At 40.2% G+C, this 51,400-nt stretch overlaps 1 protein-coding gene across 1 annotated transcript; it reads right to left on the bottom strand.

Annotated features, from left to right (window-relative positions):
* Nucleotides 1-5,418: 5,418 nt before the first annotated feature.
* On the bottom strand, nt 5,419-49,230 carry CSE1L (chromosome segregation 1 like). Its single transcript, XM_081291757.1, has 25 exons — nt 49,023-49,230; nt 38,407-38,502; nt 34,148-34,290; nt 31,517-31,618; nt 31,301-31,446; nt 30,848-30,938; nt 27,442-27,549; nt 24,388-24,480; nt 21,699-21,866; nt 21,454-21,583; nt 20,422-20,487; nt 19,846-20,048; nt 19,180-19,264; nt 16,546-16,607; nt 14,692-14,828; nt 13,123-13,226; nt 11,552-11,649; nt 10,220-10,370; nt 9,885-10,093; nt 9,438-9,535; nt 9,258-9,343; nt 8,795-8,876; nt 7,163-7,309; nt 6,237-6,468; nt 5,419-5,641 (listed from the first exon to the last, which is right to left on the bottom strand). Exons 1-25 carry the CDS (start codon nt 49,156-49,158, stop codon nt 5,552-5,554), a joined length of 3,063 nt encoding a protein of 1,020 aa, XP_081147883.1. The 5' UTR covers nt 49,159-49,230; the 3' UTR covers nt 5,419-5,551.
* Nucleotides 49,231-51,400: the final 2,170 nt, after the last annotated feature.

Here is a 51,400-nt window from a genome sequence, read left to right as displayed (position 1 = left end):
GCAGGGCTAGCAGCCTACCCACCCCCACCCTAGGTCATCACTGTGTTCTGATGGATTGGTAGGAGGTGCGCCCTAAGGACTTGGCATCTGCTTCTTTCTGGCTGCTAGGGGACCCAGGTTGGCTTGAGATGCTCTGGTTTGCAAATCCCTTGGGCCTTTGTGTTTCTGTACAGATATTCCCTTGGGGTCTGGCTCCCTGGTGTCCACACCTTATCCTGTGTGGGGGCTTGCCCAGCAGATCCTGTTGGCAATATGAGGGCCAATTTGAAATGCATGCCCCCAAATTCTCTGGGTTCTAATAAGTTGTTTCCCTGGTTCCTTGAATTTATGGACAACAGTATAAATGTGGTCAAAGGCTGCAGCAGATGACAGACAGGAACACAGCCAGCCCTCAGACCTTTGCCAGCCTGGCTGGACGGGGACTACAGGTGAGCAGCAATGCAGGTTTGTCTCCAGGACTGACCCCTCAGGCCAAACTGAAACTGCTAACTTCACCTGTAAAATATGAGCCCCTCCCGTTTTGTGACCACAAATTCTACTTTCAAAATTTTGGCCACTGTATCTTTGAAAAGTGAACTTGTTTTGCTAGGTCATAATTTATTTGCCCACATTGAGCGTGCACCTTGTCAGCTTGAAGGCAGCTCAAAAGATCTTTGGGTCACATTCCCAGAGCTTTTGGCGCAGTAGGTCTGGAGAGGAACAGGAACATGCGACCAGTGCTCCTTTGGGTGGCACCTGCCTTGTAAATCCTCTTGCTTCTGGCAAAATGGAGGGTGGCCTGGGCATCTGGATTCCAGAAGCACTACACCTGATTCTGAACATAGGTACTTGGGCTTCTTCAACATCATTAGGGGAGGGCTGGGGGGGGGGGCACGCTAGCTCACAGGAGGGCGAGATGCCTGGGGGTTGGGGGCTCTGCCTGGCCTCCCTACAACACCACAGTCTGCTTCATCTCGGGCCTGCCACATCCCTCCTGTCCTGCTGGACCCACCTGGAGAGACACTTTGGATATTTTCTCAGCTGCTGTTTGCTGCAGAAACCCAGGTACATCACTCCCCCTCCAGACCCAAAAAGAGTGGCTCCATCTGCATGATAAACCCCTTCCCATTTTGTCTGTCTCCTTTACCATCATGTCTGAGATGCTCCCCTCCTTCCATGGACAAGTGCCTTTCACGTTTCCCATTTAGACTTCAGACACTCAAGCCTTTCCCTCTTAGAAAGCACAAGAGGTAAATAAATGGCTTCATATAAAAACAGCTCCCACGCTGGGTGCACTCCTGTGATCCCAGTGACATCTTGGAGACTGCGGATGTACCTCAGTGGTAAAGTGCCCTTGAATCAGTCCCCAGCACCAAATAATAATCCCAAACTGTGAACGGTGGTGGCACCCTGGGTGGGGGTGTCCATTAGCCTATGGCCAGTGTTGCTCAAGCCACAAGTTATTTTCAAAGGGTTCATGAAGAAACAAGTCTTGCCTTAGAGTCCCATACCTGAGCCACTGTATTTGTATTTTTTAAAGAAACAAGCAAGGATTTGGGTTTCAGAACAAATATTCAGCTTTTTGGACTGCTGCTGGGGGTGTGGGCAGGGCTCCCAGTCAACAGGGCAGCCGATAGTACACTAAGGAGCATCCAGGGCTCTTACATGCCCTCATCAAGGGATTGCCCCCGACTTCTGCCAAACCAATGGTGGCTAAGGTGGGTTTTAATCCCAGCTCACTCTGGGGAGACCAGGCAAGTTCTTGTACCTCAGGACTAAGGATGTTGACCTGTGAAGATTGTCAAACCAAAACACACTTTAAAACCAAACAACAGCCAGGCATGGTGGTATGCGCCAACCCAGCGGCTAGGGAGGCTGAAGCCAGGATCACAAGTTTAAAGTCAGCCTCAGCAATTAAGGGGCACCCTTTCTCTCAATTATTTAAAAAGGGCTGGCATGTGGGCATGGCTCCGTGGTAGAGCGGTGGGTTCCATTCTCAGCACTGCAGACAGACAGTCCACTGACAACTGGGGGGGGGGGGGCTAGGGACATGGCTCAGTGGTTAATCACCCTTGGGTTCAATTCAGGGGACAAAAAAAAGTAAAACACCAAAGGAGAAGGGCGGGGGGACACATGGGGTTCTGGCTTTATTGAGCACAGACATGAACAGCAAGGGGCATGGGGAAGGGGGCCATCAGCAAACAATAAAGTGGAGGGTGTATCCTGTTGACCCCCCAGGAAGCCAGGGCCCAGGAATTGGCTGTCACAGGCCAGTGGGGCTTGGCACCCATCTGCCCACAGAGCAGGGGCAGCGGCCCCAAGTGCCACACACTCAGATCTGAGAGGACGCTGGTGTTTTCCAGGAAGACTACAAACAATCTGAAGGTGACAAGGTGAAATGGAGATGGCCTCTGAGCACTGGACGCAGGCGCACGAGGGGAGGCCTGCCGTCCACGTACTCTTGACGGTGCAGAGAGGAAGATGTGACCTGGGCGCGCACACGGTGCCGTCACACCAACTCGGGCACTGTGCTCACTCTCAGCTTTTAAAAGGGAAGTGCAGGCAAAGCACAGGAAATAGCTCTAACAGTGAAATGCCACTGATGTCAACATGGGAAAGTCAAGGCAGGGCGTACAAACTGGAAAGGTGGCCAGGGCTGAGGATGTGGCCTCGGAGCAGCCGAGCACCCTTGGCTCAGCTCCAAGGCTCTTTACTGGTCTGGCTCACCTTGTGCATGCCATGGGTTTAAATGCCAGGGTGGTTAACCCCGTGGTAAAGAAATGCTATTTTCGGGGCTGGAGATGTGGCTCAAGCGGTAGCGCGCTCGCCTGGCATGCGTGCGGCCCGGGTTCGATCCTCAGCACCACATACCAACAAAGATGTTGTGTCCGCCGAGAACTAAAAAATAAATAAATAAATATTTAAAAAAAAAAAAAAAAAAAAAGAAATGCTATTTTCACTCCTCAAAATGGCAGCAAAAGAAAGGCCCGCATGAATAGGGGTGCACTGTGCAGTCCCCCGTGATGCACATGGTGCTGGCCCAACCGCTGGCGGGGGGTGGGACACAGACATGGAGCAAACAGGATGCTCACCTCCAAAGCTGGCCATCAAGTACCCCTCCAAGGTGCCCAATGAGGGCTGTCGCTGTAGACGGATCAAATGACAGAGCACACCCACTGATGAACGTTAAATGTTTAGAAAGTTAAACAAAACAGAACTGTAGGCAAAATATCAACTGTTTAGGGGAAAAAAAGAAAACGAATCAGGGTTTCAAACAGGAATTTGAATGATCTTTAATTTTTAAATATTTTTCTGTATCACCCAAGTTTTCAAAGACAAATACATTTAAAATAAGTTTTGTCTAGAAGGAAAAAAAAGGAGTTTGTAAAAAGATGATCAGATAGCAGAGAGAACCAGTGGACCCAGCAGCAGCATGAAAATTGACAGTGGCCCTCCTTCAGTGTACAAAGGCCCTGCGTGGGGCTCGTCCAGGACCAGACGCGTTCTGCAGTTTCTCACCTGCCAGGGCTGTGGCATCACCAGCAGGATGAGGCGGTGTCAGCGCTGCTCAGGAGAAAATCCCCTCCCAGCCTGGTCCCGGCCTCAGCCCCAGCTTTTATGTCCGTCCAGTGCTTATCCTGAAAAGGTTAAATTCCTTTTTTTCTTCTCCTGTTAATGGTACAAGGTATGAACTCAGGGGCACTTAACCATTGAGCCACTTTAACATTTAGTTAAAGACAGTCTCGCTAAGATGCTGGGACTGGCTTCAAATTCATGAGCCTCCTGCCTCAGTTTACCAAACCACTGGGGATTACAGGTGTGTACCACCGAGCCAGGCAACCACTCAAAGGTGGACAGTATCCGCTCACCTTTCAGAAGAGGTTCCAGTCATCTGCTCCAGGTCACAGTAACAGACCTGCTGTCGGAGCCCGGCTACTCATGGCTAGAGCTTGAGCATCACCACTGAACTAGCATCCCTGCGCACAATGCCCCTCCAACACGGCAATCTGCCATGTGTCAACGTGACCTTTAAAAGCCAACTGGGAAAGCTGCCTCAGAGGATGGGATGAGAAGCCTCAACAGAAAGCATTTTAAACCGTCTACTCAATCTTTCAACCCGAGGAAGGAAAATGCAGAGAAACTGATCCATCCCGAGTTCCAGATGCTGAGCCGGCGCCCTCCATAACAGTCCCCGCTGCGCACTTTAACTGTCCCACAGCATCAGCAAGAGCCAGGCTGAGAAAACCGGAGCAAACGAGCCATCACCGTCAATTTTCTTTTCCAGCTTTTTAAAGGCTTTCTTTAAAAATTCTTTGTATTTATAAAAAATAGACTCCAATAATACCTCAATATCCTTCCAATGAGCACGTAAGCCCAAACAGTACTACATCCACTGCTGTGTGAAAACCACCAGAGCGATCTGATGGTGGAAATACACTTTGATTACTAGAAACTTCTCCAGCAGCACTACAAAAACAATACATTAAAAACATTCAAGCCACGTGCATGAGATTGAAAAGAAAGAAAAAAGGAATCAATACCTTCTCTGATAAATCCACTACGATGAATGGAGAAGTGACCAATCCAGCCCAAGTAAACTGCCTCACCAAATTTAGATATTCTGACTCTCCACTCCCTAAAAACAGACCTACAGAACTCTGCAGGCCAGGCCAGGCCACGAGAGCCAGTACAGCCTGGCTGCCCTAGACCTCAGGTTCCATGAAGCAGAAGTCAAGACACCTTTGACCTTCAGAAGGAAGGGGACTAGGCAAGATCTCACCATCCCACTGTCTGAGGCACTGTCCGGTGCCCACCTGTGGAACCAACAGAGAACGCCCCCACAGCAGGAAGTGCCTGTCCCAAACTCATGCTGTTGCCCAGGGTTCAGTCCTAAATTCACATGCCTCCGGTCCCTGTGTGTGTGTGTGGGTATGTGTGTATACAGACAAAGGATTAATTGGGATTGAACTGGTTTAGAAATCAGGATTTTATGGAGTCCAGAGGGGAGGGGGAGAATCTGAAGAAGTTCTTCATCATAAAAGTATCAGAGAGCACCGAGAACCTACCCTTGTGATGTTCTTAGATGCACGTCTTAGGGTACTTTTATTGCTGATTACAGACTTGTAACTATTAAATGTGTGCCGCCTGGCAAGTTACACAAGTGATTCTCACATTTCCAATAAAAGCTTAAAGAAAAACAGACAAAAAAACTACAAAGGGTGAGAGAAATACGAATGGCAACAGCTTCAAAATAAAGGATTTAGTAACAGAAGAAGCCTCCACAGTTGGTGTCTGCAAAAACTTAAAATCATCCAACTCATGCAGACGTTCAAATCAATGTCAGGCAGTGAACTATTAATACTTATCCCTCGAAGCTGAAAACTAGAAAAGCCACCCACTTATATTTAGGATCACACAAACCACCTAATTTGCTCAAGGTTCAGCTTAAAGCAACATTTAATACCCTTTACAAGGTGGAATCCATGACACGTTCAAAGGAAAACTTGCATTTCTGTTTAAATGCAACCGTGCTCAGAAGTCTGTGATTTCCTAAGAGTTAGGAAAACGCAGCTCACATCAGTGTCACACTGGCTGCCTGGAGGTAGCCTTGGAGGTACTGGAGCGCTTCTGCATTGAGGCTGGTGCTCACCATGGATGGAACCTGCAAGAGAGGGAAACCACATGCTGGAAAAGTCCTTATTGGTTCACGAGGCACAATGAAGTATTCAGGGTGAAATGACTTGATGTCTAACACTTGTTCTAAAATTCTCTACAAAGAAAAAAACAAAAAAAAAAAAAAACAAATGAGAGGACACGGCCAAGTCCTGGTGACCATCACAGCCTAGTCCGTGACAGGTTATCGAGCTGTTTCTATGTCTGAAGACCTCCCTAACAAAACAAAATCAGGTCACACATAGTACAGCTACACAGCTGCATAAGACTTGTGCCATGATCCACCATTTAATGTAAAAAAGTCTACAAGTGCCATGGTTTAGAACAGGATTATTTCATACTGGGAAACACATTTCCATTCAAGGATTTTTCCCCTTTTATTTTCACTCCTAAAACCTTCATTTAGAATATACTTGCTGTATATAATACGGAAAAAGGGCTCATCATTCAAATTAAAAAATATATCTCAGCTCTAAACTCGGTGAGCTGCAGTGTGGTCACCTGCCCAGTGGAAACAGACACCCAACCACTCTACTGTCCTCTCACTTCCACCAGCCAAAGCTCTGTGACACAGAGACACCTACCCTTCCCGGACAGGCGGTAGACAGCTTGTGAAGTGACTGTGCCAAGTGAATTTTGGGGTTGTTCACCATCTGACCTACAGGGTCATGCTCCTTTTTCCCAGCAAATGCCAACTGTGAGAAGGCAGTCTGGTAACCTGGGGTGTCTTCGATGTCAATGAAATGCTCTTCATCTGGAATGGTGTCATCCTCGGGTAACTCAAAAAGGCCAATCAGAGACTGTAATAAAGGAGTCCTAGTGTGGAAGAAAACGAGACAAAAGCTCGAGAAAACACTTAAAAGCAACAACTCCTCCAAGAAATAAAACTAGACTCCCTAGTCTGAGGAGCAGGAAGGAATTTTGAAAGTAAGATGGCCACAGTGCTTACTCCTATCCAGAAACCTTCAACTCCTTTGGCAAGAGCACCTCAATTTATTTTTAAGAAACAGCTCAATGTTAAACCAAACCAAGGAGCTTGAATGATAGGAGGTTAGTTAGAAAAGTGAGCACTCAGCTGCCAGATCACTCTGGGGAAGAGCTGCCTAAGTAGATCCAAAAGGAAGAAGCAGAGGTGAGAGGTCAAGAAGAGGGAAGCCACTGAGACACCTGCGCTGACAGGCAGGCGCCTCTCCTGCCCCCAGAGTTCCTACTTCTAAATTCAAAAGACGGCTTGGCGGGGCTTTCTTGGTTAAGGCTGTCACAAAACAGTCTTGGAAATCATCTAGAACAGCCCTTGAAGAAGGCCCGTGATCCACCACAATGAATAACCATAAAACAGGACCCTTATAGGCTCAGAGGGATGCACAACCCATGGCTTAGACCTGAGTACCAGCGGAGAAGCTGAGATCAGAACTCAACTGTCTTGCCCTGTGGGAATAGGCTTGGTTGATTCTGCAGTCACAGGAAAGGGGGCTGTAATCTCACAAAGACATCGGCATGGAGCACTTACCACAGCTTGGTATATTCGGTATCCATCATTGGGGGACATTCTGTTAGTAATTTGGTTATGCCAACAGCACAGATCTTTTTCTCTACATTTCCAGATACTTTCTGAATTTCAGGAATTATGATTTTTTCCAAAACCATTCCAAACATTCTGTCAACCAATAGCAAAATAAACACTCAATGTTAAGTAATATTACCACTATAAATAGGGTTGAATATTTTTTATTTGTACTGACTCCTTATGAAATGAGTAAACTGCTAAATAAAAAGTCTCCTATTATTGGTTAGCTGAACCAAAAACCTCCATATCAACCTCTACCCTATGGCCAACTGCTATCATCTTTTGTGAATAAACATCACCCACACGATTACAAAGGAGAAGCTTTGCAGCTTTGTTTGGTTCTGGTCTTTTATGCTTTTAAACTACAGCATCAGAGCCTGGCACAGTGGTGCAAGCCTATAATCCCAGTGGCTTGGGCGGCTGAGGCAGGAGGTTCACAAGTTCAAAGCCAGCCTCAGCAACGTAGCAACATATCAAATTAAAAAAAAAAAAAAAAAAAAAAAAAAAAAAAAAAAAAAAGAAGGAAAAAAAAGGGTGGGGCTGGGAAGGTGGTTCAGTGGTTAAGTGCCTTGGGTTCAATGCCTGGTACCAAAAACAAACACCCACCCAATCAGTCAAGCACAGTGATGCCTGGAATCCCAGTGACTCTGAAGGCTAAGGTAGGAAGATGGCAAGTTCAAGGCCTGCCCAGGCAACTTAGCTGTATCTCAAAATAAAGAATTATAAGAGCTGGGAATACCCAGTTCAGTGGTAGAGCACCCCTAGGTTCAATCCCCTGTGCTGAAAACAAACGAAACCAACAAAACCCAAAACAAATGACCCCATCATTCCACCATCAGCAGTGACTGGTTTTAAAACATTTCTGGATCATAAACTTCACAAATTTGTTTGCTTATATAACTTTAAGTGTCCATGTTAATGACTTATTTTTTTTTTTTTTTAAAGAGAGAGAGAGAGAGAATTTTTTAATATTTATTTTTTAGTTTTCAGCAGACACAACATCTTTGTTTGTATGTGATGCTGAGGACCGAACCCGGGCCGAACGCATGCCAGGTGAGCGCGCTACCGCTTGAGTCACATCCCCAGCCCCATTATTTTTTAAAAAATGATTTGGCCAATCATTATACATTATTGAAAACACACTGGAAGTAACTGTTTTCAACAATTCTAAAAGATGCAAAATCCTTCACACTTTATGCTTTAATAAATTCTATGAGGGGCTGAGGCTACAGCACTCGCCTAGCCCGTGAGAGGCCCTGGGTTCAGTCCTCAGCACCACATATAAATAAATAAAATTAAGGTATTGTGTCCAACTACAACTAAAAAAATAAGATGAAGATAACAGTACTTTGTGTTATCTGACATAGCAGAGAGAATGCCAGAGGTTAGGGAACTTTTGAGAATTAGGAAAATGATCACAGGGTTTTTTCTTTACAATTCCACACCTAAGAATATTTTAGAAATGACAAAAATACTAACTACCCCCCAAACCAAGAACCATGAAATCACCCCTTAAATAGATACTGGTCAAACCATACTCTTTTAAAAACAAAATTTAATAAAAACCCAACTTACTTTGGTTGTATACCATCAAATATTTCTTGTAATGCTAGCGCCCCATATTTTATGCAATACAAATTAATAAAAACTAAGAAACCTGTTAAGAGAAAATGCAGAATGTCAGGAGAAGGACTCACCACCCATGCAAAATCATTAAACCACCAACTACCCTTGGCATTGCATTTATCTTCTGAGGCAATTTAACCTAGAGATTTCTGTCTTTATGTTATAAACCTTTATGTGCAATCTCTGATTTGTATTTCTTTACACTATTTCTACTGGAAAAAGGTTTTAATACCTAAACTTAATATAAAGCAAACTATGGAGCATAATAACCAGTTTGAAACTACAGTTAGCAAAACACATTTTCAATGCAAAGCTTACAAAGGATAAAAATTACATTATCTAATCGAAAAGTTTAAGGGTTTTAGGCTAATTTCCATCTGCTGCTGTAAACCACCCAAAATAATTTACTTACTCTTGATAAACTTTGTTGTTTTGGAATTCTGAAGTCTTTGGAACAGTAGAAGGAAAATTTGTTTCCGGTACTGGTCAACGGATTCACTAAAGAATTGAATAAACAACAATGAAAATCCAGCATTCTTCTGAGCACCTAACAAAACCTGACGAAGTGCACAGGTCATGCAGTCATACTCACGGAGGCATGTGTTCTATTATACTGTTTAGAAGATAGAAACCTTGGTGGTCATTTGCTTTTGATGCAATCAACTTCTGGAAGACACCCAGTAACCCGGGCTACAACAGATCAAATGATAAACAATTTAAGAGGTAAAGATTAATTATTCCCAAAAAGGCGATACATACTTTGAAAAGGTTAGTTCTTACTTCTGAAAGGTAGGGGGGAAATCCCACTGTAAAAAGCCCCTAAGTTAAGTTCTTGAAATTAACCTTTCTGCCTTTTTTCCCCGACGCCATGAATACACGTAAGTAATAACTCAAAGATTAAACCATACATTAACATTTTCTACTTATTACTTTCCATTTTATAACATTTAACTATTTTAAATAAAGAAAAACTAAAGTCCTGCCATCCCCAGCTTCTTCAAGCTGCCTTTGAAAACTGGAACCTGAGCACGCCACTCACGATCCTGTCGGCCGCGGTGCTGGCTATGGTGTTGGAGCCGCGCTCTAGGAACGCCTGGAGCAGCCGCACCAGGGCAGGAATGTTCCCTGTTCTTTCCCAAAGCACTGGCTGCAGTAGGTGAGGAAATAAGGCCATGTAGGAAGATGGGATGTCATTTTTGTGCGTTTCCAGAAGCAAAGACATCACTTGAAAGACGTAGGGAATAAACTCTGTCAAACAAAGTAGAAGCAGCCGTTGGCCCCAGAGGCAGTGGCTCCAGGGCGCAGGCGCACCTTGCAGAGCCACAAAGTGTCACCATCTGGCTTCCGCCCATCACCAAAACGCAGCTTCCCTACCTTGTACATCATTTTGTAAAATTTCGGTAAACACCAGAAATAAAGCCTCCTCAAAGTTCACCACTGCAGCAGGGTTGGCTTTGCAGGTTATCCTTATGGCCAAGCAGATGGCCTCGAACATGTAGTGATTGAAGTGAGGCTTGCTCGGGTTCTGAAATCAGAAAAACCAAAGAGAATCCCCCAAACCTAATTACTCTCATAATCCAAGTGACTATAATAAATATCATTAAACATAAAACACACCTAACCTTTCTAAAACATATCTTAAAACATGAGTATTAAGGGAAAAAAATCCACTAAATCAATACTTATTTGTTTGGATTACTTTCTTTCTTCTTCTTAGCACCGGGGATGGAAGCCAGGACCTCAAGCATGTTGGACAAACTCGCTCCCACTAAGCTACACCCCCAGCCCTGTCTGGATTTTTTTTTTTTATGGTCAAAAGTCCACTGTAAGAGAAGTGATTTCAGAAGCCTCAGCCCCTACCCTGGAGACAAGTCTCTTGCTCTTGGAGACAGTTGTGTATGTAGGACCTGAGGAGAGCTGGGACACCAAGTCCTGCTCCGCACAAATCTTACAACCAGTGGGTCTCATGCCGAGTCACAGAGGGATGACCTCCATACCCAGCAGTTTTCAGTTTTCTTTTTAAGCAAGGAAATTATTTTCCTCCAATGAAAATTCACCTTGCAAGGAGCGCATACCAAGCACATTAAGCCAAACGACAAGAGTGTACTCGGGCAGCGACAGGGAATCTATTCTCTTCTCTTTCCATCCCCCCAGGCCCAAGTAGTTTCTTTACCTAAAACTCAGTTGAAAAATAACTACTCGTTTCTCAAGTCCCTCCCATACTTCATACAAATTTATCTTGTCATAGCATAGCTAGAAATTAGCATCTGTAAAAATCGTCCACCTCAAAATCATTTTTTATTTTTAAAATTTAGTACTAATATTTACACATGAATCAAAATATCTAAAATTTTGGCCAAAGAGTGAACTTCATTTTGGGGATGTAAGAGCAAGGAACAAGAGACACAAGAACTCTGGTTTGTCATTTTATAGATAAATACCCATACAAAGCTTACCTTCTCCCATCTAAATTTTAGTTCATTTGTACTTTCTTGATTTTTTACACAAAGGTGTTACAATGAGAACAAAATCTGAGTCTATACTTAAAGGACGACCTGTTCTATCCTCAGCTTTCAGAAAAGCGTATCAGCAGCTGGTCAGTAGAAGGCACATACCCTCCCCCACACTTCACCTAGGCCTGAGTTCAAGGGCCCCAACAGTTTGGAGCAAGGGAAAAACCCCCTTACTTTCAAAATCGGCAGTTACCTTACTAACAGCTAACAGCTTCTGGGTAAGCTGAGTGATGAGAGTAGGGATATAGGGGATAATGGCTTCTTGCAGGAGGGAGAAACTTCTCATGATAGCTGTAAAATACAAAAAGAGCAAAACAAAGAGTCTAGTTAAACCTTAGGGTAAAACAGTGACTGGAGGGGGAAAGCCCACTAACTCCTCAAATACCCTCCAAAACAGCTCTCTGCATTTAAAAGTAAATTTCCCCTCCTGTTATAGGACAGGGGTTGACAACAAAATTTAGCTGGGGAATACTGAGTACTTCCAGAAGGCCCAAAACGTAAAGATTTTTAAAAGCGACAATAAAAAATAACTAGATGACTCAAGAGGCGGACAAAGAGAAGGAAGGAGCAGCCGCCAGGTGCGGGCAGGGACTGTCTCAGGCTTCTCACTTTGCACCACTGGCAGAAATGGCTAGCCCTAGCTTGAAGGACCTTGGCCCGGAGCAGACGGAGAGCGAAAGCGCCTGTTTCCCTCAAAAAGAGATTAAGAATCCAAGAAAAAAAAATCTGAAAATACATATAAAACCAGAGTCCATACTATAAAAATGTTGCTCATTAACAGGTGCCTAAAACAATTTGGCATGGGAGAGAAATGTATCTGCAAGCTAACTGTGTGTGACAGTTCTTTTTCCACAAACGTCACTTCCAGAATAAATGTTGATGGCCAGGCACCTAGCATGTGCCAGGTTAAGGGGCAGAGAGCGATCTCTTGCCTCTAAATGCACACAGGCTTGATTCCTCAGGCTGAGCTGAAGACGCACACCTCTGCCTCCCCCCCACACCTCAGCTTGGACAGCACTTCCCGGAGAAATGCGCTACTGTGTAGCCACCAACTCAAGCAGGATTATAAATAATCTCATCTTCCCACTGCTTGCATGCTTCCCTGACGGGTTAGAGGGGTGCAGGACGGGTGAGCCTGCCTGCCCTGGGCTGGCAGAGTCCTGCTCCACCCACACAGCTGTGCGGTAGAGCAGGCGTCACACTGCTCATTCCCAGGTCCCCAGGAACACAGCAACGAAGACCATCGACGCTCAAGGCGCTGGAAGCCCACAAACACCGTGAGCTGCACAAATAGACTCCCCAGGAGTCGTGACCCAAGCAGGATCAGGGCCAGTTTCTTTGGAAAGCATTTCCTGTGACCCAGACACTCTGTTTTTGGGATGCAACAGTGAAGAGAACGAAGCTTATCCCTGAGCTAGAGCTGGCACCAGGGCGCTCTCCTAAGGGAACCCTGGGAGCCTGTCATGCGCACCCGTGCTTCACAGAGCCCTAGCGCAGCACACAGGCAAAGTTGCCACATGATCTGATATTTGCCCTCACAAACTCAACATAAGAAAGAAAAAACAGTTTGCTATGTTTTCTGTAAGGGATTCAATATTAAGCGTAGGCAAAATGGTTCTGAGAACAGTTATTAATAAACAAGCCATTATTTTTACTTTAAAATATTTAAACCTACCTATATCTAGGTAAACAATATTGAGGGTTTACCCTTGTGCTCTGAGGTCAGACACTTAGTCACATCTGTACACCAGGGAGAAGGCCTACCTTTCATAATATATTCATTTTCTGAAGAGCCAGGAAGTGAGAGCGCTTTGAAAAGGTTTGTTAGCAGAATCTCAACAAATGGTGCGATTTCTGCAGCTGTAAAACTATAGATGAAAAAACAACTTTCAGTCACTACAAACTCTTGAGCTCATCACAGGAATACCCCTGGCAACTACTAAATCATACTTCTTGGCATAAAACTGAACCATCTCCCTCCACCGACAGTTGGTAGACAGCTTTGGAAGAATTTTTTACATGTACTTATGTTAAGCTCCAAATTAGGCACATGTGGGATGAAACACAATTGATCAAACCAAGAAACCAGGTGAACCTAAAACCATCTAAAACTGCAAAGGCCATCGTTGGTTCGTTGTTCAATGAACACGAACAGCACTCAAATTTCAGGGATCTGTGTCTGTTTTTTCCTGGGGGTGGAGCAGATATTTTTTGCATCAGTTCTGGGCCTGAAGACAGGTTAATGGCTTGACTCTCTCAAAAGGATGTCCTTTCAACCCTTCAAGTGACCAAAGAGCATCTACACCAAGTTCTTGGTGGAACTGCAACTGTCTTCCGTCTCCTGCCCAGAGCTCAATCTCAATGAACACACTGTGCAGAATGGCCACAACACGAGCAGCCTACCATTCCTCAGCCTTTTTGGGGGGACTAGGTGGGAAGTACAGGGGGACTGAACCTGGGGCTTTCCACCAATGATATACACCCCCAGTGGCGCCCCACCCCATCCTTTTTCTTTCGTCGTCGTTATTTTTTGTTCTTTTAAATCTTTTTAAGATAGCATCTTGCTTCATTACCCAGGCGGGCCTGGAGCTTGTGATCCTCCCATCTGGGCTCGGTGTGTCGATGGGATCACAGGCGCTTGTCCACATCCCATCCTTGGATCAGGCCAGAAGAGCGCCTTTCTTGGTCTCCAGAGAATCACTTTGACTCAACCGTTCGAGTTTTCAGAACTCAGAGTACCACTACCTCACTGCACTCTTAACTGAAGACCTCCTTTTGAAAGGCCTTCTGAGGATCTGTTTTCATCTAAATCGCATAGACATTGGTATTTTAGGTCCCTGTTTCCCTCTTTCCCTTGGCTACTAGAAGACTCCAGGTAAAATTGGGAATTTTTTTTACTATATAGGATCTTCAAATACACAGTTCTATTTATTAATCTTATCACCATTATTTTTCTTTATTTAACTTTATTGTCAGAATGCATCTATTTTATGCCTATGTTCCTAGCGACTTGGGAGGCTAAGATAGGAGGATCACAAAATTCAAAGACCAGCCTCAGCAACTTAGTGAAACCCTGTCTCGAAATAAATAAAAAGTTCTAGGAATGTAGCTCAGTGGAAAAGCATTTCTGGTTTCAACCCCCAGCACTTAAATAAACAATAAATCAAAGCAAGCAGGTATCTATTTGGTAAGCTGCTTCAAATCCTTTTGGAATAAGACAAAGTACACATTTATTTGTCTAACTACTAATGAAATTTTCACAGATATCTTCGACCATTACACACCCCTGCCCCAAGCTAAAAAATATCTAACCCACTAGAATCCAGAACTCACAGAGTGGTGTTGTTAGGTCCACGCATAGTGAACAGCCTTTCAAGGGCATGGGCTGCGTAGGTGTGAACGACAATGCTCTCAGCTTGAAGATGATTGATTAAGAGAGGAACAGAGACTAATAGATGCTCTTTTGGTACCTAAAAAATAATAAACATGCTCTAAATCCAAGAATGCTATCTTTGAGTAAAAGATCATCTGAAGACAAGGATTTACTGATGTTAGAAACAAGTCTTTTCTTCTCCTCCTCTTCTAGCTCTGTTATAATGGGAGGTGACAATTTAGAGAAGTCAGAATTTCTACCTCCACATCAGGACTCCATTGGCCTTCTCACTCTATCTTCCAGTTCTTTCTCTGAGCATGAAGTGTCATCAGAGCAAAATCTTATAGAGAGAAGTGAACATGACATAGAAGGGCAAGATCATGGAGAAGCAGACTAAGATTTCACTAATATTTATTAGGTCATATTTATGAATAATTTCAAGATAATTTAATCCTTTTTTTTTGGGGGGGGGGGGGGACTATATGTATATTGGCTAATATCCCAAGGATATAAAGGACCACAAAAAAATCAAATTGCATTCAATAGTCTTACTATGTGAAAATATTGGTAATTATTTTGAAACTACTTACGCATTTTAGGATAAGGCAAATAAGTAATTTAGACATAAATGTAACATTTTTAGAAGTTTTAAAATACCTTATATAATCTTAAATTGAATCAGGAACAATTTTATTTCATTGTCAATGTATTTTCGGGCTCTCCCCTATGAAAAAGCCTAGAACCAGTGGTAATTCTTTAGTAATGTGCCTAGTACTCAGACATAATGATGTCTAAATAAAAACTCCCACCTTTTAAAAAAAGACAAAATATAAATGAATTAAAAGTACACATTTATTTTTCTGACTACTAATGAAATTTTCACAGATATCTTTGACCCACGCCCCTGCCCCAGGCTAATTTCGGTCTGGCCAGGATATGTACAAGAGCCTGGAATATCTTATTATATACAAAAGAATGGAGGCTACTAAAAGCTCCTGGGTTGAGGACAAGACAGAAACCTATGTGAAGAGGCCCAAAGATGGACAACTGCAATACCCTTAAAACCTTCACCTGTCATCTTTTGGGGGTTGCTAAGGCACCAGCTCATTACTATGAAAACTAATGGGGGAGGGAGGAGGCAGGTAAAAATTTATCCTGCGTTTCCTGTTTGAACTGGTAATTAATATCTACAACAACATAGAGGTGGTGGTTGTACAACATAATGAATATACCACTGAAGTACATAAATGTTAAGATACTGAATTTCATATTATACAAAGTATACCTTGATTTTTAAAATGAAATTAAAAACTGATAATGGAAAGTTCTTCACCTGAATCCACCAATCACTCTAAAAGTAAACATAAGTCACTGTATATGTCCTCATGAAATCAAAGGGTACTTATAATACATTCACATTCCTCCCAATTCAAATCTCCAACTCTACCAATACATAAGCATGCAGGGAAACAGAAGAACAAGCTAGAGTACCATGGGGGTGCAATCAGCCATCAGCACAGTGCAGGAGACTTTCCAGATGAATGACTGACAAGTAACAGGCATACAAGTGGGAGGGGAAAGGATCTCTTTTAAATTAAGAGATTTGAGACATAATCATAAGTAAAATTTTTAACGAAGCCATTATAAAAAGGCAAGATGCCAAAGGAAAATCAAGCATCATCTGAAATCCTAAGTTATTAAAGAGTTAAGGTTGGATTGGTTAGGTGTAGATATCAAATATGATGGCACAGATTAGAGAAGCTGGTATTTGTGATAAAACTCCTAAGTGGCGTAACAAATAAAAAGGTACTTACTTGATTCCTAAAAATCATAATATATTTGATACCATCAGCTTTAAGAACAGGAAATTCATTCACTATTAAAAAAAAAAATAAGTTAAAGTTACGTAAGTGATAAGGATAGTTACTCTCCAAATGAGTGACAACAATGAGTTTTAAAAAATAACTACAATGTCAAGTAATTAAAGTATACTTAATTATATCATGACCTACTATGTAGCCACTAATTCAGGCAGGATTATAAACAATTTTATCTTCCCCTTGCCTTTAAGCTTCTAAACAGATGAACACTTATTACTTGTACAATCATTAAAATGAATGGTGCTATAGCTCAGTGGTAGAGTGCTTGTCTAGCACAACTGAGGCACTGAGATCAATTCTCAGCACTGCATATAAATAAATTTTTTAAAAAAATCAAGGTCCATCAACAACTTAAAAAAAAAAAAAGTGATTTGGGCCATGTGCAAATACATTCCCAGAATACCAGCTATACTGAATCAAGATCATTCTTTCTGAGATTTGCTTTAAATTACTCTAGTGGTGGGAAAATAAATCAATGAAAGGGATAAAACACTGGCCAGTTATTAAAAAGGGATGATGATCACACAGAATCTCATTATAATACCCTGTCTACATCTAGGTACATGTAAATTTTCCAAAAATTTTTTTTTGAAAAAGGAATTATTTTGCCAGGCAGAGTGGTGCATGCCTATAATCCCCCGGGGACGCAGGAGGCTGAAGCAAGAGGATAATAAGTTCGAGACCAGCCCGACAACTTAGTGAGACCCTGTTTCAAAATAAAAAAATAAAAAGGGCTGGAAATATATCTCAGTGTAAATCTCCAGTATTGGGGGAATAAAAAGGAGTGGGGTGCTGGGATTGTGGCTCAGCGGTAGAGTACTCGCCTAGCTCATGTGAAGCTCTGGGCTTGATCCTCAGTATCACATAAAAATAAATTAATGAAATAAAGGTATTGTGTCCAACTACAACTAAAAAAGTATTTTAAAAGGGGGGAGGATTATCTTAATCTAGAATAATACACACTCATAAAAATAGGAAAGCTGTTGTTAATTTATCTGTTTTGGGCCGGGGTTGTGGCTCAATGGTAGTGTGCTTGCCCAGCATGCGTGAGGCACTGGGTCAATCCTGGGAACCATATAAAAATAAATAAAATAAAGGTATTAATAATAATAATATATATTATATAATATATATGTTTTTATTTATCAGTTACAAGCACTTTGAAATTGTACTTCAAGTTTTAAGAATTCTTTTTTTTTCTTTTTTTGGTACCTGGGATTGAACTTGGGGGCACTCGATCACTGAGCCACATCCCCAGTCCTATTTTGTATTTTATTTAGAGACAGGGTCTTACTGAGTTGCTTAGAGCCTCGCCGTTGCAGAGACGGGCTTTGAACTCAGGATCCTCCTGCCTCAGCCTCCTGAGCCACTTGGATTACATGTGTGTGCCACCGCGCCTGGAAAGAGTTCATTTTTCAAATGGTAAGGAAAAGGAAACCACAGAATAATTCCTGTTGATACATGATAACAAATTAAGATTCAGTCCACTTAACCCTATCTTCCTTCCAAATAAACAACACCCTCTCTATCAAAAGTTCATTTCAAGGGCTTGGGGCTATAGCTCAGTAGTAAAGTGCTTGCCTCGAATGTGTGAGGCAGTAGATTCGATCCTGTGTGTAAAGATACTGTGTGTTCATCTACAACTCATTAAAAAAAAAAAAAAAAGTTAATTTCAAGGGCCTGGAGTTGTAACTTAGTGGTAGAGTGCTTGCCTTGCACATGTGAGGCACTGGATTTGATTTTCAGCACCGCATATAAATAAGTAAATAAAATAAAGGTCTATCAACAACTAAAAAATAAAAAAAATAAAAATAAAAAAAGTTCATTTCAAGCCGGGCACATCTAAAATCCTAGCAGCTCGGGAAGCTAAGGCAGGAGGATCTTGAGTTCAAAGCCAGCCTCAGCAACTTAGCAAGGCCCCAAGCAATTCAGCAGTGAGACCCTGTTTCTCTAAAGAAAGGAGAAAAAAAGAAAAGAAAAAAAGGCCCAGGGATATGGCTCAGTTGTTAAGCGACTCTGGATTCAATCTCTGGTACAAAAAAAGGGGGTGGGGAAGAGAAGAAGAAAAGTTAATTTCAGAGCCAGGCAAGGTGGTGTATATCTGTAGTCCCACCCAAAACAAAAGATTACAAATTTAAGGTCAGATTGGATAACTTAGCAAGAAATGTAAATTTAAATTTATTTTATTTTTTTAAAAAGGGCTGGTGATACAGCTCAGAGATAGAGGTTTCCCTAGTAAGCACTAAGTCCTGGGTTCAATACCGGGTACTACACACATTAAAAAGTATTAAAAAGTCAATTTCAGGGCTGGGGTTGTGGCTCAGTGGTAGAGCAACTGCCTCACATATGTGAAGCCCTGGGTTTGATCTTCAGCACCACATAAAAATAAATTAATAAAGGTATCATGTCCATCTACAACAACAACAAAAAAAATTTTTTAATTTTTTTTTGAGTATCATGGTAACACAAAGAGTTCTTATTATGTCATAACTTCATAGTATACTGATACAAATAAAAATTTCAGGTATAGTACAAGTTGTAAGAAAGAAAACATTCCACAAAACTCACCATTAGCTGATTTTAAATCAGGGAGGATATGATTCACAAAGAACTCAGTCAGGTTTACTAGTTCATTAGCTTGAGTAATTCCATGCTGAAAAGGAAATTTGTAACGGGGTAAAATAACACTAAATGCCTGCATATATAACCAAAGCAGATATTTAATCAATTTTAGAAAAGCACAATAAAAACGCAGATGAACATTTCAAAACACAGTTTATATATAAAACAAGATTATCTTAACAGACAACAAAGAAACTTGTCTAAACTGAATAGCTAAGTTCAAGTTAATCATGTTTATACAGTGAGTGTCAGTGTATAAACATAACAATAACAAATGTGGCATCTGTAAAGAAACTTAAGTGCTTGGAGCTGAGGTTGTGGCTCAAAGGTAGATCGATTGCCTTGCACATGTGAGGCACTGGGTTCCATCCTCAGCATCACATAAAAATAAATAAATAAATGAATAAATAGAATAAATGTTAAAAAAAACAAAACAAAGAAACTTAAGTGCTTAATACATCAAGAGAAAGCTATCTTTCTCTGGTATTTTTTATCAGAACCAATAGGTTATCTTGTGAAACAAATTGTATTATGAGAGAGAGATTATTTCTTTTTTAATTCTGTGGTTACTGACCTCTGCTACAGAAAGAAAACTACACTGAAAAGATTTACCTTCTGTGTTTGGGCTTTTGATGCCAAAGATGTCACCAGGTAAATGGCAGCATCTTTGTGCTTCCAGTTGACAGATGGATTTTTTGCATATTCCTGGAGCATGGAATTAACATAACCAGAGAAGATTCCTGTCACAGGTCCCTCAAAAAACTTGCATAATCCTCGCACCAGATCACATGCAGCCCTTCGTCTAGTATCAATATCTACAAAGTCAAAAGGAAATATATCTTGGGAGAAAGAAAGCAGCAGCAAACAAGTGATCCAGCTTATATAAAAAAGAAATTGCCACCCAATAACTGTCAACAATGCATATCATAAAAAAATATTGTCTCCCTCCATAAGAAACACAAAATGAGAATAAAACCAAGGAGTTCATAGAATTATCATAAACATTACCTAGAATATAAAAAAGGGCAAATGATTCAATTTGATACTTTTGGGCAGAGCATGTAAGTGCTGCTTTTTAAAGCTGTTCAAGTTAAAGGAGGAATACTGTTGTTAGTACAAATCCTTATCCTAGCTCCTACTCCTCCCTATGGAAAATAGACTTAAAAGTGGTGAAAAAAAAATACACACCAGAGCCTTCCAAATCTCTTCTTATATACTCTTCAGAATTATCTTCAAATGCTTCTTCATCAGCAGCTACAAAAAAAGTTGAAATTTACAATCATTTCCAGAAGATACAGCGAAGCACACTTTCCTATCTAATGACTTCTTCAAATACTCTTTACATTATCACCTTGAGTAGAAACCATCACAATGAAAAACTAGTATTAGGTAATCCACACAGCTTTGAGACGCTGAGTGTCCCTGGAACTGACTTTCACTAATAACTTTCAAAAGTGGGGGGGCTGGGTTGTGGCTCAGTGGTACACGCTTGCCTAGCATGCGTGAGGCACTGGGTTTGATCCTCAGCACCACGTAAAAATAAAATAAAGATATTGTGCCCACCCACAACTAAAAACTAACAAGGAGAAAAAAAAAAAAGAACTTTCAAAAGTGGGTGTTGGAGATCAATCCAGGAATGTTGACTTTATATTGTTCCAAATAAGGACATTAAAACAAAAACAAAAATAACCATACTCACCATTTTTTGATAAGTCATTTAAACAAGTAGCAGAATAGCAGACAATATCAGGATAAAGATCTGTCCTTTAAATATAGTTTTAAGAAAACACAGAAGGAAATAAAACCTCACACCTACTGTCTTTAATTTACCATTTTGTTCCAGACTGATAAGCAATCACTTCTCTAATGACTACTGTGATATAAAACCTAATCCCTTCCATCTTCACTACTTTTCTTTACAACTATGAGACGAGGCATACATACAAATAGAGGCTCTTAGAACTATTTAACTTTAAACACAAACTAAGTGGGTTTTGATCTGTATATAATTAGTTAAATCACTTTTCCACTGTTGTACAGCAACCCCATTACAGCAAGACTTATATCACAGATGCCCTGTTTTCTGCCTTGGTTTAGAAAATAGGCAATAAGTAACCTGCAAGGAGTTTTATTTGAATATATCATCTTGTAATCAATTAGATTGAATGTTTCAAAAAAAAGGGAAGACTTTTGAAGTTTATGCTAACACACTTTAATTACCTCTAAATTCCATGTTAGGCACAATAACCTTTTCACAGATACTTGTCAGTGTGTTCTGGTCCTCAAACAGATTCTTATAATGAGGTCTTTCACAAACTGAAGCCAGAAATTGAATTGCGTTACTCACCAACTGAAACAAAGGAAAAAAATAAGAATATTTTAAAAACAAAACCAAACAGTTCATTTTTGAGGAAGGGTAGGGGGGGGAAGGAAATATCTTTCATTTCTCTCCACCACCATCTTACCAAATCATATTTAACCTCTTGACCTGTTGTAACTAGTAAATTCCAGATGGCTGTGACAAAACGAGGCAGGTACCGCTGAAATTCTTCATCATACTTTTGTGCATAGAGAGCAGCATTATCACAGATCTGTGATTTTAAAAGCTCCAATAAGCCTGCTTCCTCTTCATCCTCACATAAAAGAAGAGATAAAACTCAAAACATGTGACTTTAATGGTTTACAAATAGTTTATCCAAGTTTCCATATTCTCTACCATAAATAAGGGGAGTAATTTCTGAGTGAGACTCCTCTATTTATTTTTATGTGGTGCTGAGGATCGAACCCAGTGTCTCATGCATGCTAGAGAAGCACTCTACCATTGAGCCAAACCCCTGCCCTGAATGAGATTTTTAAAATTTAAATTTAAATCAATTACAGTAAACTACATCTATGCCAACAATCTGATGGGTACATTGGCTCACACCTGTAATCCCAGCAACCCGGGAGAGGGTAAGACAGGAGGATCACAAGTTTGAGCCCTGCCTCAGGAAAACTTGGTAAGACTCTGTCTCAAAATTAAAAAAAAAAAAAAAAAAGGGCTGGGGATGTGGCTCAAGTGGTAGTGCGCTCACCTAGCAAGTGTGAGGCACTGGATTCGATTCTCAGCACCACATAAAAAAATAAAATAAAGATATTGTGTCAAACTAAAAAATAAATATTAAGGGGCTGGGGATGTGGCTCAAGCGGTAGCGCGCTCGCCTGGCATGCGTGCGGCCCGGGTTCGATCCTCAGCACCACATACAAAGATGTTGTGTCCGCCGAGAACTACAAAATAAATATTAAATAAATAAATAAATAAAAACAAAAACCCAGGACTGGAGAGGGTAGGGATATATCCCAGTGGGAGAATGTCCCTAAATTCAATTCCTAGTATAAAAAAAAAAACAACAAAAGAAAAAACCAGTGAAATATTTCTTATTAATCACTACAAGTAGCCTCAAAGTTCAAATTAAATAAATCCTTTTTTCTGATTTCAGAATTACAAAATATTTCCATATCACACTGAAAAAAAATGCCTATTATAGAAACCTGAATGATAAAGAGCACATCACACTCTCTGTAATAGTTAAGATACATCCTTGTTGCCTTCTCCCAAAAGGTTTATCATTTCAAATATATTAAGATGTGCATTTGCACATCTTTTGTCCCTACCCACAAAAAAGCTAATGCTACAGGATTCTCACATACAGTGTTTGGTTATAAAATAGTGAACCACCATTAAAAAACAGCCATGTTCATTCAAATACCTTATAGCACTGTTTCTGGCTGCTTTCACACAACTGCAGAGTCACAGCAACACAAACCATCTGGCTGCACCAAGCAGAAAATGTTTACTAGCTGGCCAGTTACGGAAAATGTCTTCACCCTAACCTAACTGTGACAGTGATTTGGGCCAGACATCACAGTTTATTCCTTAAAACCTAAATTTATTTCAGATGCAAGTGTGAAGAAAATCTTTTGTTTTTTGAAGGAGTGGAGTTTTTTGGTTTTTTTTCAACAATATTCTTAGTGGACTAACATAATTATTTTACAGGAGCACATCTTTTTTGTTTCTTTTAACTTACTCAAATGCAGACTTTTTTTTATACAGCAATGGTCTGTTTTCCTTTGTGTATCCCACCTTCAAAATCTGAACTGCTAATTCTGATTTGTTTTATCTGGTTTGCTAACATTCTAAATATTTTATTTTATATTTTAAAATGGACACAGTATCTTTATTTATTTATTTTTATGTGGTGCTGAGGATGGAAACCATGCCTCACACGTGGTAGGCAAGTGCTCCACTGCTGAGCCACAAACCAGCCCCTAAAAGTTTGTTTGTTTGCTTTAAAGGTATTAGGGATGAACACAGGGGTGCTCTATCACTGAGCTATATACCAAACCCTTTTCATTTTTTTAGACAAGGTCTCACTAAATTGCCCAGGCTGGCCTCTGACTTGCAATCTTCTTGCCTTCCCCTCCCAAGTAGGTGGAATGACATGCATGCACCCCCAGCCCCAGCACAAGTAGATCTGGAATATATTAATACATGAGCAAATGGGCAGCACAAAATAAGCACTATATGTTGAAAAGTACATACTACAAAACCCAGATCAGAAAACTTTACATATTATAAACATTTGCAATTTTCCCTGTTGCCCAACCTATGAATGATTTTTTTAAAAAGAGGCTAACATTATAGGTCTAAATTTTTTTGTAAGAATATTCAAAGACAAGTAACTTATTTCATAGAATATTTGTGACTACTTTAAAGCTTTACTTTCAATAATGTAGTGACATAGCCTTATCTGTACACTGTAACTTAAGCCAGGTCCAAAATATGACTTTTTTTTTTTTAACATATTATACATAACCAAATATGGACTATCAAACAGAAGAAATTACTTGCACTTGTAGAATTCTATCTATTAACATTCTGGAGCAAACAGGTTTTCAGAGGGTACCCAAACAACTTTTTTTTTTTAAATTTTTAATATTTATTTTTTAGTTCTCGGCGGACACAACATCTTTGTTGGTATGTGGTGCTGAGGATCGAACCCGGACCGCACGCATGCCAGGTGAGCACGCTACCGCTTGAGCCACATCCCCAGCCCCCCCAAACAACTCTTAATGAAAGAAAAATGCTATTTATGCAACAATTTAAATACTTACATCAGTTTGTAGAAGCTTATTATCCAGTGTCAACAGGGTATGAAAATGGTTCATCCAAGTTTCCATATTATCTTCAAAAAATTCAGGAAGATCCTAAAGAATAATTATATTGACTTGAAACTTTCAATTAAAAAAATAATAAGTATACTATTCAATAAATTTCTCTATCACAACAAACATTTTATGCATGCCTATGGGCTTAAGTCCAAACTGTTGTTGAAAAACATTATTTATTGTGACAAGAATTCTCTGCTCCAGCTAGGTCTGTGGCAGCTGAATAAACCACTCTTTTCCTCTTTTTGTGTATTTTCATCACAAATGGTGATACCCTCTACCCAATCCCAATCTATTTACTCTTTCAAGGTCCAGCCACACTATACAGTGCCTTTCCTTAAATGACAGTGTTTGCTGGGGGCAGTGGTACACGCCTATAATCCCAGCAGCTCAGGAGGCTTTGGCAGGAGAATTCAAAGCCAGCCTCAGCAAAAGTGAGGCACTAAGCAACTCAGTGAGACCCTGCCTCTAAATAAAAAATAAAATGGAATGGTAATGCAGTTCAGTGGTTAAGCACCCCTGAGTTCAATCTCCGGTACAAAAAAATAAAAAGCCCAGTGCTTACCAATATGCCCCTTTTCTTTCTGAACTACTGCACTTACTATAAGATGATGAGCAATTCAGACTCAAACACACGATCTGATATAGTTGCTGATTTCCTGGGACACAGTACAATACTCCCTTCTTAGGAACAACCCCCTAAGAGAGATGATGCCTCCTTTGGGTTCCTCGTGTTTCCCAAGCTTCATTTCTCCTGACTTTTAAGAATCAGAACTCAGGGGCTGGGATTGTGGCTCAGTGACAGAGCACTTGCCTAGCATGTGTGAGGCACTGGGTTCAATTCTCAGTACCACATGTAAACAAATAAAGATCCAATTCTATTAAAAAAGAAACAGAACTCAAAAGAAGGTATAATATAAAACAGTATTCATTTAAGTAAAAATTTCTCAAACTGCCATGTAGCTAAACATGTATGTGGGGCATATCACCTGGGCTGTTTTCTTCTATTGTACCCAAGAGAATACAATTTTCTTCTGGGTAATGCATTACCACTATGAGCGTAGTTATGATGTGAGGATAAGTTCATTACTGCCTATGAATAATAAAAAGGCCAAATCCTAGCTTTGCACAGTAGCTGAGGCAGGAGAACCTGAAGCCTCAGGCCATCCTAGGCAATTTATTAAGAACCTGGGGATGTAGCTCAGTGGTAAAGCACCTCTGGGCTCAATCACGATAGTCAAGAAAGAAAAAAAGACCAAATCCTTCTTTTTCCTAATATACAGCACCCTGTGTCAGCACCCTTAGCTTGGTCCTGGAGCTCTGAATCTTAAAATTAATGAATCTCAAACAGAAAAAAATGATTGGAGGCTACAATCTCAATAACAACACAGTACCCAGGCCTTTTTTTTTTTTTTTGAGTTGTATATGGATACAATACCTTTATCTATTTATATGTATGTGGTGCTGAGGATTGAACCCAGTGCCTCAAACTTGCAAGGCAAGCGCTTCAGCACAGCACTACAACTCCAGGCCTTTCTTGCTATTAACAAAGGTTCTTATCCTCTTTGAAGCCTGGTACTTCAGTCTTCTATCTCCCCCATATCTTCCAATAAAAGCCCTTTTGTACAAGCTAGCCAGGGACCCCTAGCCAAAATATTGTTGCTCTAATGTTAATATCCATGCAAATGGACAAAAGAGGAAACCTTAAAGGTCTAATTTCTCAGTGCCTTCAATCAAATAGTATACTCTAAAAGGATGACATGGGATGTGGGGCTCCCTTAACTTACTGGATCCAAAAGAAAGTGATTTTCTCCCATGAAACATCCATTAGACTATTTAGGGAATACTGTATAAAATAAAATACTGGGGCTGGGGATGTGGCTCAAGCGGTAGCGCGCTCGCCTGGCATGCGTGCGGCCCGGGTTCAATCCTCAGCACCACATACCAACAAAGATGTTGTGTCCGCCGAGAACTAAAAATAAATATTAAAAATTCTCTCTCTCTCTCTCTCCTCTCTCACTCTCTCTTTAAAAAAAAAAAAATACTGAATCAGGCACAGTGGTGCACACCTGTAATCTCAACTACTAAGGAGGTTGAGGTAGAAGGATCACAATTTCAAGTCCAGCCTGGGCAACTTGGTGAGATCCTCTCTCAAAATAAAAAGAGCTCATTAGTTGAGTGTTTGCTTAGCTTGTGAAAGGCACGGGTTCAATTCCCAGTATTGAACCAAACAAAACTGGATAAAGTTCATGATGAATAGGAAGAGCGTTATAGCATCATAAATGCTAATATGCCAAGAAAAAAAAAAGGGAAAAAAAAAAAAAGGAAGAGCGTGGCATGGTGGTGCATACTTTTACTTCCTGCTACTTGGGAGGCTGAGGCAGGAAGATTTCTTGAGTCCAGGAGTTTGGGGCCAGCCTGGACAACACAGCAAGACATAATCTCATGAAATAAAGAAAGAAGGCAGGCAGGAAGGAAAAGAGGGAGGGAAGGAAGAAGAAAGGAAAGAAGGAAGGAGAGAGAAAAAGGAGAGCCAGAAAAAGTTTTCCTTTAGAAAAATTAATTCTGGCAAAGAAGTCTTTATCCACTGGATTATGTTTGACATCAAAAACAGAAAGAAAGGGGCTGGGGTTGTGGCTCAGTGGTAGAGCACTTGCCTCGCATGTGTGAGGCACTGAGTTCGATTATCAGCACTACATACAAATAAACAAATAAATAAAGGTCCATCAATAAAACATTTATAAATAAATAAATAAATAAAAAGGTATTGCATCCAACTACAACTAAAAAATAAATATTAAAAAAGAAAGAAAGAGAAAATAAAAAACAAGAAATTAAATGAGGGCTGGGGACATAGCTCAGTTGGTAGAGTGCTTGCCTCACATGCACAAGGCCCTGGGTTCAATCACCAGCATCACACACACACACACACACACACAAAAAAAAAAAAAAAAAAAAAAAAAAAAAAGAAAAAAAGAAAGAAATTAAATGAAAACTTACCTGAAAGTTTAAACTGTAGAACAGTTTTGAGATTAGAATCAAGGAAGAAAAAAGAATCCTCAAGGCAGAGGCATCATTTGCATGGGTACTGCACAGTTCAATGGTGGCCTTGGAAAGGAATTTAGGAACATGGTGTGTTAAACCCCACGCACTCATCTCAGTGAAATACCCTTGCTTTCTGCTGACACTACTCCTATTTCTTCTCTAAAATGTAGCTTTAAATCATAGTTTATGGTTAAGTAACTGAAAAACAAGTATACATTTTTAACTTATCCATAACATCATTTGGAAAAATCTAATGCTAATATTCTGAATTATACCAGTCCAGTCACCTACGTACATATATATAAATATATTACACAAATCACTTTTATGCTCATTAAATAATTTCTCTGCCACCTGACATGCTGTTTCTAATTTTGCTCATTATTCTAACTATAGCAGGCTTATCTACAAAATTTTGGGGCATACCTCTAACTTCCACAGTGCAAGACTCTAATAAAAGTCAACACCAAGGCAGCACTATATAAAAGCACAGGTTTTGAAAGATAGATCTGCATACAACCCAGACTGTATTACTCATAAGGAGTGTTATTTTAAGAAACTAGGTTATTTTACTATGAGCCCTAATATCCTTACCATTACATGTGAATAATGCCTATCTTATAGAGAGTATGAGAATCAAATGAGAAAATATACATAAGAAGTCCTACTCTGTGTACACCTACTATGTAAAAAACACTCAATAAATATCACTTCCTATATCCTTGAGTTAGGGGATGTAACCCTAAGAGTTTCTCAATGAAACTACAGCATATATCATTCTTAATGGTGAAATATTGAAGCCTTCTCTTGAGATCAAGACTAATACAAAGATGCCTTCTATTACCACTTTAATTCAAAAAGCACTGTGCTGAAGGTCATAGACAATGTACTAAAACAAAGTAAAAGAAGTATGCAAGCATGGAAAAGAAAATAAAACCATCATTATTTGCAGATAATGCAAGTGTGTTCACAAAAAATCCACAAGAATCTTCAGCTAAACAGTTATACCCAATGAGTTAACCTAGAAAGGTAACTAAACATAAAGTCAATATGCAAAACTTAATCAAAAAACCCACATTCTTCTACAAAATGATAAAATTATGTATATATCCTATGTATCACAAGAGTAAAATTTAAAACACCATTTAAACACTATCTGGAAAAAAAATAAAATGCTCCAAAATAAAGTCAACAAAAGACATACGTATCCTCTACTAAGAAAACTATAACCCAATGTTGAGAAAAATTAAGAACTAAATAAACGGGTGTACCCAGTCATTAAAAATTAAATACTCTACAGATCATTTCTTTCCCAAATTGATCTACAGAATTGATAAAATCCCAAGCAAAATTAACCAAAAAAAAAGGAAGAAAACAAACAAAACAAACAAACAAACAAAACCCCCCAGCTTTTCTCAACAAAATATCCCACTCTGGAAAAGTAGTACAATTTCTATACCAAATGAACTTGGCACAGACTATTTCACTGTAATATGGTTAAGACTTTTTTTTTTCCCCAGGGGGTGGGGTCTGTGCGCGTGTGTAGGGTACTGGGGATTGAACCCAAGGTTACTTTATTCCTTGGCTACTATGTCCCCAGCTCTTTTTTTCTTATTTCAAGACAGAGCTTGCTAAGTGGCTTAGGGCCTCACTAAATTGCAGACTGGCAGTCCACCTGCCTCAGCCTCCCAAGCTGCAGGGATCACAGACCAGTAAGCCCAGCTGGCTAAGATTTTTGACATGAAAAAGAAATAAACATCTTCACCAATCTAATAGGGGGGAATCAATTATCCCACTTTGCTTAATTTTATTATAGTAATTAAAAATGTACTATGAAACTCTGTACATACTCTACATTACTGAATATTACATAACCTTCTTATATATGTTTTTTTTTTCCTTTTTTGCTTTACTGAGGATGGCACCAAGGCTGCTTTACCACTGAGCTACATCACTAGTCCTTTTAAATGCCAGGTGTGGTGGCGCACACCTATAATCCCATCGGCTCAAAAGGCTGAGATAGGAGGACTTCAAGTTCAAAGCCAGCTTCAGCAAATTAGCAAGGCCCTAAGCAGCTCAGTGAGATCCTGTCTCTAAATAAAATACAAAATAAGACTGGGGATGTGGCTCAGTGGTTGAGTGCCCCTGAGTCACCCCCCCACACACCACCAAAGAAATCACTAGTCCTTTTAATATTTTGAGATGGGGGTCTTGGAAGTGCCAAACATCCAGCTAACCTTTCCTTTGAAAATAAGAAATGAACAGCTTTTCTGGAGTTAGCGCAAGACTTGGTATGAGTCAGGCATGGTGGTGCATGCCTGTAATCCCAGTAGTTCAGGAGGCTGAGGATGGAGGATCAAAATTAAGAGGCCAGCCTCAGTAATTTAGCAAGACCCTAAGCAACGTAGTGAGACCCTGTCTCAAAATTAAAAAAAATAGGGCTGGGGCTGCAGCTCAGTGGTAGAACACTTGCCTTGCACACGTGAGACACTGGGTTGAATCCTCAGCACCACATAAAAATAAACAAATAAAATAAAGACATTTAAAAAATAAAAAATCAATGAAGAAATTCAAAAGGCAGGGGGATATAACTCCTGGTAAAACACCTGTGGGTTCAGTCTTGGTACAAATAAACAAACAAAGCTAGGGTTGAGCCAGGTGCAGTGGTGCATACCTATAACTCCCTGATTTGGGAGTCTACAGCAGGAGACTGCAAGTAAGAGGCCAGCCTGGGAAACCTAGCAAGACCTTGTCTGAAAATAGAAAATAGAAAATGCTACGGGATATTGCTCAGTGGTAGAGCACTCCTGGGTTAAATGACTAGTACCACAAAAACATAACAAAATAAAAACTAAAAAAACCCTAACAACTAGGTTTAAGATCAGATCAGCCCCTATTAACTGTGTAAACCCTCTTTCCTGTAAAAAAGGAATTAACATCTTTTTCAAATCTTATACAAAAACCAAGAACATGTTTAGGAAAGTAGCTTATGCACTGAAAAATGAAATAATTAATTTAATACCCATTCAAATCAAAATGTGGATCTCTTTCTTTAGAGATACATAATTACTTGGGTGAAATAATATGATGCCTAGGATCTGCTTTTAAATATTCCTACAAAAGTAGGGGAATAGGTAAAAAACCCAAAATATTGGGTAATTGTTATACTTACATAATAGGAGTTCATTATATCATCTTCTCTACTTCTGAATGGTTTGAAAGTTTTCAAAATAAATGCTGCCTCCGTAAGAAAAACCACTCTACTAAATAACCCCTCAAGCACTTCAAAATTTACACAAAAATTTAAGCAATTTTAAAATACTAAGTTATTTAAAAATATCTCTAAGATATTATTCCATACCTTAAAGAGATTAGTCAAAGGCAAGGCAAAGGCATCCAGAACAAGCTTAATTTCAGTCCATAACTCATTTGACTTAAATTCATGACGATATCTAGAAAATTAAGGTAAAGTAGATAAATTTACAAATTTTGTTTACTCACTTTAGGTCTTCAAAGACGGATGTTCATTAAACATTTGAGTAGACAGACATCTATGACTAGATGGTTTCCTGAAATTCAAAGGGAATTCTTGGTTTTCTTTTTAAAGGAATCAAAACTAATTATTTCACAGGCAATAGCCTAATATAAAATAAACATGTTACTTGAGAAGAAACAAACAATGACGAACCAAAAGATATATGCTCTTAATTTAGAATGGTACTACTCAAAGGAGTAAGAACAGTCACAAAAATATAACTATATAGCAAATATCATAGAAAAAGCATATAAAGAAAATGAATTTCTACATTAATACCTTTTAAATAATGAATGCGCAGTACGAAGGACTCCATTAATAACATGGAAATCTCCACTCTGAAAGCGATTCACCATTTCTGTCAACAGGTCGGGCCATTTCTGAGGGAAATCTTCTCTGCCAATAATACTAATAGCATCACTCAACTGGGGAAGGAACAGATGAATCAGATGACTGTCTACCCAGGAGCCTACCTAAAAAGCAGAGACACATTACCTGCTTCTGAATTTGCTCTGGGCTGCTCAGCATCAGGTGCACGATGTTGGCTTTAATGGCTACTCGATCAGCTTCACAAATTTTGTTCAGCTCATCTTCAACCTAAAAGAAAACATCAATGAGTACCATGAAATCCATATTCATATATAAGTCTGTAGGTAAAAAACAGAACACTTTTAATTTCCCAGTTTTCGGGGGGGGGGGGGGGAAGTAGGCTGTTTTCCTTAGTTTCCCTCTACATAAATGGGTCACAAATTCCTTTGAGAATCTGATGAAAGCATGAATCTTCTCCTCCCTAAAATGTACACTCCTTCCCAAATTTAAATATTTCAAATATAAATAATGAGGTTCTCTGACTGCCTAATGTCAGTTAAGAATTTCAGTTCTGGAAAGGATGGTAGCTCAGTGGCAGGGATGAAAGAGGCCCTGGATTCAATCCCCAGCACTACCAAGACAAAAACAACTCAGTTCTATATATAAACTAATCAGCAAAACACATGGTTAAGATTCTTTTTTAATATTTTTTTTAGTTGTAGATGGACACAATACCTTTATTTTATTTGTTCTTATGTGGTGCTGAGGATTGAACCCAGTGCCTCCCATGTACCAGGCAAGTGCTCTATCACTGAGCTACAACCCTAGCCCTGGTTAAAATTCTTTATAGTCATTTTTAAAAGCTTCAAGTAAACTTTTACCTTACTAGTTAAAATGCATCTTAGAGTGTATCACTCAAAGAGGTTCTAGAATTCTCTAGTTTTATAAACCAAGACAGAGAGACTAGCATGCCTAACAGTAGAGGAATGGACTTTTAAGCAGACATTTTTTAAGAGTTACCAAATCATTTCACCTATATGGTAATAGTTGACTATAATTGTTTTGTGAAATCTTCTACAGGATCAAGAAAAAAGATCCTAAATATTTAAGCAAGTTTAAAGCTGACTTTTAGAACTGAGAATTTTTTTCAATTTTAATGGTTTCTCAAATCCAGAATTACTGATGTGGGGACAAGTGCACGGAGTATTGCACGCATGGTATACTTTAAGGGAGTGGCAAACCGCTCCCTAGTGCTAGGTGCAACAGCGGCAAACCGCTAACCCCAACCCCGTAGGCATAGCCCCGGGCCAGAGGCTGCTCGTTGTATTCCCTGCACTTGCTCCATGGCCCGCTCTTCGCTCTTCGATTGGTCGCTGTAGGAACAATTGGCCAGAAATTCTATTGGTGGCTGCCTGTAACCTGCTTAGCTGCTACCTGAGTATATTTACATGGTAACTGTGCAATAAAATCAGACCTGCTTCCTGCTTGGCCTCCAGAGGTCTTGATAGTGACTCCCTAGCCACACTCTCCTCTACCCTGTTCCGTGGACCTCCTCACTGGACGAGAGAGAGCCCACGCACACTGATATCTTGGACCAGATAACTCTTTGTTGTGAGGAGCTACCTTGTACACTGCAGGATGAACAGAAGCAGGCTTTGGCCTCTACTCACCACAGGCTAGTACTGGCACACAACTATGACATCTCTAGATATTGCCAAATGCCTCCTAGTGGGCAAAACTACCCTCATTTGGGAATCATTGTTGTGTGTGAAAGTAGGGAAAATTTATTATTTCCCTATTTCTTTATTCATAATTCCACATAAGCTGTTAAACTTGTAGCACAAGAAAGTTTCCCCGTAATAAATCAGAACATACCTCCATATCCTACAAGACATAGGGCAATCAAAATCTTTTACCAAAAATTAAAAATCTAGCCAGGCATGGTGGCGCACGCCTGTAATCCCAGCAGCACAGGAAGCTGAGACAGGAGGATCAAGAGTTCAAAGCCAGGGGCTGGGGATGTGGCTCAAGCGGCAGCGCGCTCGCGGCCCCGGGTTCGATCCTCAGCACCACATACAAACAAATATGTTGTGTCCGCCAATAACTAAAAAATAAATATTAAAATTCTCCCTCTCTCTAAAAATAAATAAATAATTAATTAATTAAAAAAAAAAAAAAAAGAGTTCAAAGCCAGCCTCAGCAATGGCAAGGTGCTTAAAGCAACTCAGTGAGACCCTGTCTCTAAATAAAATACAAAATAGGGCTGGGGATGTGGCTCAGTGGTCGAGTGCCTCTGAATTCAATCCCTGGCACCCCCCCCCCGCCCGGCCCGGCACAAAAAATTAAAAATCTAAATTATTTTGCATTCCATTGGGGGGGGGCTTTTTTTTTTTTTTAAGATGGAGGTCTCACAGTGTTCTTAGGCTGACCCTGTCCCTCTGCCTCTGTCTCCTAAATAGATGGTATTACAGGAACATACCACTATACTCAGCTTAAAATTCCAATATGTGATTTTTTTCAGTTTTTTAATTTTCCCAGTCCACAACATCAGTTACTTCAATTATTCATTTAGACTCTCTTCTCACATATCATCTCTTCAATAGGAAGTGACCTAGAGTTAAATTTCAATCATAAAGGAGATTTAAATCAAGTCACACACTTCAGCAACCTGTTATGAGTTGAAAGAATCAGTAAAAATTCAAATGAAGTAATTTAAATTTGGGGGAACAGGTCCTATTTAATTTTAATTTGTGTCTCAATCTCTTAAGAGCACTGGTTTTTACAAATCTTAAAAACACACATCCACAAAATACGTACAATTCTCCAGTTCCTTTTAATATAGTTTTTGAATGTTACTGAAGCACAAACTTTGATGACATTATCTTGGGACTTCTCCAATAATGTTAAAAGCAACAGTGGATAATTCTGATTTCCTTCTACAGATTCAAGAAATTTCTCAGCTGTAAAAGAATTTTCATGTTAGAAGACTTGTAATAATCAAAATCTTTGCACTTTATATTCATTAGGTATATCTTTAAGTAAAAAGGATCAAAAATTTAAATATTAGGATATTGTCCCTTAGAATCCACTGAAGGTCTATAGGGCCTCATGTTTCTTATCTACTACAATGTTCATATGGCATTATATAATGCTTCAATTTCCAAATCACTTTATCATCCATTAATTCATCTGATTCTCACACAACTATGAAATGTCCCACTGGGAAGATCACTTCATGAGAAGAAGCTGCTTCCCAAAGAGATTAAATAACTTTAAAGGTGAAAGCCATATATTCTGTCTTGTTCTAGAAAGAATTATTATTAGTAATATTAATACTAACATTTCTTTTATAGGACTGGGATGAAAATCAAATGAGTTAATTCATGCTAAAATTTATTTTTAGCCATGTGGTTCTGGTGTGGTGCTTTACCCATATACATTATTTCATTAAGTTATCACTATTACCCAGAAAGGTGGTAGCATCTTCATTTTACTTATTTATTTATTTTTGAAGCCGGGTCTTGCTAAGTAACTGAAGATGACCATGGACATTTAATCCTCGGTCCTCAGCCTCCTGAGTCACTGGGATCACAGGCGTACACCACCAATGCCCTGATATCCTCATTTTGCAGTCAAGGCCATTGGAAGTTTGAGCTAAGAAGCTTTCTTCACTGAAAAAGTTTTAGTCTAATCTTAATTCTATCATACCAGCCCTAAACTTAGTCCTGAGTATTAGAAATGAACTTACACCAAGATTTTACCCAGATATTTTCAAACCATTTAACACTCTGGGATAAATTTCCAAGATTTATTTATCTCAGTGAAAGACAGTATTTGTTTTAATTTTTCCTACTGTTTCATAAGGAAATAACCATTCCCAAATTCCAATAATTTTTGAAAAGCTCCACCCTTAATCTTTTATTTTCCAGAATTCAATAGCACCACTTAACATCTTCCCTTTTTATGGATGGAGTCCCAAGAGTTTAACAAACATCCTCAAACCCTTCCCTATTTGTGTATATTATGCCCTTCTTGAAGAATGAGGAGTGGTGATTTGAAAATGTTTTCAGGAGGGAATATTACTGTGGTTTTGTATGAGTACAGGTTTTGGTTGTCTGACTACCTTTTTAAGGGTCAGCATTTCATATAGGGCCAACACACTTTATTTATGATTTGGGGAAAAGCCCAAATCTCTTTACTAATTGCAATCAATACTGTGGAAGCAATCTTCTCACAAGTTTGTCTACTCCTTTCCGTGTCCATTTCCTTCAACTTATAGAATACTCTACTGACATGTTTCCGCATATTCAAGAAGCCTCAATAGGTCTTCCAGTTCATCCACGCGACTGTCACATTCAGTTGAAGTACCTATAAACTAGGATCCATACACATTTCCATTTCCAGAACACTCTATCAAGATATTGATTGCCTAGCATATGTAAGGCCCTGGGTTTGATCCTCAGCACCACCAAAATGAAGGGGGGGATTATTTCTACACTTTGTCCTGGATTCATAAAGCATAGTACCCTAACCTTTCAAAGATATACATACATAACTCTGTGTGTGTGTGTATACACACATACATTTACATCCATTTATTTTATTTTTATAGTGCCAGGAGTTGAAACCACGGCCTCAAGCATGCTAGGTAAGCACTCTACCAGAACTACATCTCTGGTTGCTAAAAAAAAAAAAAAAAAATTGTTCAGCCTTACATGTGCTAGGCAAGTGCTCTACACAGAGCTACAACCCCAGTTCCCTAAAAATATTTTTTAATAGGCAATGTTGTCAAAGGTTTTCCGAGAAATTCTAAGAAGATTAAAGTCATTAACTTACCTTTATTCAGAAACACATTATTTCTTCTTCCTTTTTTTTTAATGTTTATTTTTTAGTTGTAGGTGGACAAATAAAATAGCTTTATTTTATTTTTATGTGGTGCTGAGGATTGAACCCAGTGCCTCACACATGCTAGGCAAGCACTCTACCATTAGGCCACAACCCCAGCCCAGGGACACATTACTTCTTTAAGCACTAATAAGAAAATCAATTTGCCTTCTCAGAAATCACCCACATGCCAGAGGTGGTGGTATGCACCTATAATCCCAGTGGCTGTGGGTAGGAGGGCAGGTGTGGAGGGATGCCTTGTCAGAAGGATCACAAATTCAAAGCCAGCTTCAGCAACTGAGACCCTAAGCAACTCAGTAAGACCCTATCTCTAAATAAAATACAAAAAATAGGGCTGGGGGGATATGGCTCAGTGGTCGAGTGCCCCTGAGTTAAATCCCCAGTACCCCCTCAAAAAAGAGAGACACAAAGTCTTCTTTATGAGCATGACATTAAGAAAGTTCTGGGGCTGGGATTGTGGCTCAGCAGTAGAGCGCTCGCCTACCACGTGGAAGACCCTGGGTTCGATTCTCAGCACCACATAAAATAAATAAATAAAATAAAGATATTAAAAATGTTTAAAAAAAAAAAAAGTTCTGAATAAGCAAGTTAGGAGTATTTCTGGTTAAAATGTCTTACATCAAGGACCACCAACTGACTGCTCGTAAGACCTATCTGTTCTCCAGAAGCAGTGTATTTAGTTTTCATTGTCTCAAATTATTAATTAAAAATAAATAAAAATATGTGTGTATGTACACACACATATCCAGAGGCACTTTACCCCTGAGTTACATCCATAGTACTCCTTCCTAAGTTTTTTAAAATAATTTTTTTAGTTATGTGGACACAATACCTTTATTTTATTTATTCATATGTGGTGCTGAGGATTGAACCCGGTGCTTCACATGCACTAGAGGGCACTCTACCTGAGCCACAATCCCAGTCCCTCCTTTTTAAATTTTTGACAGGGTCTAAGTTGCTGTATGCTGACCCTGAACTTGTTACCTTCCTGCCACAGCCTCCTGAGTCACTAGGAGCACACCACCATTCCTGGCCTGTTTCTGTTTTTTTATTTTTTTCCCACTGAAGTTAGTTGCTATCATTTAAATGAGAGCTAGATGGGATGGTGCATGCCTGTAACCCCAGTGACTTGGGAGGCTGAGGCAGGAGGATTTCAAGTTCAAGACCAGCCTCAGCAACTTAGCAGAGCCCTAAGCAACTTAGCAAGACCTTGTCTCAAAATAAAAAGAAAAAAGGGCAGGGGATGTACGTAGCTCACTGATAAAGCACATTTGGGTTCAATCCCCAGTACCCTTCATCAAAATATGAGGACACTTCATATAAATATCCTTATTTTTCAAGCAAAGTCGGAAATGTGATCTTATAAAATTGGCTTGAATCTCTAGATTTAGCTGGTTCCAAATAATATTTGTCCCTTAACCAGGGCATGTACTGATAAGATGTTACCAGTCCCAACTTGGCTGATCTCCCTCATTTATCTTCACATCTGACTCCTATTGAACATCGGTGGTTGAAATTCTAAGCTTATATGGGGTGTGTAATGGAAACTGGTCAAACTCAGGAAGGGAAAAAAAATCTAGGTCTTAGAAAAGATACTAATTAAGTCAAGATGCACAGGAGGATAAAGAGACAAGATCTGATTATTTGGCTCTATTCACTCAATCACTTTTTAAGCAATTACTCTTATCTCTATGCCTAATTATTTTACCTATAAGGTAGGCAGGTTTTAAGCAAGGCTTTTTAGGAAAGCTAAGGGACAAAGCATTCTGAACAAATACTTTTCTAAGCATTCTAAGATAGTACCATTTATGCCAGAAAATGACAAGCATAAGTGATTTTACTCAAAAACAAAGAAATCATGAAAACACCACAAAACAGCAGTTATAAGCAGCCACTCACTACACACTATAAACTAGGCAAAAGCATCCAAGTGCAAAACTTTCATCTTCTGAATTTACAACCAATCAGATAAAGATTACTCTCAACTCCCTTTAAAGAATTAATCAGGGGCTGCGATTGTAGCTCAGTGGTAGAGCATTTACCTAGCCATGTGTGAGGCACTGGGTTTGATTCTCAGCACCGCATACAAAGAAATAAAAAAAAAATAAAGGTCCATCAACAACTTAAAAAAAAAAATTACTCAACCAGAAAGCAACATTTATTCTCTTTACCTGGACGTCTGATGGCAGGATCAGGATCAAGGGTCTTTTTTAAATATTCTGTTAGTGTTTGCAGATTTGCATCACTGAGCTCCATTGCTATAGAATCTAAAAAAAAAAAAAATGAAGTATGGTAATTGGTTACTTAGGGACACAGTGATTTACATATATGAAGCTTTTCATATGTGGATTTTCTCTCTGAAAGTCATGCATTTGTTTTCAATAAGGGCTATAAATAAGCCTGACTCAACTAAGACAAAAATTCAGAAGATGGGCTCTTAAAAAAACAAGTGATAAAATTCTGAGATAAGTGAGAACAAACATTCCATAACCAATAAGTTTACATGATTTAACACTATTTAAAAAGTCCAGTAAAGGGTGAAAAATTACTCTCAAGCAATGGTTTTAATAAGTCCACAGCAAGAAATTAACATTTTTCTTTAGTTTGAGACAGTTCTGCTTTGTTGCCCAGGCTGGTACTAAATTTCTGAACTCAAGTGATTCTTCTACTTCAGCTTCCCAAATAGCTGGGGCTATAAGCACACCTTCATCCCCAGTTGCAAAATTAAAATTTTAAGCAGAAACCAGGTGCATAGTTGTAAACCCAGCTACTCAGGAAGATGAGGCAGGGGGGTCTCAGGTTCGAGGCCAGCCTTGGCCAACTTATTGAGACCCTGGGTTCTGAACAAACAAAAAAGGCAGTGAATAAAGATCTGATAAAAAGTTCCGAGATTAAAGAAGGTAGAATACATTCCTTTATGTACAACATGCAATGACAAGTACTCACTACAAACTACATGCCAAAAATTTACATTTAGGGAGATAATTCTAAAGCCCAGAAGATGACAAGTTGTGATTATGATTTTAAAAATTAGAAAAATTTTTTTTCTTAAAGCTTAAAACAAAAATCACAAAATATGCTTATGATTGACCAAAATTTTCAAATAATCTTACTAATTTTAAGCTAAATAAATGGCCTATGTAACTATAAGTGATAAAATAGGATAGAAATACCCACATAAATCAAGAGATTGATCATACAGCATGAAGACTATAATTAATAGTAATACATTGTATAGTGGAAAATTACTGAGTAGGTTTCAAGCATTCTTACCACACACACAGATGGGACTGGGTAAAGGTTTCCCGAGGACACATGAGGTCTTGGGTTTGATTCACAGCACCAGAAAGGGGTGGGGTACGGTGGGGTAACATCTATTAATTAGCTTGATTGAGGCATTCTATAAATGTATATACATTTCAAAATATTCTGTTACACACCATAATATCTATAATTTTGTCAATTAAAAAGAGAAAAATACATGTAGAAAAGAACCATCCACACAGATTACAAGTGTCATTTGTGCCATGCACATTATTACATACTAACCAAAAATCCTGGAAATGGGGCAGGGGATGTGGCTCAAGCGGTAGCACGCTTGCCTGGCGCTTGCCTGGCATGTGTGCGGCCCGGGTTCGACCCTCAGCACCACATACAAACAAAGATGTTGTGTCCGCCAAAAACTTAAAAATAAATATTAAAATTCTCTCTTCTCTCTTTAAAAAAAAAAAAAATCCTGGAAATGTTTACAACAGAGCTTTGTGGTCTTTGAGTTGTTGGTGAGAATTAAAGTGCAAAACTAGAGACTTTTAGACAAGGCAGTGTTCTAAAATTGGTCTGTAGTACACAACTAAAAAATTTGCTAAAACTCATTAAATGGTATACTTAAAAAAGTTTACAGAATGTAAATTATAAATAAATGCAATAAAACTATTTAGAAAACTCAATGTATGTTTAAAACCCATTAGGCAGCTTTCAGATACACAGCTACATGTAGCTGGCAAGAAAACTGGGAAAATGTAGCCTTTTCAGGGAAACCAAGTACCAAAACAACCTGAGGCTTCTATGACAAAGGAAAAAAAATACATAATTCATGTAAAATGGAAAAAAGTCAAGGATGCCATCATTCAAATTATGTCATCAGCCAGCTGCAATGGTGCACACCTATAATCCCAGCGGCTCTGGAGGCTGAGACAGGAGGATCTCAAGTTCAAAGCCAGCCTCTGCAAAAGCAAGGCACCAAGCAACTCTGTCTCTAAATAAAATACAAAATAGGGATAGGGATGTGTCTCAGTGGCGGAGTGCCCCTGAGTTCAATCCCAGGTACCCCCCCAATTACATATATAAAAAATGTACCAAAACAACAACAAAAACAAACCTACACTCTCAAATGTAAACAGTTTGAACACGTATGTGATGAATACAGGAAATTTTTATTCTCTTCAAATTTCTCCTCTAATGTCCTACAATTATCTATATGTATTATATATTTATAGTCACAAAGTTTAAAAATTTTATTTTAGTTTTTAAATGTCATTCAAATTCCTACCCTTCATACTAGCTGGGAAGACAAGATACAACTGAAATGCCAAGTACAGGCCTATGATCCCTTTTTGCAATCTTTTTTTTTTTTTAGTTGTCAATGGACCTTCATTTTATTTATATGTGGTGCTGAGAACTGAACCCAGTGCCTCACATATGCTAGGCAAGCACTCTACCACTGTGCCACAACCCCAGACCCCCTTTTTTGCAATCTTGAAGTGCAAAAAAAAAAAAAAAAAAAAAAAAAAAATCAATAAATTGGAAGGTTTTGTTTCTTTTTTACAAGTATTTGGCAAACTCATTTGCCAGCATAACCTGGCCTAAACTGCCTGAAACTACAATTTTTGTTTATCTCACTTATCATGTAAATTTGTTTTACTAAAGAAATACTAACAAGGGGTAGGGGTGTGAGTCAATGGTAGACCCCTTCCCTGCGTAGAAGGCCCTGGGTTCCACCCCCCAGCATTACAATAAAAAACAAAAAACAACTATTTGTGTCTGATTGCAAGCTATTGTCCTAAGCCCCACTAGGGATGTCACACAATCTACACTATGTGCATACAAAAAAATTATTAATTACGGGACATATCTGTCCCCTGAAGTGTCAAATGAATCCCACAGACAGCATCTCAAGTACTAGGAGGTGAAGAAGAAAGTCACTGGAGTGAGGCTATCCAGGATCTAAGTCTTGAGCTGAATCTTGAAGATCTTCAGATTTAGAGAGGCAAAACAGAAAGAGGACCCATCTCACAAAATAAATAGTGTAAAGGAAGAAACAGGAAGAGAGGAATAGTGGACAAGGAGAATAAGATCAGATCATGGAGGGTTCTCAATACTTGGATGAAGAGTTTCAGGACAGTATACAACAGGAAGCCACTGAAAGTTTTTTTTTTAAGATCTTTTTTTTTTTAGTTGTAGTTGAACACAATACCATTTATTTATTTATTTTTAATGTGGTGCTGGTGATTGAACCCAGGGCCTCGCACATGCTAGGCAAGCGCTCTACCGCTGAGCCACAACCCCAGTCACCCCACTGAAGTTTTTTTTTAAAAGAAAGTGTAGCATAGGAACTCTGGGCTGGTAATGGTCTACAGGATGGAGTCAAAGGAAGGGAATTAGAGAATATTATAAAGCAGGGAGGCTTTATAATATGTTTTTCATCATTTACTTCACATAATCATTTTATATAACATAAAATGAAACTCAGGTTTAACTTACTTGCCCCCTAGTCACACAGTTAATAGTCAGACATGGTGGCACACACCTGTAATCCCAGGAGGCTGAGTTGATCACAAATTTGAGGTGACCTCAGCAACTTAGGGAAAGCTGGTCTCAAATTAAAAAATAAAAAGAGCTGGGGTTGCAGCTCAGTGGTTAAGGGCACCAGGATTCAATCCATAGTAACAAAACAAAACAACAACAACAAAATCCAGATGTAAATCAGTCTGACTCTAAATGTTTTCCCTCAGTCTACTACCCAAGGCTACCTCTTTAAGTGGAAATAATGAGAAGATTAAATGAGGGTAGAAGCTCAGAGAAAACAATAGAAAGGCCGATGTGAAAAGAGGGCAGCCAGAGAAGAGGGAAACAAGTAGTCAAAGAACAGTATTGTTTTGAATAGCACTGTTACAAGGTCAGGGGACTTCATCTTGAAACAAACAAAAAAAGCTAAAAAAAAAAAAAAAAAAAATAAGGGAAGGGTCACATATAATGCAGTGCATGAGCATGCACAATGCAGGCTGTTCAGCAGCCAGAAACCAAGACCTTCTAAGGACAATTATCTTTTTGAAACTATCCGTATTCTCTTTACTTCAGTCCTTCCCCTAATTACAATTTTTTTTTTTTAATCACAAGGGAAACCAAGAAGATCGAGTGATTTAAGGCTCCATCAAGCTGAGTACAGTAGTCCACGTCTTTAATCAAGACATTCAGGCAGTTGAGGCCTCCAGGAGGATCACAAGTTTGAGCCCAACCTCAGCAATTTAGCAATGCCCTAGGCAACTTAGTGAGACCCTGTCTCAATTAAAAAGGGGGGGAGGGCACCTAGGGATGTAGCTCAGTGGTTAAGCACCCCTGGGTTCAACCCCTGGTATAATCCTCCCACATACACACAAAAGGATTCCACCACCTAGCTGTTCCCTCTGCTTGACTCAGAGCAAACCCTCTCAGTGTAAGCATCAAGTCCCAATCAACCACACATACAATATATTGAGATGACCTTTTCTTGTTTTTTGTATCAAAAGTTTGGAAAATGCTACCTATTATATCCTGCCACCCTCTGGATATTCACAACACAAAGCACTTCAAAGGGGCTGGGGATGTGGCTCAAGCGGTAGCGCACGGTAGCGCACTTGCCTGGCATGCCTGTGGCCCGAGTTTGATTCCCAGCACCACATACAAACAAAGATATTGTGTCCACCGAAAACTAAAAAGTAAACATTAAAAAAAAAAGCACTTTAAAGGATTCAAGAACTCAGTAAGGTACAATTTACATCATTTAATCCAGTTTCTCCCGTTTCTTGGCCATACAATCCCTTTCCTATGGAACACACTTCGGAAAATAATGATTTAGTGAATCCATTTTCTTTTTTCCTTTTTTTTTTTTTTTTTTGCAGCCTCGGGGAATGAACCCAGGGCTTTACACATACTAGGAAGGCACTGTAAAACTGAGCTACGTGACCTTTCTAAATTTTATTTTGGGAGTGTCTCACTACATTACTGAGTCTGGCCTTAAAGTTTTGATCCTCCTGCCTCAGCCTCTCTAGTAACTGAGATTAGATGAATGTAGTCTCACCACTGCAAGGTCCCATTTCTTTTTTTTTTTTTGGCATTGAAATGCTGAATCTGTTATGAAATCATGAAAATTTGCCGTTGCCAACCAAAATCATCTACAACAGTGTGCCTGGGTGCTTTAAAAAAACTTCTGGCCTTTCTTTGCTTTGCCTTACACAAATTTATTCTACCTTTGAGATTCATGCAAGGGAGCATGATAGAAATGGGGGAGACGGGGTAGGGCACTCATGGTGCTGTATGCCTATAATCCTAGTGGCTTGGGAAGCTGATGCAGGAGGATTACAAATTCAAAACCAGCCTCAGCAACTTAGTGAGGCCCTAAAAAACTTGGCCAGACCCTGTCTCAAAATACAAAATTAAAAAAAGGTCTAGGGATGTAGCTCAATGTTTGAGCATACCTGGGTTCAATCCCTGGTACCAAAAAAAAAAAAAAAAAAAAAAAAAAAAAAAAAAAAAAAAAAAACACCACCAACAACAACAAAAAAGACCTCGGGGTGGGAAGAGCATGTACAGATTAATTAGATCTGAGTTTTTAAATAAACCTGCATTTCTTTAACTTTCCTAATTATGTTCTTCTAGCACTTGTACATTTCCCAATTAAAATTTCTTAGATAACTCATAATTACTTGTATTAAAAATCCCAACTCAATTCTATGGCAATGTCTATGCAATCTGACGTCAACTTCTTCTTTTACCTTCTTCCTAGTTCTTGCTATGTTCCAATCACAACAGCCTCTCAAATCAGCCCAAACAGTTCTTATCTCTAATAATGCTGTTTCTACTTGACAGTGGGCACCATTTAGCTCACAGCTCACTACCAACTCTTCAAAAAGGCCTTCTCACTTCATTCCCACTTGAAATCATCATTGACTTGTTGTCTCTTGCACACACCAGACTATAAACAAATGCCATAGGCAGGGCTTGGCATGCTTTTTGACTCAGTTCACCCATGTCCTTTGCATTGCCTAGTAGGCAGCAGATACTTGGTGAGCCTTTGTCACATGAATCGTCAAGGCACCCAACTAAAACCTGAGTTCCCAATCAAAATGAATTCCAAACTTCTTAAACTGCCTACAAAGTCTCTGACAATCAATTATTAGCAGCCTCATCATAATATAGAAACTCAGTTACACCTGCCAGATGAACAGGTAACTACCTTATCTTCAGTGATTATTTCTATTCATTTAAAAGTGCTTCCAGAAGTGAATTCTGAGATTTTTCCGTATTACTGTTCACACACTTTTGTTTCAGGCTCTGCACTCACTAGACCCTCCCAGGGACAGCTCTGCCCCTAAAAAACTACATGGCTCACCGTCCACTTTATTCAGGTCTCTTTTCAAAAGCCATCTTTTCTGAGATGCCTCTCAGGACCATCCACCTTAGTCACTCTCCATCTCCTACTCTATTTCCCAGGTAAATATTTTTTTTTTGGGGGGGGGGAGGGTGTGCCAGGGATTGAACTCAGGGGGCACTCAACCGCTGAGCTACATCTCCAACCCTATTTTGTATTTTTATTTAGAGACAGGGTCTCAAAAAAAAAAGCACCTTGCTTTGCTGAGGCTGGCTTTGAACTCACAATCCTCCTGCCTCAGCCTCCGGAGCTGCTGGGATTACAGGTGTATGCTACCAAGCCTGGCTTATTTCCCAGGTAAATTTTACTGGATATATTTTGTTTTCTTACATACCATGCTTCTCCCTCCACTAGACTATAACTCCATGACAGTAAGGACTTTTTTTGTGTTTGCTCACTGTTCTCTCTAGGGAGCTTACAACAGTAATGGGCGCCTACCACTTATTTGCTGTACTATTTAAAAAATCTAGAAACCCTTGACTGACTTTTGCATCAAAGTATCATTAATCTTCATATTTATTCTGGTCAACTGACAAGGGGTAAAAACACTGATTCTAAAACCATCCAACAGAATAACACCTAAAATGACAAATTTTGAGATATAAAGGTGGGCCTATTTTTAAAAACTGGGGCATGGGCTGGGAAGTAGCTCTTGCCTCACATGTAGAAGGCCTTAGGTTGGGGGGGGGTAAGGGGTGGGGGAGATGCAGATGACTAAACAAAAAAAAAACCCCACCTGGGGTATAATATAAATATGAATGCTACAACCACTAAAAGTTAAAGTACTACATAGGTTCTAGAATCATAATGTTAAAGGACTAAAATTTGTCAACAAACCCTTTCTATGTAATCTCCTAAGCAACTTAATGAGACCCTGTCTCAATTTTAAAAAAAACGGGGGGGGGGGGGCACCTAGGGATGTAGCTCAGTGGTTAAGCACATAAAATCAAACATAGGTTGAGCATCCCTATCGAAAAATTCTGAAGTCGTAAAGGCTCTAAAATCTCATATCTTGGAGCAGATCGGATTTTGGATTTTTGGACAGGGATGCTCAACTTGGTGAAACCTATGCAAATATTCCAAAATCCAAAAAAATTCCGAAACTGGAGACATTTCTTGTTCCAAGTATTTCAGATAAGGATGCTAAATCTGTAGTTAGCTTAATTCTGATTTAAGAAAGTATGACAAATCAAGAGAATTTTAGGGAACGCTTCAGTTATTCACAATATATCACCAAGACCAAGATTTAATTAAGTTAATCCTATTTGCCCACAGATGAAGGTACTTTTGACACTTCAAAATATTAGCAATATATAGTGTTGATATAAAAATACTCATATGGGGAGTGGGGGTGCATGCCTGGAATCCCAGCAGCTTGGGAGGCTGAGGCAGGAGGATCGTGAGTTCAAAGCCAGCCTCAGCAAAAGTGAGATGCGAAGCAACTCAGTGAGACCTTTTCACTAAATAAAATACAAAATAGGGCTGGGGATGTGGCTCAGTGGTTAAGTGACCCCGAGTTCAATCCCTGTTAACAACCCCTCCCCCAAAACAAAACAAAAAACCCCACTCATATTAAAAATGTAAAAATTTACTTCATCAGAACATGATAGTTTACTTTCTCCATGGATCTTTGGAAATCCCTACCAATTAAAAAATAAAAAAACAGGTACCATAACAATTTCATTATGATAAATTTATCCAAATCCCAAATTCTTCTTGTTGAATGAATGGTTAGGCCTCTTCCTACAGGCCCACAATTATAAAGATTTTGTGAATAAAAGAAAAAGTCTTGGTATCCTTCTCACAAAAAAGTAGATCAAGATGTGTGCCCTTCCCTTGAATTATTTCCTTCACACCACAGAAGAATTCCTGAGGCCTTACATCTTGAGAGAATGAAAGAGATCTAACAAATGAAAACTATCTGGTACACATAACACATGAGCGTGTGCACGTGCATGCACACACACACATACCACCTCAACCTATCCCTCTGTTTAAATCACTGTAATCCCGGGCTGGGGATGTGGCTCAAGCATGCGTGTGGCCCAGGTTCGATCCTCAGCACCACATACAAACAAAGATGTTGTGTCCCTGAAAACTAACAAAAATAAATATTAAAATTCTCTCTTTAAAATAAATAAATAAATCACTGTAATCCACCATGTGAAAATCAATTCTAAACTTCTTAAACTGCCTACAAAGTCCTATATAATGTGGTTCCTGGATAATTCTCCATTTTTGACACAGCACTATAGCAACCTGAATGTTCCTAAAAAAAAAAATCCCAATATTCCAAGCCCATTTCCATCCTAGAGCTTTTGCACTTTGTATTCCCTGCCTGGAAAGTTCAGTTCCCTCACCTTTCCCTGAATGATCTCCATTCCAAATGTCACCTCCTCAGAGAGGCCTTCTTTACCTATCACATCATTCTGTCACTTGTCACTATCTGAAATCACCTAATTTATTCCTGTCCCCTCCACATAAAAGCTCCAAGAGATGGGTGTTCATTTTTGTTTTTTCCACTGTATTTGTATTCCCAGAGACTAAGTGGTTGTTTAATAAAGTTATAAAATGAGTAAAGAATTGCTCTCCCATTCATCCAATTCAGAATAGGAATTGGTTTCTCCTTCCCAGACCCCAGCTGATACAAATCCCAATAAGCACAAAAGAATTCCCTTGTATTGATGAAAAGAAGGGAAAGATAAAAGGTCATTAGCAGTAAAAGATTTACTCAAGAGCCCCAGGAATTATGGGGAGAAAAAACACGTGGGGGGGCGCCACAAAAAAAAAAAAAAAAAAAGTCAAAGATGAGAAAAAGAGTAAACGGTCCCCTTCTGTTCATCCATGGAAGAGTGATGCCTCTGCATCTTCCTTGTGGCAAGCATATGTGGGATGCAGCAGTAAGCACGACGAGACAAGACCACCAAAGAGCTTACATCCTAGCAATTAAGAAAGACAAGAAACAAGTAAATAATAACCAAATGTAGATAAAGTAAATGCAGTGAAGTAAATAAAAGTAGGTAATGTTCATGTATAGTCGAGGAAAAAGATTCTTATGTGAGTGGATCAGGGGAGGCCTAGGGTGAAGGAAACGTAAAGGAAGGGGAACCAGCCTTGCAAGATCTGATGTTGGCAATTTCCAAGCAACTGAAAGCACCTGCAAATCTTCTAAGGTTGGGATGAGGTGGGAATACTTTAGAAAAGTCAGGTCAGTGTAGCTCCAATTGCTAAGGAAAAGAAAAAGAGACGGGGGTAGCGGTGGACCACGGCGAGCTCAGGCAGGACCCGAATGAACCGCGTAAATAATAGCGGTCCCTTCAAAGCCGCTTTCCTAGGTACCTGTTATCCACACCACTTTGCAGGTAAGGAAACGGAGGTTCGGGAGATGAAGTGACCAAGTTACACGCCAAGGGAGAGGCTAAGCGTGGAGCGAGCCCAGGCTCCACAAGACGCGGGAATGCCATGTTACTGAGCAGTTATGTGCTGCTCCAAGCGCAAGGACTAGAGTTTAATCCTCACAAACAACTCAGCGAAGGGACATCGCAATGCCCCGTCCACTGCCGGGAAGAACGAAGCACAGCGTGACTAAAGAAGGGTAAGCTCCGGGCCTCTGCAGCGCCCGGAAGGGACGACCGAGCAGCGCCGGAACCCACTCAACCCGAGCCTGGGCAGGCCTCTCCGCGCATATCCCGCTCACGCTGCGGGCCGGCGCGCCGAGAACCGACGCAGTGGCGCCACCAATCAGGGGCGGCCTTCCCGTGCGGCGAGGCGGCGGGGCAACCAATCAGCGCGGCGCCAGAGGGGAAGGGGCGGGCACTCCGGCGGCCCACGTTAGGCCGCGCCTCAGCCGCCCTCGCCCCTCTCAGGCCCCGCGCCCGCCGGACCTGGCTGGAGACTAGAAGCCTCGGGATGCTAGGAAGCTGTCTAGGCAGGCGCAGCCCTGGCCTGAGTGCGCGGCCCGAGGTACAGGCCTCCATTCCGCTCTTGCCCGAAGGCACGGACCCCAGTTCCCAGGGCTCAGGAAGTGCCGGGAGCGCCTCATCCCTCCCTCAGCGGGCTCCCAGAGCCACCCCGCTATGCCATGCAGGTCTCGCGCCTCACCTCGTAGGGATACGGTGACACAGGAGGGAATCCCAGCCGCGGACTGTAGCCGGCAATACCCACTCCCGCCGCTGCTCCGCCTCACATTCAAACCCTGGCAAAATGGCGCGGCGGCGAAGCGGTACCCAAAGCGCATGCGCGAGCGGCGCCCAGACAGGGGGCGAGGCCAAGAGTGCGCCGGCCCCTCCCGTGCGCCAAAGGCCAATCGCTCTGTGGCTCTGTTTTTTGCGCTGACGTCACAGGTGACATTGCCCTTTGGCCGTGACCGCTCTAATGGATTTCCCCGTCTCAGTGTTATGAAACGAACGCAGATTCAGATTCAGCGAGTGGTTGCTGGACTGTGTGACCTACTTTGATGTCAGACTGGACACGTAGTAGAGCTCGGGTAACTGCCACGTTCGTGCACGAAGCAAAGCGGACGGAGGAACTCCCCGCCCCTCGTGGGGCTTCTGTTTTAAAGGGAGAAATGTAATAAATGAATTAAGAATTCCGTATCTTAGTAAGTGCTGTAAGAAGAAAATTTAGAAAACCAGATGGTATGATAGTATGATAAGCAGTGACTTGAAAGGTAAATGGGATGATCAGAGAAGCCCCTCTCCCCCAACAAAAGAAATTGACCTGACTTTCAACAAGGAGAGGGGCTCCAAGGTCAGCCTGGCAAACTTGAACTTCCAGGAGGATGAGAACAGAGGCTCTGAGGCAGAATGACCTAGGCTGGGAGGGCCTTAATGGAGTTAGAGAAGCCAGCAGGGGCCAGGTGATGTAGGTCTGATAAGACCAGGTCTTAAGTGCATCCATTACAGAACAAGGACCACATTTATATTTTTAAAGGCCTGACATTGCTGTGTAGGAGAATGAACTGCATGGGGGAAAGGCTTGAAGCAGAGAGGCCAGTAAGGAGTTGGAGGCATCCAGGAGAGCAATAGGATGGCCAGGATCAGGGTGAGTAATGGTGCATAGGAAATAATAGGTTGGGTTTTAGAGATGGAGCCCAGGAGGATCCAGTGATAACACCGAGAGTGTGCATGGTGGTGGTGGGGGGGGGGACAGGGACCAGTCCTCAGTTTGCCTACCTCTCCTTCCTCCCCTAGCAGACCCAGCTGCCTCCACTCAGAGCCCATCCTTTGGAATTAATAGCTTACTACTGATAGACCCAACCTGATCTTTTCTTAAAATTGGGAGCCATCTCTCCACAAACCATGAAAAGCTAATTTTGGCTTTACTATAAACTACTGCAAATTCTGAACCTGCTTGGAATGCCTGCCTATGCCTTGAACTCACCCATGCCTGGCTCTCTGACCAGACAGCAGCCCTCTCTAAAACTTAAGTGATGCCTCACAAATCTTGGCCTTCCCTGGCCAGATACTGACCCTCTCTGAGGCTCTAATGACCTTCATAAATTCTGATGTTGGGGCCAGCAAAAATGTAAACTACCATTAGTGTTATGCTCCTCAGAGTTCTGTTATCTGTAACCCCCCTTCGTGAAACTTTCTGGGCTATAAAGCTGGGCTACAGGAAAGCTGGGGTGCTGTCTTGTTCCCGCGGTTTTGGGTGGGAGAGGCAGCCCGGCCGGTCGAAATAATAAGCTTGCTTTAATTTGATTTTAATTGGAGTCAGTGGTCTTTTCTTGCGTCCTGGTCTAACAGCTACTCCAGAGACTGAAAGGCACCCGTTTGGTCATATTTGATAAAATAAATAGTACAAGAACACAAAGGTATATTGGTACCCTGGTTACAAAAACATAAATCCAATATCTGAATAAAAATGTAAAATGTTGCTTAGCTTGAGTGAAGAGGTTATGTATGTATATGGTATTTTATTATTTATTATTTATCTGAAATTCACATTAGATAGGACATCCTATACTTATCTAGCAGGTAAGCAGGATGGCTACATTACATCATTGTATTTTCTTCATGGTACTTATTACTCTCTGAAATTAATTGTCCCTTTATTTATTGTTTCCTCCCCCAACCCGCCTAAGGACTATTCAAGAAAGGGGCTTATAAATCTTATTTATAGCTGTCCCCCAGCATCTAACACAAAAAGTAACTTCAATAAATATTTGTTGGGTGTTGAATGAAATGTGTATAAATAGGTGCAGTCCATTGAGATACATTTTTAAGACATCGGTGAAAGATATATTTTCTACAAGCAGTTGTGTTTGTGTGTGTGTGTGTGTGTGTGTGTGTGTGTGTGTGTGTGGTGTTGGGAAATTGAACTCGGGGCCTTGTAAAGGAAATCCTCTACCACTGAGCTATGTCCCCAAACCACAATCATCTTAATCATACTAAACTGCTTTCCTGGAATATTCTCCTCTAGTCCTGTGGATAATGAATCTGGCATCTATTGTTTTCCATCTCTGAGATCCAATCACA

Source organism: Spermophilus citellus (genome assembly GCF_964194105.1).
Source record: "Spermophilus citellus genome assembly, chromosome: 4".
Lineage (NCBI taxonomy): Eukaryota > Metazoa > Chordata > Mammalia > Rodentia > Sciuridae > Spermophilus > Spermophilus citellus.
This window is presented reverse-complemented; position numbering and strand designations above follow the sequence as displayed.

Bases quoted from the DNA above. Each gene is read 5' to 3' on its own strand.
- CSE1L (XM_081291757.1), bottom strand. From the start codon at position 49,158: ATGCGCTTTGGGTACCGCTTCGCCGCCGCGCCATTTTGCCAGGGTTTG. The intron at 24,481-27,441 runs GTAAGTTTTCAT...ATTATTCTTTAG, and splicing joins TCTACAGTTTAAACTTTCAG to GATCTTCCTGAATTTTTTGA. The intron at 8,877-9,257 runs GTAAGTAAATTA...TTCTCTTAACAG, and splicing joins AACAACAAAGTTTATCAAGA to GTTTCTTAGTTTTTATTAAT.